This window comes from Lampetra planeri, chromosome 57, assembly GCF_965212315.1.
Source record: "Lampetra planeri chromosome 57, kcLamPlan1.2.h2, whole genome shotgun sequence".
NCBI classification, from domain to species: Eukaryota; Metazoa; Chordata; class Hyperoartia; order Petromyzontiformes; family Petromyzontidae; genus Lampetra; species Lampetra planeri.
In genome coordinates this window covers 6,271,416-6,336,811 of record NC_136163.1, presented here as the reverse complement: position 1 = coordinate 6,336,811, position 65,396 = coordinate 6,271,416, and the positions used below count along the sequence as shown (strand labels likewise).

The window sequence follows — 65,396 nt, the reverse complement described above, 5'->3', positions numbered from 1 at the left end:
TCAAGTCACCGTGTAAGGGTGCCCCTAAGGAAATGAAACCGTATCAAGTGAGTGAGGCATTGCGGTCGGATCCACTTGGTCTTTTGAAGCCTTGCAAAAGCCAGCAGACATATCATGAGTCGTCCTTCTCTCGGTGATTTTATCAATTTTCACGACTCGGGGTCAAAATTCTATTCAATAATTGATTACTTTTTGTTTCGTTTGCATTTCTTCTTTGTTCAACCTTGTTTGTACTTTTGTAATGACAGTAGAGTCAACCTACGGTGTGAATGGACTAGTGGCCAAGGGAGGTAATGACAGGGGAGTCAGCCTGCAGTGCGAATGGATTAGTGGCCACGGGAGGTAATGCAGGAGAGTTAGCCTGCAGTATGAATGGACTAGTGGCCATGGGAGGTAATGACAGGGGAGTCAGCCTGCAGTACGAATTGACTGTTGGCTACGGGAATGATCGAGAATAGGAGCGTGGCTAGGGGATGGAAGAGGACAGTGGAGTCTGCTGTTAGAGCGAGCGGTCTAGAAGCAGCGAGAAGGTGCTGGAAAGGGGGCGTGGCCTCGGACCGTATAAAAGGGAGATGCGTCGGAGACTCGGGGCTGTTGCAATGGGGTCTCTGCCTGTCCGAGTGTGAGCACGTGGCTCCTTAATAAAGAAAACCTTCCCAGGACAAATGGTTGGAAGTCGTCTCTACACTATTTTGCTTTGTTCCATTAGCTTACACTGTTTGTCAAATTAGCCACAGTGGTGAAATGTTTTCTACCTCGCCTGGTATACAGGAGGTCGTAAGTTCTATCCTGACCCTGATGCCTGCTGTATATTTGGAGCTCGCAAATAAATGCAAACGAAAATCACGCGTTACTTAAAAAAACATGAATAGCTAGAATGTACAACATACCTCAACCACATCCTAGGCGTTGCTCGGGAACTTGATGCAACAACGGCAGCCACGTTATATTGGGATCTTATTTCTGGCAGCTGATTGGCTGGTGGTAGCGGGAGTGATGATGCAACTTCTAGCAACCACTGACATGCATGCATCCTTGTGAAGTGGTTCGGACATGTGCGGTGCCAGGTATATAAGAGGAACAAAATGCACATCGAACCAGGGTTATCACGTTTTCATACAGGAGGACCCATAGGGGAAAGTTGGGTCCGTCACCTTGCCACTTCGGGGGCAACGATTGTGTGTAGCATAAGGGGGGGGAGGAATATAATGCAACAAAACCGAAAAATAAAAGCCATGCCTACTTTATTAAATGCGTAATCACCTCGTGCCATGTAAACTCCAGCATGCATTTCTTCCCACTCCTGGTTTAGGCCACTCCCCAGCTAGGCAATGCCTCTACCAGGGCTCGTTGAATTAGAACAAGAGCCACAGCACTTGACGATACATTTCGTATGTGACGTGTCCTACCATAGATGTACGGAACTGTCAGCAGCCAAACCGGATGGTGACCAACTCTCGCCTGGTCATGGAGTAGTTCAGCGTTGCCCCCTTGAGGATGTGCCTGGCTTAGGTGATGACCCGCTCTTGGCTCCCCGTGTCGAGAAATAACTCCCGGTTGAAGTCGGGGTGAGCCAAGATCGGTGCTTTAGTCATTCTACTTGTGAACCCCTCTGAAGGCCGACCGCCATTCTGGTGTCCGTTGAAAACTCAGGTTCTTTGAGGCGAGTAAGCGTCAGTGGCCAAAGGGGCGGCGAACTCGCTAAACTTTTCCTACAAAGCGTCCGTAGTAGGGTAAAGTGTGAAGAAGGACTTTGACCCCACCGCCAGGCAGTTAAAAGGCATCTGCATCTTGGTCGATGTGTGGGACGGGAAAAGTATCGATGACGGTTATGCTGCTCAGCTTTCAGCAGTCCATACAGAATCTCGTGGAGGTGCCCTTTTTCACACCCTTTTATTGAACTTGCCGTGTCGTCCGTTTATATTCTTTGAAATCGTTGGGGCTTAATATCTTCGGATCTACGAAGCCAAATGAGCTGCAATTGTCTACACAGATCCCCTCGCATGACAATTCACGCTTTAATAAAAAAACGGTCCAGCTCCCCGGCCATTGTGGTCCTATTTGTATGTTTAACTAAAATGTAATAACCTTTGGGTCTTTCGGTAAAGTCACATAGATAGGTTAAAAGAAAATGACAAAAAAATTACAAAAAACGATGATGTTTCGATCACAACACAGACATTCGTCATCAGGAATATAAAAGAAGTGGGAAGCTGCGGAGGCAGGCTGTTTTAAAGGTTTAAAATGGGTGTAGCCCAAGGGTCATAAACGAAGTGGGCGGGGCTAGTAATGTTAATGTGAGAAATTATCATGTTAATGTAAGATCGGAGGGTGACGTCCACGACGAGGTGCAGAGGTGGCTATGTTAATGTGAGAGATTAGCATGTTAATGGCAGATCGCAGAGCAGCAACGTCGAGCTCGGCGAGCGAGGCGGCTGTGTTAGTGTGAGAAATTTTACCTGTTAATGTAAAATCAGAGAGCCGAAAATAACAACTAACATCAGAAGGTGGTAGGATGGGAACATCACAGCCAGTTATGACTTAAACTGGTTGATAACGTTCTTCCAGTGATTACTCAGTTCAAACCCATCTTCTCGATTGAAGTTGTGTCTGTGTCTGTATATGTGGATGGCTTCATGAACGAATCTTTGTTGATAGCCAGTGGGTTTGCTAAGTACCTTCGTCTTAGAGAAATCTAATTTGTTTGAGCCTACCACATTAAAACAATGATAAGCCACGGCCGAGGTATTGGTCCTACCATGTTTCAGATCTGCCTTGTGTTCACGAACACGGTCCGAGACATGTCGCTTAGTTTCCCCAATGTAACTACTGTCGCAGACACAGCTTAGTTTGTAGACGCCGGATATTGCATGCCAGGGATCACATCCTTCACAGATGGGATCCGATCACGAATTTTATGTACTGTGTTAAATTGAACCTGGATGTTGTGTTTGCTCATGATTTTGGAGATATTTTGGTGACCGCTGCTCTGTATGGCAAGGTGATGGTTTTCATTGGGTCCTCAGATGGTTCTTTCCCAACGGTTGGGGTGATAGCTTTACGGATTGTGTAGTCTGAATACCCATTCTTCTTCAGCGCTTGGTGTACGTGTTCCAGTTCACTGGCTAGGTGATGATGGTCGGAAATACATCGAGCTCGATGGTGTAGAGTTTTGATGAGAGAATTCTTCTGGGAAGGATGGTGGTGGGAGTCAGATTTTAGATATGCATCCGTATGGATGGCTTTCCTGTAGACAGTGTCCCATTGAGCCATCTGGTCTCCTTTCGCTTAAAACATCCAAGAATAGTGGCTCGCCATGCTTTTCAGCCTCCATAGTGAATTTGATGGCTGGGTGTATGGAATTGATGTTTTTGAGGAATTGGATCAGAGCTAGTCAGCCATGTGGCCAGATGACATACGTGTCATTTACGTACCTCTTCCACAAGGACGGACATAGAGTTGATGCCTGGATGGCATCTGTCTCAAAATCTTCCATGAAAACATTGGCTACAGCTGGAGATAAGGGAGAACCCATTGGGGTACCTTCAACTTGTTTGTAGAAAGTTCCATTCAAGGTGAAGTAAGTGTTGGTGAGGCAGTATCTCACCAGGGCCGGTACATCAGCATTCAGTCCTTGTTGGACCAAGTCTTTAATGATTGCATGCCTACAAATGGCAGCGTACTTCAATAGGGATTACTGTTGGTAGAGCTATTTTAATAAACGCAATAGACAGGAAGGACAAGCTCATAGGGCTCGCATAAAGTTCATGTTTAATGTACGTTGCCTCAGTAACCCCCCCCCCCCACACATTGTGCAAGAGCGCAGAAGTGTGGTAAACACATCTACGCATCTATATAAGGAACGAAGCAGGTAGACTTCTCCACAAATCTGGCTGTCGCCTGATGAAGCTTGTTGTAATGACTGGTGAAATGTCGTAATTAGATTGTAAATGATATTGGTCGCGAAAGCCTCCTCCGTGTTAAACTGGTTGTGCCTGTTTGTCAAGATGTGGTTACCCGCCCCAGTTGGTTCGTGTCCTTGTGCAGAGTGTGTCAATAGTGCATCACGAATCTAGGCCTCGTTAATACATTCCAACTCTTGTTAAGATTTATTGTATTCTGAATCGAGTTCTTGTCCTCTTTTCTGTCGCCGTAAAAGCACGTTTAAACAAAAATCCGCATTGGTATCCGATAAAAATATTAAACGAATTGCATGGGAGAGAAATTTCATCTGAACTCACTTTTCCACGTTAAAATTAAAACGAGCAAACCTCACAGAGATGGGAAGGGCATCACTGCACCGAGGCTGGCAATCTCAGTTTAATTCATTCACAGCTAACATGGGCGACGAGTATGATATGAACCAGTTGTAGGGAATGGGGACATCATTTAGTGCTGGGTGGGAGGTGTGATCCCCCATCATGCACAAACTCCACCACACGCAATTTATAGGTTTTATACTCTTTATGACAGATCGTTTCATGTGCTGTGTTATCAGTTTACTTCGTTCGATTGGTGAACCCGAGCCCACACCCAGACTCTTATCACATTTTCAAACATGCACAGGCATGCTCCAACTCCCTCTCTCAGGAGAATATAACACACACCGCATTAACTCTATGGCGGGGGGGGGGGGTTCTATTTTCAGTCGTGTTTCCCCACTGCTACAGTGCTGCTGTATTTAAGTCTAATAACTAAGAGAATAAACCAACATGAGTGGAATTGGAGGTAATCAATGCAAAGTTCGTACGGGGCGCCATTCCCCCCGAAGGCCAACCATGGTGAACTTACTGATCTGGGATATTGTATTGAGCCCTCACGACTTTTAGTAAACATCACAGCTGGTGCTCGCTGGGGATGTCTACTTAAAATGTACAACTAATACCGTAATGGCAAAGATTTTTGTTTAACCGATTTTTAGTGAGTTTTTAAACAACCTGAACACGTTAAATACATTCAAATTCGTTTCTATTTTTAATGGTATATGCAAAAACGTGTTTTTTGTGGGTTTCTAAGCTTCAAGTTGCGTTTTTAACTCATTGCACTGTAAATATTACTGCAATAATGCGTGCACAATTTTACCATTGGAACAACTTTCATGTTTGGCACAAACAGTGGAATAGACTTAACATTTTTACAGGGTTTTATTTCCGTTATACTTTACAGGCGGGCGTCATTTGTGCTGAGTGAGGCGGTAATATATCTGATAAAATTTTCCACTCGCGTTCAAAAGCTGTAACTTTACACTGTTGGACAAAAACAATCCGATTGTTATGAGTAGTATGGGATATGATAATTGGTTCTTTACCCTTCTATCTGGCAACAAAACTGACACCTCTTTACAAGGAGTCATGTTTGAATAGACCGCAATACCTGCAGTCATAATACAAACAAAAGAACATAACTCTGATAATGTGCACTGTCCTTGAAGTTGATTGGTCCACACCCGAGACAGCTTTCCTTAGAGCCTAGTCTCACATGGGTTGGACCAGATGACGCCAAAAGGCGCACAACTCAACGACAATGCACCATCAGAGTATGAGAGCTCGGGGCAAGCATCTACACTATGGGAACCTCATTTGCCAGTAAAAATATGATGATTAGTTCTTTACCCTTCTATCTGGCAACAAAACTGACACCTCTTTACAAGGAGTCATGTTTGAATAGACCGCAATACCTGCAGTCATAATACAAACAAAAGAACATAACTCTGATAATGTGCACTTCAAGGACAGTTGTAGGGAATGGGAACATCATTTAGTGCTGGGTGGGATGTGTGATCCCACATCATGCACAAACTCCACCACACGCAATTTATAGGTTTTATACTCTTTATGACAGATTGTTTCATGTGCTGTGTTATCAGTTTACTTCGTTCGATTGGTGAACCCGAGCCCACACCCAGACTCTTATCACATTTCCAAACATGCACAGGCATGCTCCAACTCCCTCTCTCAGGAGAACATAACACACACCGCATTAACTCTATGGCGGGGGGGGGGGGTTCTATTTTTATCTCAACACTAGTCGTGTTTCCCCACTGCTACAGTCCTTGTCTTGCCTCACGGCAGATGTGGAGCGTACGTTCACTGGAAGTTCCTGTTTTTTAATGCTAATTTTGGTCACGTGACCAGGAAGTTGCGATTTTAGATTTCCACTGTACCACGCGGGCGTCGGCCATTACACATATAAGTCAAGATGGCGGCACGCATTGCATCTCAGGGAGACCACAGCCGCACTTGTCCATTGTTGGAGCTTAAGAAGCATTGTCTGTAAGTGGATGAGATACTTCGTCATCACTCTCAGGATCGCAACATAGGCACAAGTCTGACTCGACCTACTAAATCACAAGTAACATCCACAATAAGGAAAGTCACAGGCTTCGTTACTAACTAGGCCTTGTATTTACTACAACAACTTAACGGCACCATAAAGGCATTTACATTGCTATAACGGTCATTCCAACATTACAACAGCATTTCCAATATTATAGGAATATAAACAACTTACAGATAATGCTTCTTAAGCTCCCACAATGGACAAGTGCGGCTGTGGTCTCACTGAGATGCGATGCGTGCCGCCATCTTGACTTATCTGTGTAATGGCTGACGCCCGCGTGGTACAGTTGAAATCTAACATCGTCACTTCCTGGTCACGTGACCAACATTAGCATAAAAAAACAGGAACTTCCTGTGAACACACGCTCCACATCTGCCGTGAGGCAAGACACTCCCCGTCTGGTATCTAGGAGATACCACCATTTATTTCCTATCTCATAAACAAGTGTATAACAACTTCAACGGGTTGACTTATTTGTCCATATCTTTGCGAGAGAGAAGTAGTACTATCTCGACTATGGGCCTGATGAAAGTTCTTGCGACACCTTGCTTCGCAATCATAACCTCGACCTTTCGAACTTTTCCATCGGCACTTGGAATCGACTTGAGGATGCGGCCCATTGGCCACTCATTCCGTTTGGCTTGGTTGCCCTTCAGTAGGACGAGGTCGCCTTCTTGGATGTCTGGTCTATTAGACTGCCACTTGTTGCGCACTTGGAGTGTCGTAAGGTACTGGTTTTTCCAGCGACGCCAGAACGTGTTCGCGAAGCTCTGCACTTGTCTCCATTGACGTCTGTAGAGGTCTGCAGTGCTGGCCTCCTCGGTAGGTGCTGTGAGCACATCTGTCTTCTGGGTAAGAAGTGTAGCAGGAGTCAAGATGAATGGTGACTCCGGGTCGGTTGAGACGGGGATCAGGGGTCTTGAGTTAATTATGGCTGAGACCTCGGCCATGAGAGTAGTCAAGACCTCGTGAGAGAGCCGTGTGGACCCGACATCACATAGCATGGAGTCGAGAATGTGTCGAGCAATTCCGATCATGCGTTCCCAGGCTCCACCCATGTGTGAAGAGTGGGGAGGATTGAAGATCCATGTGCAGCCTTGATCACTAAGGTATTTCCTGACAGAATAATCTTCGACATTCTCCGTATTGATCTTAAGCTCTTTACATGCTCCTATGAAATTGGTTCCACAATCAGAACGGAGTTGCTTGGCTGGCCCTCTGATGGCGAAGAACCTCCGGAGTGCATTTATAAAGCTCGAAGAGTCCATGGACTCGATGACTTCGATGTGCACTGCTCGTGTACTCATACAGGTGAACAGCACTGCCCAACGTTTGCTGTTCGCGAGCCCTCCTCTGGTGCGGCGGGAGATGACTGTCCACGGTCCGAACACGTCAATCCCTACAGAGGTGAAGGGAGGTTCCACACTGAGTCGATCGGCTGGGAGGTCTGCCATTTTCTGTTCTTCCTGTTTTCCACGTAGCTTGCGACACCGGATACACTTGTGGATTGTGCTGGCGATGCACCTCTTTGCTCCAACGATCCACAGCCCTGCAGATCGGATTGCTCCTTCTGTGAAGTGCCGACCTTGGTGCTTGACCTTCTCGTGGTAGTGGCGCACGAGTAAGATTGCGATGTGGCTCTGGCTTGGGATTATGAGGGGGTTTCGTTCATTCTCATCTAATTTTGTATTCCCTAGCCGACCACCGATCCTGAGCAAGTCGTCTTTGTCCATCCCGGGGTTTAGCTTCCTGAGGGTGCTGACCCTAGGAAGGTCTTCTCCCTTGTTGATGGTCTTGATCTCACTTGCATAAGCTGCCTGTTGCACACAGCGGAAGATTGATTTCCTTGCTCTGGAAAGCTCGTCTTCAGTGCGTGGCACTGTGCAGTGATGCCATCCATTGCAGCTACCAGTGGTGCCTCTCATTGGGCGATGGAAGCAGTCTGCAATATGCGTTAAATGTGCTATCGCTCGCACGTGCGTCGTCCATTTCGAGAAATGTTCAAAATGGTGTGGACTCAGTGGACTTCTTGGTCGCACATTTGTTACGAAAGTTGTCACTAGAGGACGAATCTCCTTGTCGGACTCGGGCTCTAAGAGTCCAAAGGTCTCCTTGGTAGTACATGGGCCAACGTCACGTCGTAACAGGAACGCTGGACCCGTCAGCCAGATGGTTTGATTCAGCAGAGATGCAGGGACGGACCTAGTTGCGAGATCTGCTGGATTCTGGTCAGTTGGAACGTAATTCCATTGCTCCGGCTGTGTCAATCTCCTGATGCGCTCCACCCGGTTGCTGATGTAGGTGTAGAACCTTCTGGTTTGGTTGTTTATGTAGCCTAGTACGACCTTACTGTCCATGTAGAACTTGACCGCGTCCAGTTTGACGTCAAATTCGTCTAAGATCAGTTCCGCCACCTCTGTAGCAAGAACCGCTCCACACAGCTCAAGCCTTGGGATGGTATGGTCCGATTGTGGGGCCAGTTTGGCTTTGCCCAATATGAACCCAACATGCTGGATCCCTTCTGCGCTTGTGGTTTTTAGGTAAGCTACGGCTGCTACGGCCATCATAGAAGCATCTGCAAACACATGTAACTCCTTCCGTTGGGTTACGGAAAGCGATGTGGGCATGTAGGAACGAGGAATCTGCAGCTGCTCAAGTGCCTGTAAGGAATTTCTCCAAGTTTCCCATTCTTGTCGCCGTTCCTCTGGCAACGGGCTATCCCAGTCTTGTGTATCAGCACAAAGGTCTCTAAGTATCCAACGGCCTTGAATGGTAACCGGCGCTACAAATCCCAATGGATCGTACAGGCTGTTTACCATTGACAAGATGCCTCATCGCGTGTAAGGTTTCTCTCAAATTGATACTCGGAACGTGAACGTATCCGCTTTCAGGTCCCAACTCAGTCCAAGGCTGCGTTGGATTGGTGGTCTGTCGACGTTAAGGTCCAAGTCTTTCAAGTCTTTTGAACGATCGTCGGAAGGAAACGCTTTTATCACCTCTGCGCTGCTGGACGCTATTTTGTGAAGTCTCAGGTTAGCAGTTGCTAACATTCCTTGCGTCCTTTGGAGCAGATCGATGGCTTCTGAGGCCGTGGGCATTGATTTAAGTGCATCGTCAACGTAGAAATCTCGCTCTACAAATCGCTTGGCGTCTTTCCCATATTCCCCTTCTCCTGCCTGCGCGGTCCTCCTCAGTCCATAGGTGGCTACCACTGGGGATGGGCTGTTGCCGAAGACATGCACCTTCATTCTGTATTCAACAATTCGATCATCGACGTTGTTATTGCGGTACCACAGAAACCTGAGGTAATTTCTGTCGTCTTCTCGGACAATGAAACAGTGGAACATTTGTTGAATGTCGGCGGTTACGGCGATTGACTCCTTTCTGAAACGGATGAGTAACCCTAGGAGACTGTTGTTCAAGTCAGGTCCAGTGAGCATTACGTTGTTCAAGGAAATGCCATTAAATTGAGCACTGGAATCGAACACCACTCTGATCTGATCCGGCTTCTTTGGGTGATACACACCAAAGATTGGTAAGTACCAGCATTCCTGTCCTTCTTCTAGAGGAGGGGCTGCTTCAGCGTGACCACTGTCAAATATGTTTTTCATGAAGGACACAAAATGTTTCTTCATCTCTGGTTTCTTGTCCAAGGTGCGGCGTAATGAGTTGAGCCGTGAGAGGGCTTGCTCTCTATTGTTGGGTAGCCGGCATCTGGGATTACGAAATGGCAGAGGGGCAACCCAACTGTTTGACTCATCTTGGAAGAACTCTCTGTCCATTATTTTCAAGAATTCTTTATCCTCTAGCGATGGAGCAGGTTTGTCATCGTCCTTCATTATCACGAACACCGTATGTCCAACATCATCTTTCAGCATAGAGGTTCCTTCGTCGGCCTGCATGGTACAGCCTTGACTTCTCTCGCCGAGTTTCTCTTTCAGCGTGAAGTGGTTGGGGCACGGTTTGAAGAGCGACGTGCGTCCATTCATGAGCACACTCGTTCTGAATGTGCTAATGTGGTCTGGTTTGTGGGTCCCATCGAGACAAACGTCACCCACGATGACCCATCCTAGATCGAGTCTCTGGGCGTAGGGAGCGTCGTGAGGTCCATTGCGTTGGTCGCGAACCTTGTGGACTCTCAGCATGTCCCTGCCGAGCAGAAGTAAAATCTGTGCCGCGTGATCCAATGGCGGGATGAACTCTGCTATGGGTTTCAGGTGTGGGTGGTGACGTGCAACTTCGGGCGTGGGAATCTCACTCCTGTCGTCCGGTATCTCGTTGCACTCTGTCACCATAGGAAGGGCTAGCTTCATGGTGCTATCTATGGTTTCCACCATGAGGCCGCTCGCTCTTCTTCCCGATGTCTCCATCAGTCCTGAGCATGTTCTGAGCGTGTATGGAAAGGAATTCCCACCTACACTTAGCTGATCAAAGAACTCTGACCTTGCTAAAGACCTGTTGCTCTGGTCGTCCATTATGGCGTACATCCTTACTGCCCTTTCAGGATGTCCTTTGGGATAGACTCGGACGAGGCATATCTTTGAGCAAGATCTTCCTTTGAAGCCTTCTCCACAGACTTCTGTGCATTTGGTTGTGATTGACGAAGTGAGTGCGGCGGTCTCGCCTTGCTCCCCGCCGTGCTCTGCTTCGGGATCGGAAGCCTTAGTGCTACTGGGTTTCGAGTAAAATGTGTGCAGAGCAGTTGCGTGTTTGTCGCTGCCACATTCCTCGCACTTGATATCTGCCTTGCAATTCCTTGCAAGGTGGTTAGTAGAAGCACAACATTTGAAGCACACTCCAAATTCTTTCAGCATGTTCTTCCGCTCTTCCAATGGCTTCCTCCTGAACTCACGGCATTTCTGGAGGGAGTGAGGTTTATCATGCAATGGGCATTGCTTCTCTGGATCCTCTATCTTTTTCTTTGTGGTGGTTGCCTGGACGGAGTTTGCGAATGTCGCAGGAGAGACCTCAGTCTTGTGTACGGAAATTGGCACTCTCGCTGTTCCTCGTTTCGCCGTTGTCCTTTCCATTTTTGGGAGATCTGAACTGGAAATCCCCGTGGTGCCAAACATGAAACTCGGATCATTTCTAGTCTTAGCCAGGTTGCGGATAAACTTTGAGAAAAAAGAGAATGGGGGGAATGCAACCTGATGCTCTGACTTGTATCTTGAACCCGCTGTTCTCCATTTTCCCTGCACGTCAAATGGCAATTTCTCTACGATGGGGTTCACGCCATGGTAGGTATTCAAGAAAATGAGACCTGGTAAGTAGGGATCAGCCTGGGCTGATTCAAGCTCCATCAAAAGATTTCCAAGCTCCCGTAACCTTTTATTGTCTCGACCAGAGATTTTTGGAAAGTTCTGCAACTTCTTGAAGAGAGCCTTCTCAATGGTTTCTGGGCTACCATAGCACTCCTCGAGCCTCTCCCGCACCGCATGCAGGCTTGAGGCGGGGTCGTCAATGTTTGCTGACCGGATCCTCTTTGCATACTCTGCAGATTCATTTCCTAACCATTTCACCAACAGGTCGAGTTCTTCACTTGCAGAGATGTCTGCATTTCGGATTGCATTCCTGAAGGTAGATCTCCAGGCTCGATAGTTCTCAGAGTGGTCATCAAACTTAACGAGTCCTGTGTTGATTAGTTTGCGGTGAGCCAGGTACCTAGCAAAGTCTCCTAGTCCTGCTGATCCAGGGTGTGTCCATACTGGCGCTTGTGAGGCGGCATTATTGGCTGTATTGCCTAGCATGCCGTCATTTGCGATGGCGTTGGACTGTGGGCCCAAACGGTTTCGATCACGTTGGTTGGATCCCCTTATGTGACTGTCTGGAATGTGGGTCTGACTTGGTGCATCCACGTCTGACGCCATATGCGCGACGCTGAGTCGGCGACTAACTCTCAGGGCAGGATATGCATTTCCACCATTCCCGTAGTCAGCATTCATGTTCATTCGGTGTGGAGATGGCGAAGCCTGAACGTCCACCATTTGTTCAGTATGGTTTGGTGGAGGAGCATTGATGCATTGTTCAGACCAGTCCAAAATATTTTTTCTGGTGAGTTGATCACGGTCCTTGACAGGTATCTGCGTGCCAAACTCACTCCAATTCTCTTCCTTATCCAGGTTGGCTGCTGCTTCGAGCACCTCTGCCTGGGCCCTTGCAGCAGCTGCTTCCCTTTTGAGTTGTAGGGTGCTTAACTTAGCATCCAGCTCAATTTTCTTCCGTGTGGCAGTAGCCACTAATATACGCTCTTGCTCTTCAAGCTCTGCTTTCTTCCGTGCGGCAGTAGCTGCTAATGTACTCTCTTCTTCTTGTATGCGAGCCTTTTCAATTAGCATGGCTTCCTCTTCAGCCATGTAGGCAATACGGGCGTTTGCTGCTTCTGCTGCTGCGCGTGCCTGAGCTGCTGCCATACTAGTAGATGATGTCTTTGAGTGTGCTGAGGCTTTAGATCTTGTGGTGGACCTGGATGAGACGGAGTGCTGAGATCGTGTCTCTCTTAAGCCCTCCACACAGTCCATTGCATCTTGTATCACTGCCTGCACATTATCATCGAGCAGTTCGAGGAAGTGCTTTTGCGTGCGCACTCCCTCAATGCCCTCATCTGTTTTCATCTTCGTCAGGAGGGATATGTATTTATTTGCCAGGAGCTTGTAGCTTGAGCTGCTCACCTTCACTCGCTGGATGGCCCGCTGAATTGAGACCACTGTGTCTGAGGCGTTTGAAGCTTCAGATAAATCTGCTTCGACCCGGTCCCATGCCCGTTGTATCCTGGCATCCAGGTCCTGTTTCTCAGCCTCATAGCTTTCCAAGGCCCGTTGCGTCAACCTGACCTCCCTCTGGGGCCTTGAACTCCCTTGGTCCTCTTGAGGCAGGATGGGAGATCCTGGATTGCTTGGTTCATCTTCTTCAGCATCTCTCCCTGCTGAACTGTGGCTTTCCATGCTGCGATGTTTGCAGCACGATTTTAATGTAGACTCGTTGCAGAGCTCCTTGCTTGTTGCAGGCTGACTGCAGGGCTGGCTGCAGGGCTGGCTGCAGGGCTGGCTGCAGGGCTGGCTGCAGAGCTGGCTGCAGAGCTGACTGCAGGGCTGGCTGCAGGGCTGGCTGCAGAGCTGGCTGCAGAGTTGACTGCAGAGTTGGCTGCAGGGCTGGCTGCAGGGCTGGCTGCAGAGCTGGCTGCAGAGTTGACTGCGGAGCTGGCTGCAGGGCTGGCTGCAGAGCTGGCTGCAGAGCTGGCTGCAGGACTTCTTGGGAGCTTTAAGAAGTGTATCTTCTTACTATCTCGGCCTTGCCATGCGCTGCGTTGCACCGCTAGTCGAGTAGATAACCATGTGTTCAATAAACCCTCGGAGCCAGGATGACCGTCCAACTCCGATCGTCATTTATTGATTGTAACAGGTAAAACTGGTGAGAAAACACAGATACAGCATCTGTTATAATTCGGAAACACCCACACAATGAACACCACAGCATCAGAACATTGTCTCAGATAACAATAGATCCTGGAAGGACCAGGCCCCCACATTACCCCTGAACAACTAGACAAAGGCACAAGCTGGTGCGTTGCATACAGGCACATAGTGTATTCATCCCACTGCACCCCAAATGTACAGCATTACACTTAACACTAAACTGTGGATGAGATAGGGGTGCAACGCAGCGCACAGCGAGGCCGAGATAGTGCTGCTGTATTTAAGTCTAATAACTAAGAGAATAAACCAACACGAGTGGAATTGGAGGTAACCAATGCAAAGTTCGTACGGGGCGCCATTCCCCCCGAAGGCCAACCATGGTGAACTTACTTATCTGGGATATTGTATTGAGCCCTCACGACTTTGCGTAAACATCACAGCTGGTGCTCGCTGGGGATGTCTACTTAAAATGTACAACGAATACCGTAATGGCAAAGATTTTTTTAAAACTGATTTTTAGTGAGTTTTTAAACAACTGAACACGTTAAATACATTCAAATTCGTTTCTATTTTTAATGGTATATGTCAAAATGTGTTTTTTTAGGGTTTCTAAGCTTCAAGTTGCGTTTTTAACTCATTGCACTGTAAATATTACTGCAATCATGCGTGCACAATTTTACCATTGGAACAACTTTCATGTTTGGCACAAACAGTGGAATAGACTTAACATTTTAACAGGGTTTTATTTCAGTTATACTTTACAGGCGGGCGTCATTTGTGCTGAGTGAGGCGGTAATATAATTGATAAAATTTTCCATTCGCGTTCAAAAGCTGTAACTTTACACTGTTGGACAAAAACAATCCGATTGTTATGAGTAGTATGGGATATTCAACTTGGCTGACCCTGAACATATTTCCATATCCCCTATTTCCTGCCACAATACACTTTCCTGATTGGTTGCTATGAGCAGGCATTCAACTATAAGTGTCTGCCCAACGCTCACAGAGCTGACAACTTCTGCTGTAGTCTGCAAGGATGGTGTCTTAAACTAATAACGATTCTGTTCTCACTCTAGTGCTCACAGTATATCTTCGCAAAGTTGTATTGGGGGTTTTGTTACCTGCAGCGGTTTGTATGTTTTGTATTTACAGGCTTCTGATCGCTGTAGAGTTATAGAGAGTTGCGTGGTTTCTCTGCTTATCCATGGGGCTGTTCAAATTGTTGCCATTTCTGAGCATTTCTACGGCACTTTTCTGTGAGTTTCTTTTTTATTAAAGTTGACGAAATTGATGCAATCGATACAGTGCGCAAGTACATGTTTTGCATGTTTGTATATTTAGTTTTATCCTCTTATGCAGTAACATGTATATGTATGTTGAACTTCTTTCGCACCATACATAGGCAACCGTGCTAATGAGAGGTGTGGGGGAAGGACAACAAAGTTGAATGAAGTTCAGTTTGTTCAACCGTTAAGAATAATCCGATATAAACAGTAATTGTTACATGCGGTTACTGTGTGCCACCAATAAAATGTGATATGTCTACCACCGACTTGGGATCACCAATAGAATCATGCTGTGCTTTGCTTGTGGGGTTTGAATCTGGGTGATGCTGATGCCTTGTGCTTCCAGGTGTCGGTGTTGTGAGTGCAGCAGTGTGCTTCTCAGCAGAGAATTGCAGTGGGATTTCACAAAAGAAATGGTCCGAGGAGCTGCCACACTCATGCCTTGAAATCAAAGAGAAGACAAAAACAGAGAGAGGTGAGGCTAGATGCTTCACGCAATGCTTCAATGGAGATCTACCCCCTAACTAAGCTGACACACCGATATCGGAAATCCGACTCCGACCTTTTAGCCCAAGGCTCGGCAACCTGCGGCTCTTTGTCTTCCCCCTTGAGACTCTTTGGCTGCCCGTATCTCGCTGAGGATCGATTCTCAGTTTACAATTGCGAGTTTGCGATTTAAGTCAATGTTTTCAAATATTTCATAGAAGCAGTTAGTCAGTACAAGTGTTCGTAAGTCGAGGACTGCTTGTAGAGCTCAGTGGGCCTTACATGGTAAAATAAAAAAAAAAGTTTTAGTATTCATAGCTTATTTATAGTAATAATTTGTCATTTGCTGTATACCTGCTGTGGTTGTGTAAAAGTCGCTCTGCGTGTGATGCGGCTCTCGAACTATATTGGTCAAATTATAAAACAAAATAATTGCTCTTATACCTTGAATGGTTTTCCGACTCCTGGTCAAGCCTCAACACTGACGCCCATTGTCCAACCACCAACTGGCACGTCCCCCCACTTCCTGCCGCTCGCCCCCTACCTCCTCAGCCCTCCCTTGGATCCCCGACCCCTCATCTGGGATGTTGGTGGATTCCAGGGCACGCTAGGGGATGTAGGTGGGGTCTGTTCATGGCTGTGATGCCACAAAACCATGCCCACGATTCCTGCCACGTGATGCACCCCCTTTCACACACAAGCCAAGTGACCCAGCCATATCTCTGAGCAACTAATTGACCAATACCACCTGCAGTTGGCCCCTCTCTCAACCTCACAGCACTGCACGCTGTACCAAAATACATATTTACCTACATAATTGATTTGGGTATCACAAGTGCTTTGTCAATGGAAAGATAGTACACTGATAAACCCACGTTTGTTCTACATCCACACATAACCCATTTGTTGCTGTTCCTTTTGCTCACGAAAGATGGGCTATACTTGCTGCAGACGAAGAGCGGGCAGTCTTACCAAGCGTTCTGCGACATGAACACCAACGGAGGAGGCTGGACCCTGGTCGCCAGCGTTCACGAGAACAACATCGCGGCCAAGTGCACCACGGGAGACCGCTGGACCAGTCAGCAGGGCAGCAATCCTGCAGTTCCATTCGTAGACGGGGATAAAAACTGGGCAAACCTCAACACATTTGGTGTGCCCGAGTCGGCGACTGATGACGACTACAAGGTTTGTCTTTACCAAAAATGGCACTTCCACAATTTGGACCCATACAAATGCAGGGGCTTGAGCATGCGGGCTACATGACCCAGCCATTGGAGCCTTGCCCACCGGAGGAGCTCAGATGGGGACTGGGTCCAGATCTTTCAATGATTTGTGAGCTCCTCACACAATCCAGCCTGGTTAAACCCAGGATGGATCATAGGCAGGCCAGTTTGAAATGTTTCTAACCAACGCAGATGTTCCATTAGGGGGGTTCACATTTGGCAAGCATCCAGAAGGGACGGCATGACTGGCCAAGAAGACCTGAAACTTTGTGTTGAGCGACAAACTAGGTAGCTTCCATAAATCGTTATGCAACCCCACCTTGTCCCATCATGTTATGAGATGAAGGGGTTTCCCTCCCCCAAAACCTGACAGAAATGCTCATCAAACCTGTGAACCTGTTCTTTTCCTTAAGGATGGTGATAGGTGTGGCGCTGCAAGTTACTTTGTAGACATCAAGATTTCAAACTGACCTCTTTTTGGAAGGAACCAGAGACAAATGTAGTGGCAGCTAGTTGAAACGTATGTCGTGACTCAGTCGGAGACAGGGTTCTAAAGGCACCTTTTATTCTACACATTGTGCTTACACACTAGTCACACATCCGTCTCTTGATGGTGCTACCTAGCACCGTCAAGAGACGGATGTGTGCTTACACACAGTTGGCAGGCTGTCTTGCTAGTGGCTTCTGAGGTGGTCGAGATGGCAGTGACGAAGGTGACGAACGGTGATACAGCGAGGGGATCCACTTCCAGCAACAGCCCCGAACTCCGTCCCGGGCCCCCTCTTATCCCCCTGGCGTGGCCTCGCTCCGCCCTTGCCACGCCCCCTTTCTCGAACCTGCTAGCAGGTTCTGAGGCTTCCAGATTGACCCCTTCCTGGGATTCCCCTTAGATCTCCCTCTGCTGACGAGTGTACTGACTTGCTGCCAGGATCACTTCTCCGTCAGCAGCCCGCGTTATTACACGACACGTACATAAAATTCGTGTCCATCACGCTGTGGATCTCCCAAATGATATGTAGGAGGAAAACATATTAAACATACAATTGCTTGAAAGGTCTGCTAATATAGACAAATATATTGCTTGATTATTTAAGTGAACGTGCTGAAACAGGCAAAGAAAATGTTCATTTGTAAATACTTATATCCGCTCCCTTAAGTGGTTCATTGCAATTGTGCTGCGTGTGTGTTTCATTTATTCAGAATCCGGGATATTACGACCTGGAGGCAAATGACATAGGAGTGTGGCATGTTCCCAATGGGACTCCTCTCCCTTTGTGGAAGGCGTCGTCGCTCTTCCGCTACCACACGGAGTCGAAGTTTCTGGGTGCCTTTGGAGGGAACCTTTACTCCTTTTTCAAGGTAAATTATTTTGCTTGACTTGTTGTTGGGATCATGGGCAGCTCTAGACTAGCTGCCAGCAAATGGCGCCCTTAGGGTGAACCATGCTATTGGGACGCCCCACCCCCAAACCCCGAGGGGAGATCCAGGCTGGGGTTTTTTGCTAACCTGGTTACATTTTGCCCCGATTTCCAGTTTTTTATTTTCTTAAGCGTATTTTTTTTAAACAGTGGCATAATTATTCAGTTTGTCTGTCCATCCGTCGAGCCAATACATTCCCTCGGTTTGCACATGGGATATGGAACAATTACATCTTTGTTATTTTATAAGCATTTTTTCCTTTCGAATTTGGCGCCCCCCATTTAACTTGGTGGTCGCCTAGTTCGCCTGTATGGACAGGCCGCCAATGGTTGTGCTCCGTGAGGTTGAAAGTGTGATCGAAAAATTGTAGTGAGGATGGAATGTTAAAAGCATATGACAAAAAAACCCACAAGGCATCCGATCTTGTTAGATATCGATTAGCACAGTTGGCTACGTACGGTGTGAAGGAAGTTCAACAAACATACACATTGTATGCTAATGAATCAACATGCGAATCAACAGTATTTGGCTACGATAAGCCACTTCATTGAGCTATAATTTGTGGCCAGGTCGCTTCTGAAAAAGAGCAGTATAGCTCAGTGGGCCTTACCTGGTAAAATAAAACATAATTTTTTTTGTTCTATTTGTTTTATTATGTTTTATTTTTATTATTTTATTACTTCCCTTCTACGTGACTTTACCGAAAGAACCAAGAAGAAAAATAAAACATAGTTTAATAATCAGGGTTGAGCCTGCATAGTGCTTGAATGGGTGATGAGAAATGCTTAATTTCATAGAAACATGTTCTGGAGCTCGGCCCCAGACAGCTCTGGATGAAATGTATCCCCGGTGACCAGTATGAACAGGTTGTCATAGCGCCTCAGGACTATACATTGGACAGCAAAGGACAGTGGAGCAATCTGTTGTTACATACTTCTACGCTTCCACGTGTATGCTCCCTACTTCCTCCACCAATCTGCACTGTCCAAAGTGTTGATATATGGCCTATAAACTACCGTGACCCACAATCTGTGCGGAGGCCTTAATTTAGCGGTGATTTGACAAAAGCAATAAGCATACACGGTATGTATGTTGAACTTATTTCGCACTGTATGTAGCCAAATGTACTAATATCGGAGGTGATAATACACAAACACATTAATTGGTGCAGCGTTGTGTTATGGTGTTTTTAAGTAACTACTGTGTTGCTTTTAAACTTTGATGGCATTCTCCTTTGTTTTGTCAGAATTTCTTCCCATTAACCTACAATTCCGGAAGCTGTCCCACCAATAACGGGCCTGCCTATCCCATTGTTTATGACTATGGAAGTGATGGAGTCATCAATTCTCTCATCTGCCCTAACTGTATAAGTAAGTACCGCTTATCATTGGTATTTTATCTGCTACGAGGTGGGAGTCCACTGAAACACCTCTTATCTGGCAGCCATGCCCCCACATGGTGTTGGCCCGCCCACTATTTGGTTGCGCCAAACATTTTTGCAACTAAATGCCGACAAGAGCGAAGCCGTATTCATCGGCTCCCCTTTGCATCTTTCTAAAGTTGGTTCGCCTCGTTTGTTGATTGATGGTCACGATGGCAGTCCCTCACGGGAGGTCAGAAACCTTGGTGTTCAGTTTGACCAGTCGTTATCCATTGAGGCACATCTATCTAAAAGGTGGTTAAAATGTCCTTTTTATACCTAAGAAATATTGTCAGAATGCATCCATCCTGTCACCTGCCGACTTGGAGAGACTGGTCCATGCTTTTGTGTCATCCCGACTAGACTACTGCAACGCCGCACTGCCTGGGATATCGAGCAAAGTACTGGGCAGACTCCAGCTTGTTCAGAATGCAGCTGCTAGAGTGCTTACACGTACACCATTCCATGAGCACATTACAGCAGTCCTCTTATCCCTTCATTGACAACCAGTCAAATTCCCAGTAGATTTTAAGATACTGCTATTAGATTACACGTCTTTAAAAGCGCTCACCCCGCATTACTTGCAGGAACTAATACATTCATATATTCCATCAAGGTCCTTGGGATCTTCTGATCTTCAACTACTCAGCACTCCCAGGTCTAGGTTGCGCTCTTTTAGCGATCGGTGCTTTTGTTAGCGTGACACCCAAGCTATGGAACGGCTTGCCACTCGAAATCAGGAAATCAGAGTCGTTAGATATATTTAAGCCTACTTTGAAACCCCATCTCTTTAAAGTGGCCTTCCCCCTTTCGTTTGGTCGGTTGCCCTGGTTCTGGTTTTGCTTTTTGCTTTTCATGCATTGCGCATGGGGATCCTAGGATGGAATGCACATGGGGTGTCCCCGCCCACCAGTGACGATTATCTGAACCGCTCCTGGGCCTCCCCTGGGTCGACTCAGGCTCAAATGAGTACCTGGTGCGGTGTGTAAACATCGCCACTGGAGAAACAAAGGCGGCCGGGTGTGGTGTCAGCCACCTACCCCCTCGTGTGCTGTGCTGGCCTTCATAGGTGCTCACTAACAGCACTTGCCCCAACAGTGTGCTAAGGCTACACGGGTGATCTTTGTTTTTGTGAGTATTTAAAAAAAGTGATCAGAGCTGATGGAGGTCATGCCAGATGACCAATGTTTTTTCTTATCACAGTACACTTTATAACATTACAGCAAATAGTTTTACATTAATTTCGTTGAGACGTATGTTTCCACAGGTGGAACAACTCCAGGGTTTGTGCAACTGAGAGTGTTCAACAACGAGAAAGCCCCATTTGCCATCTGCTCAGGGATTAAGATCGTGAGCAACTGCAATCCTGAGACCGTAAGTAGCGTTCTGCAGTGCCATACATCTGCCACGGAGCTATACTGGGCAGCATAGGGCAGTGCAGTGCAATACAGCATCCCCTCGCGAGGGCTACATTCTAGAGATGCTCAAGAATAGGATATTTCGCAGATAATGATAGAGCCCTACGAAAACCTATCTTTTAAATGAATACATGAATAAACTTTCTCTCGCATTTATTTATTGCATAACTTTCTCGCATCACATTCTCTCATCGCTATATCTCTTCTTTTGAATGTTTTTTTTCGATTATTGGCACGGCTGGCATTGTACGGTGCGAAAGACAAGAACATTGTAAAAATGTGATTTGATAAATACAAAACACGAGCATGAAGCAGACGAAGCATCCATGTCTAGACCTTTGAAAAATACTCATTTTAAGACATATTCGATATAATTACCATCGTAAAAAAATATCCATTGAAACGGAAGCTCATTGAAGATCATTCAGTCTTTTGAGATAAATAACATATTGCAAGGAAATTGGAAAGTTTGATGAAGCGGCACTCGATTTCCAAGCTCACTACCTCACATTTAAACACGTCGGAGGCTTTTGCGACCAATATTATCCATAACAGGTTTTTTTTCGGGTTAGTTCACATAAATATAAATGTGTCGTTTAACCCCCCACCACCCGATACAGCTAATTAGTGAGGTTTTGTCACGTAAATTCCTGCCTCGTGTGTTGGCCACGAAAACCTACTTCTCGAAATATTTGTGTGTGCAGTTCTGTATAGGCGGCGCGGGCTACGTGCCTGAGGGAAACCCGAGGCAGTGCGGTGACTTTGGTGCCTTCGACTGGAACGGCTACGGGACAGGTGTGGAATGGAGCGCATCAAAGAAGCTGCTGGAATCCGCCGTCCTCATCTACTACCGTTAATACGCCACCTGCAAAGCTCTCCATGAGCACCTAAAGTGAAGCAAAAAATCAAAACGAATAAAACTTGATAAACGGGATTGGGCTAGGTCTCAGAGGTTAGGTTAGCAAGAGGGTCAGGTATAGGATTAGGCCCAGGCGATATTAATAGGCGGCTTCATAAGCGAACAACTAATTAGCGATGTTTCATTTTTAGACGATTCATCTCCTTTTGATTGCGTGGGGTTTGTGGCTTTAGCTATTTGCTGATCATTTCTACTCTTATGCAAAATACAACCGTGCTAATAAAACGCATGCCAATTTCTCTACGTGTACTGACATTATTGCCGTCGGAACGACATTTTCAAAACTTTCTAATCTCTGGTTGAAAGCATTAATTGCATATGTTCATTGAAATCTATGTTGAAAACTCATTTAGAACGTGTTTTTGCGTTCAGTTTTGTTGGCCTTCCACCGCACCCCTCCGATTACCACGGTTGGCTAGTTCAACAAACATAGATTTAAGGGTTGTGATGTTAATAACATGGAATGCACAGCCAGCTACCGCTAATGTCTTCTTAAAGTACCATATCATGGAGAGATTACAATGCTAATCACCGCTTTTTTAAGTTGTCGTCGATATATTTTCACTACAGGAAGTGCCCATTCGTATATGTTGCGGTTTAAAGAATGGCTCGTGGAAGCATATATCACAGAGCCACCTCTGAGATCCCTGAAAGTGACCTCTGTTTCGCTCAGTAGGGGGCAGCTACCATCCCTCCTGCGCTGTCACTGAAGAGTACCGTGTAATGCTCGCTACGTGACAATAACGCTGACATTTAATCTGCGAGCTGGAGTTAGGCTAAATTAATGGAAGAATTAAAGTTGTTGCACACTCGAAGGACGTGGGCAGGTGCTCCAAATCGAGGGCAAGCACATTTATTCTGGTTAATAGCAATCTTGTGAAGAACAGCACCGTCACTCTGTAAAATGCAACAGCACGTGTGTCACACACAGCAATTCTTCCGAGTCGCCATTAACCATGTGGCTGGTGTATCCGCACGGTCATTCATTAACAGTTTTCTCTTAAACCCAATTCTACTACTGATAAACCATCTTTGTCTTTGACAATCACATTTGCACATCACTATTAGAATACTCCTTTAATCCTAAGCTGTATGTCTATCTATACCATCCACTTATATCGGTATCTTACACCCATTATATCTACTGTATGTGTACAGTATACGTACTGTATATCACCATTGTACAGCTTACTACTTTACATGTGTTCTATTCTCAATAGCATTGCAAGTAGTCATATTCTGGGTACATGGGCATGGTTATAGACTAAACAGTATTAGAGTTAGAGAATTACAATGACAGTAGGTAATTACAGTGCGTCATCCCTTTACAATGCAGTGCTAAACCGCCTCTAATTGCATATATCACAAACGAACAATTCAAAGCCAAGCTTAAAGTCTAGAACAAGTCTAGAACATTTATATAACGATCAAAAACAACCTTTGGGTCCTTTACCTGTAAAATGCAACAGCACGTGTTACAACCGCATTTCTTCTGAGTCGCAATTAACCATGTGGCTGGTTTACACGTGCGGTTAATCATTAACCCTGCCAGCCACCCACAGGCCCAACTCAGTCATCACATGCTGCTGTACACACATGCATTGATGCACTGCACAGCACATCAGGACTTTCACAGAACCACACTTTACTCACTTGGTGCACAAGGACATAATTAAAAGAGTGATCCATTCGTAATGTGCCACACAACACACCGGTTGTGTGTTGGGAGAGTAAACCCACCACAACATTTACATTTCAAGTACCGTGACGTCTCGCCGCTAATTACAACAACAACAACAACCAGCATCATCAGGCGATGGCCACAGAGTCGTGGACAAATCCTCTTCCTGTTTCGGTCTTCAATGGAGCAAAAAAAGGTGATGTCGTCACCTGTGAGCCAATCAGGTGCGAGGACCAGAGGCATGGGGGGGGGGAGTGTTAACGTGTACATATACCTTCCAATGAACATATGTTATTGGGTTTGGTTATTTACACGGTTATTAGATGAAGGCGCAGCACTGCCAATTTTTGTCACGCCACTGCTGAGCAGACGAACCCTCCACCAGAGGGAGCTCTCTATAGAGCTGCTATAGAGGGCACTTGGCCTACTCTTCCACGCGGGCCAGACGTATTAAACGTAGGTGAGAGTACCCACACTTTACCCCCACCACATGGAACCCGGTCGATTGACTAACTGCGGTGTGCCCATGTTTTACCCCTTGGGTGGATGGAGGCCCCAGAGGATTCAAGAAACTCGCTTCAACTGAGATCGAATTGGCGACCTCTGGATCAGTCGCAAATCCGGTGCGGTAACCGAATCGACCGCGGCAGCGTTCCACGCAGTTGGTGTCGGTGCGTTTACGTAACCAGCCATCAAACGTGCGTGAATTAAAAGGCTTTTGTTATCCTCAAGCGTCTGCTCCTTTGTAAGCGGAGCCACTCTACGTTATTTGTCTTCGACATAGTTGCAACAGTGATTTGTAATAAGAAGTGTCGAGCGCGTGGCTTTGGATGTCAGTGCGTTGTTGGCGCCATCTGAGATCTGGAGTTCACATACAGGCTGGTGGCATGTACTTGAGGTTAAACCAGGTTCTCAAGGGCAGGGAGTTTATCGTCTCAGTCTATCTGCATACAAAAAAGAACGAATCGCATTAACTTTACTTCTTCCATTAATTAATTTTGCTAAACTCCAGCTCGCAGATTAAATGTCAGTGTTACTGTCACGTAGCGAGCATCACACGTTCCTCGTGAGTGCTGCCCCCTACAGAGTGAAACAGAGGTCACTTTCAGGGATCTCAGAGGTGGCTCAGTGATATACGCTTCCACGAGCCATTCTTTAAACCGCAACATATACGATTGGGCACTTCCTGTCGTGAAAATATACCGACGACAACTTTAAAAAGCGGTGATTAGCATTGTATTCTCTCCATGATATGGTACTTTAAGAAGACATTAGCGGTAGCTGGCTGTGCATTCCATGTTACTAACACCACAACCCTCAAATCTAGGTTTGTTGAACTTCTTTTGCACCGTACGTAGCCAACCGCGGTAATTGGAGGGGTGCGGTGGAAGGCCAACAAACCTGAACACAAAAACACGTTCTAAATAAATGAGTTTTCAATATAGATTTCAATGAATATATGTAATTAATGCTTTCAACTGGAGATTAGAAAGTGTTTAAAATGTCGCTCCGACGGCAATAAATGTCAGTACACGTACAGAAATTGGCATGCGTTTTATTAGCACGGTTGTATTTTGCATAAGAGTAGAAATGATCAGCAAATAGCTAAAGCCACAAACCCAACGCAATCAAAAGGAGATGAATCGTCAAAAAATGGAGCATCGTTAATTAGTTGTTCGTTCATGAAGCTGCCTATTAATATCGCCTGGCACAAATAAAAGCGCGTTGTTTATATATCCCCCGAATTGAGAGATTCAGACATTCAACGTTGGGGTCCAACGTCGATTGATGTTGGCCCAACGTGGAATGTCCACAGGTATACTCCTGGGTAGATTGTTGACTTGCATTAGGCAAAGGGTGAACATTTATAAAAGAAAATGCTTTCACATATTTTCTCATCTAGCTCGGCGAGAGACATTTAACAGGGAGCATGCAAGACACCGTGGGGTTTTCCCATTACCGTACCTGTCAACCCACACGGTTTACCCCGTGTTCTTGTACAGGGAAATTGAGTTTTCAGGTTCATACGGCGTACAGCCGTTTCAAAAAAATCGTATTTATTACTTTTTTTCCTCCCTTGTGATGGGACTTTGTAGGATGAACGTTGAGATGTATAAGGGCACGGGGTGACCAATAAGGTAGGTGCTGATAAAGGGTTAACAGGTATGCATTACGCAGTTCGGCAGAATATGGTACAGGTGTAGCTAAAGGGGTTTTAAATTTACCACGTGGATTGTTGGGCTGATTAAAAGCAAGTGCGGATGAGGATTGAACATTTAAGGGGACGCATTTCCCTCTTCTGACAGAAAGCGGTAACTGTTTTTTAAATCTATCTTTGAACTACATTTAAAAAAATCAAGTTTCGTCTGTCTTCAAAGCAAAAATAAACGTGGATTTTCGATGCCCTTGGAAGTGAGAAAGCACGTGGCCATTGACAGAAACGGTGCCGGATTTCGATTGGCTAACTAACCACGAGGTCAATTTCCAAGGCTTGTAAGGCCTATTTACCTGGAGAGGATTAGTTAGACTCTTTGGAGGCAGAGTAGCACCTCCTCAATCTAACCACAGGAGGACGTCTGCTGCCTCTCTCTCTAGGCAAGTGGCTCTTCACTGCAAGGCCCACACGGAGCCAACCAGTGGCCCCTGGTGACCTTTAGTCTGTGGCTCCTGAAGACACCCCCCCCCCATCATCATGATCGTGCTGCTGTCAAACCCCCCAATGGTTTCAAATGTGTGGCGGCACGCTCACACTGACGATGTCTTAACAGCGAGAGTGACACACCCCCACCCTTGCTGAAAATTCGTGACGAGCACTGACCTTAAGGGATTCACAGATACTGGGCTAAGGCCAGGAATAAGTTGACCAATGCTGTACGGGGCATACTATTTAGGCATTCAAATATGTAGACATGGAAAATTAATTGAAGAAATAGTGCAGCATGTATAATGTAACGAATATATCAGTTGGACTGTAACGTGAGATAAAGTGTTACTTGAGATATTAGGGTATTGTAGGAATATGCAAGGATATCTGCTCTTTAGTCCAACATGTGAATATAGAGTACTACATGTGAATATATAGTATAACAAGTGAATGTAGAGTAACTGTATGATTAATTAGTTTTTGTTTATAATAGCGCCCTCCTTTCACGTCACATCTCATCTCAACACATTCGACAGGGCTGCACCAGTAGCAGCTGGCCCTGTTTGCACTAAGTGACCCGGAACCTGGCCTGCAAACGGGCATTAGTCTGCCAGTTTGGGGCCGATTGATTACGTTTAATCCCGATGGAGTAAGTTGAAGATTAGTTTCATGATTAGAAAATGTGGATCTTAAAACTGGCACCCAATGGCCTAGTCTTGTGAATGACGATGTAAGGGGATCTGGAACGTCCACTTCGAAGCTGATGGCGCATATGATGATTCTAATTATTATCTCACCCTCAGTATTAATCAGGTTCTATCAGTAATGGATAAATATCGTTGGGTCATGCGATTGTGGGCCGTATGAAATTGAGTCGTAAGCAGCATTCGGCCCGCCAGTCAGGGAGGTTCCCTGCTCCTACCCTAGGACTAAGCTTATGTCTGTAATTTTTTTGTAAATAAATTCACTTTAGCTGCTCACGGGGCGCTTTTCACGTGGCAGATTAACGGTAGTAGATGAGGACGGCGGATTCCAGCAGCTTCTTTGATGCGCTCCATTGCACACTTGTCCCGTAGCCGTTCCAGTCGAAGGCACCAAAGTCACCGCACTGCCTCGGAGCTTCCTCAGGCACGTAGCCGCCACCGCCTACACAGAACTGCACACACAGATATTGCCATTTACTTGAGTGGGCATGTGCTCGGGCATCACATGGGCTAGAGCGGAGAAAGGCTGATGTGGATCAAGATGTGGAGCTGACTGGACTTGCCGATGACTGGCACCGGCGGAATCAAGACCAGCCTCTGTGTGTGGATGAGGCCCATGAGGGATGCTACTGGGCAGTTGGAAACAAGTCGCTCTTCAACAACAATGAAGGCGTGATGCGAAAGAGAAACGAGCAAATCATCGGTGGGGAGCACAGGTGGTAAATATTATCAGTCGTCTATCTCGGTCGATTTGCCCATAATATCTGTGTCCGTTGGTTTTCTCGCACTTTCTGTTTATAGGTGGCGTTGTGTGGCCACTTTGGAAGGGTTTAGCCAGAGATCAATCGATTACATGTTTGGTCCGCGTTTTGGGCAACTGAGAAAATGGGAGACGTCTTCTGGCGTTGCTTGGCACAAAGGACAGCAGTTTGGGGCGTTTGGGTCGATTCGGTTTTGGTAATTTGCTAGCATGGAGCAGTAACCTGAACGGAGTTGAGCCAGTTTTGTGCGAGATTTTTAGTCGTCCGATATGGGTGGGGGCAAACCCCCTAGCACGACATTGGGGGCTTGTAGGCGTTCAGGCAGTGCATGGTGGCAGCGGTGTACAAGTGGTTCAAAATTGATTTGGTGGTGCTATTTGGTGGAAGAGCATTAAAAGTAGATTGCACGTTGGCAGAGCTGAAGGAAAGCAAGGTGGATTTCATTTTCCTAGCAGGTGCAGGGGCTTTGAGTAGCTTTGTGCAAGGATGCGTCGTCGAGTGGCACGAAGCCAGATATTGATCGGTGAGAAGCTTGCAGTGTTCTTGAATCGGAAGAACTTTGGTTTCTTGTTAGAGATGGTCAATGGGCGCCATGAGGTGGCATCCTGTGGTTAGGCGAAGTGCTTGGTTTTGGGCGGGTTGGAGTATTGATAACCTCTTCTTGGTTCTTTCGGTAAAGCCACGTAGAATGGAAATAATAAAACAATACAAATAAAACATAATAAAATAATTCTCACGACGTTTCGGCCACAACACAAGTAGCCGTCCTCAGGTGAAGACAGGTCTGTCGAGGCGACAGCGTCTAAAAGAAAACACCACCACGCTTGGAGTGTCTATTTAAGCTGGGTTGGAAGGGGGATAACCTGTAGAGGAGAAGTTTGGGCACCAAATGGGACTGGCATAATTGATGTTGGGACGTCCAATGGATTTGTAGGTTAGGAGTAAGTCTCCTTTTGTTGACCCCAAGATGTGCCGGCTAAAGCTAGTAAGATGTTATTTTCTCTGTTAACTTTTGCATGGACGTCTCTGCCGTGTTGAGTGAAGCTGAACATGGTGTCAAAAGTTACACATAGAATTTTGGGGGTTTTTGCTAGTGGGAGGGCATTGGTTGTTTATTATGACGTTGGCATGTAAGTTGGCTTGATGCGGATCAGGTGTGAAAGGGTGACTGTTGATTTGGATGTTGAGAGTTGAAGCGATCTCTTGGCTAGGAAAGTGCTGAGCCGTTTTAGATAGGAGTTGATGGAGTTTTCCATTTTGGGTATATTTTGATTAGAAGTGTAAACTGTGATGTCGTCGGCATAGCTGACTACTTGTTCTCCTTTTGGAGGAGTTGGTAGATCGTGGAGGTAGGTGTTGAACAGCACTGGGGATATTATGGAACCTTGTGGTACTCCTGCATGAATGTTACGTGAGGAGGATTGAATATCACGAAAGAGAGTGCATGATTGGTGGCCCATTAGATAATTTGTAAGCCAGCAAACAAGGCCTGATGGTAGCGTAGAACCCTGGATAATGTTGATGAGCGTGAGGTGGTTAACGGTGTCGAAAGCTATTGTAAGGTCAAGGGAGGCGACGATAGTGTGGGATGGAGGCTTTTTCTCGTTGAAACCGTTGGTAATTTGGGTGGTTAGGTTGAGAAGAGATGTTGTTGTTGAGTGTGCAGGGCGAAAGCCATGTTGGTGAGATGATGGAGGTCGGTTGGTGGTGATGATTAGAAGGATGAGGGCCTCTTAAATTATAATTGATGGGCAAAGTAGGGAAATCGGCCTCTAGGACGTTGCTTGATTTAGGTCTTTGCCGGGTTTTGAAAGTGGGATGATTGTCCATGATTTCCAGATGGCCAGAATGAGGTTGCACTGGAGTGAGGCGTTAATGGTGGAGGCGAGAAACGTTATGTCAAGGGGGCCGAGGTGTTTGTCATAGCTATGCCATCGGGGCCAATTGCGGAATAATTTGTGGGTTTTTTGATAACTAGTTTCACCTCTTCAAGGCTAAATTGGGGGGCGTCGTTTAGGGGCAGTTCCTTGATTTGAGCGTTTTTTTGACGGGTGGATTCATTGGAAGAGTGTGGGACGACTAATGAAAAAAGTTTGTTGAAGTGGTTGGTGATGTCATTGTTGTTTATGTCGGGTTTGTTGTTGAAATTGATTGCGCAATTGGGTGGCGGTTTGGAGTGTCCGTCTCAGGCTTTGATGGTCTTCCAAAGTTTTGATGAATTTTGGCAGTAGTCACAAGATTCAACAAACTCGTGCCAGCGTTCTGTTTTGGCTTGATTGATTAGCTTTGTGATTTCAATATTGAAGGCTGGGAATTGTAGTGAAGTAGGATTTTTTGTCCTAATAGTGTTTCGTTGGTTTTTTAGCATTGAGGCTTCTTTAGGGAGGCAGGGAAGGTGTTGCTTGTAGCAACCCGCCGGGATGGTGTGCTTGGTGGTAGTTGCGATGATGTGTTTGAAAATCTTTTCAGAGTTATGTGCGGATGTGTGGATATGGTTGATGTTGTCGGCGAATAATGCTTCTGATTCTGAAGTAAAAAGTCGCCAGTTGGCTTTTTTTCACCTTGTAATACAAGCGGTTTTTAGGAGTTTGTGAAGGCCTGGCGGCATTGAGGATCAACACAATAGGTAGGTGGTCGGATCCAAGGGCCGTAAAGACTTGCCAGTCGATTGATGAAAGGAAGTGTCCTGACGCTATTGAGATAACTGGTGAGGATGAAGGGCCAGGTGACGGAACTCTGGTTTGCATCTTTTCATTGAGTATCCCATAGGGGGAGCCGTTGAAGATACCTGCAATGAGGTCGCCACGTGCATCTGAAAGGGAAGAGTACCAAAGTTTGTTGTGGGCGTTGAAATCCCCAATAACAATTGAGTCGTTGTTTGGTAAAAGTCGATTTATATTGAACTGATAGTTGCGAGGGCAAGAACTGGTCGGTGGGATGCAGACGTTGATTATAGTGAGTGGGCCTAGATGGGATTTGATACGGATGCTTAAGACTTCTGTGGTAATATCAGAAGGAGGCATTGAGATTTTATTTTCTTCAAATTGAATGCTGTTATGGATGAGGAAAGCTCGACCGCCACCAGCTGTTGGTCAGTCTCGACGGAGGAAAGTGAAATTTTGAAAGTTGGGTGGGCGAGAAGTGGATTTAGATTTTGTTTCTTGGATGGCGGCTATATTAATGGAGTTTTGTTGCAGGAAGGTGCTGAGTTCAAGAGATTTGTTGTTGATACCGTTGATGTTTAGTTGAAGGATTTTTTAGTCGTTTTTGTTGTGGACGTTTTGTTGTGGTTGAAACGGTGGTTGCATTGGATGAGGTGGTGGTGCTAGTGTGGTTGTGCAAGGTGGAGTTGTTGGAGTGGATGATGAGCAACATTTGCAGAACCAGCCGGAATTTGAACTGGCGATGTGGGCTAAATTAGTGCAGCGTTTGTGGTACCAAGCTTGACAACCGTTGCGTTGGATAGAATTTGCATTGACGTTCTTGCCGCAGCCGCCACAAGGGAAAAACGGGCCTGGAATTCAATTCGACGTCCCCAGCAATAATGAGAAGCCAGCTCCAGTAAGCCGGGAGGCCTGGGCTGGCTGGCGAAAACACAGGAAAGTGCGAGGGGTGATGATGTTGCCATTTCCAAGTGCTTTCGTAGTACTTGGTCTCTCCACTCCGAACAAGCAGCAACACTGGAGAGACCTGTGTCTGTCTCGTGACTCCTCGCCAGAAAACCTTCAATGCTTAAAAGTGCATTCTTTTCTGGCACAAGCGCGACGATGACGTCACATCACATCCCAAAACGGTCAATAGATGGCGACGACTTGGGAAGAACTTCATCCCGCCTTGGAATTAATACGATCTAACGGTGAATGTTTGCGGTGCGTATCATACATTGGAAAACAATTCAAATCACAGTTCATTCGCTATGGGTCTCATGCCTTGTGATTGATATAAATGTCCATGTGCAACCCTTGTTTCATGCCACTGCTGGATACAAGCCTCCTCATACCACGTGGGCCGTCGGGATGATTTCACAATATTTTTAAGCTGGTCAGTGTGGGTTGGTAAAGGTGGGGAACATAGATGTAGGAGCAATATATGAAAAATAAGAATAGGTTTTACCCTTTCTGCCAAGAAAACACGTGTTTAAGATGTTAACACAGCAAATAAATATATATTGCAACTAATCAAGTCTGCATCAACCACGTGTACTTGTGGTCTTAGAAACTGATTGGTATCGGCCAATCTGTTTAAAAGACAATGCATATATTATCAGAGCATGTTTGTTTGCATGCTCACCACATGTACGTGTGGTTAATACAGACTCGATTCCTTGCAAAAGGTATCTTTCTTATTTTTCATGCTTTGATTTTGGCAAAAAGGTCCCATGATCTAGTGTTTACTGTATTTGTATGCACTGGTCTGTGCTGCCATCGGTGTAGCAGCGTGCTCGATAGCAAGTATTGAAGTACTCACGTGTTCAGTGTTACAGTTGGAGACGACCTTCAACCCAGAGCAGATGGCAAATGGGGCTCTCTCGATGTTAAACACTCTGAATTGCACAAACCCTGTTGCCGTTCCACCTGTGGAAAATGGTCTCATTGTCAACTTCAGTTGTCATTAACATTGAAGCAACTGGTATTTATGGAAGGCTCAAATGGGCCACACGGTGAGCTGGGTACGACTTTATTGTCAGCGCCGCTCACTTTTACACAGCTTTAGGATATTGATTTTTTTTTAAACCTCGCTTTGTTCAAGAGTGGGGTGACTGCAGCCATCGTAAAGAAAACTGTTGGGCACCGTGCCAGTCTCATGAGACTTGGTGAAGAGGCCAACAACGAAGGGCCCTCAATGCAGAAAAGGTTATCCTACAATCGTCCACAATGGGTGGGGGGATCCAATTGGGCAACAGGTAGATCGGGGAACCACAGCGATCAGAGAGGTTAGTTGCAAAGTTGCGATTCGTGGGGAACTTCACCAACAAAGTGCCCTCGCTTTATCCGTCGCATTAGGAATTGCGGGTGCCGTAAAATAACCTTTATTTTAAATTTTATTTGCAAACTACAACCTATTTCCTAATTCGGCACCTAACTAGCGTAGTCAAATATGATTACACTCAGGATACGTTTTGTTTACAATTAAACTCTTTCATGATAAATAAATAAAACCGCGAACAGCCACTGAGCACAGCCGTAGCTCCACCCTCATTTTGACCCAAAATCAAACCTGTCAACCCCTTATCAGTGCCCCTACCTCATTACAGACCAATTCAGACCTTATTGGTCACCCCGTGCCCTTATTAATCTCAACGTTCATCCTACAAAGTCCCATAGCAAGGGAGAAACAGAAACAAATAGACAAAAAAATGTGCCCGTATTGAAACGGATGTACACCGTATGGGCCTAAGAAATAAATTCCCTGTACGAGAATACCGGGTAAACCCGTATGGGTTGACGGCTATGTTGAACGTCGGTAATATGAATGCCTCCACCCCTTTTAACCCACATGTAGCTTGCCTAACACGTAGGCTTTCGCGACCAATATTATTCCTAATTACCCATAATTCTCTCTCTATCCATAATAGAGAGGATAGCTACATGGGTAGTGCTGCTTAGAGGCGAATCGTCAAGTCATACACTGTTTAACTGCATGCCTATACAGGTTACCATACGTCGATAGTGATTATCTGTGAACAGACAAGTACTGCAATTTCCGTGTACACAAAGAAACGGCAAGATGTACATGCATAATGTGCATGTATAATGTGTGTTGATTACCATATATATTCATTGAAATGTATATGCATTCATTAACCACCCCCCTGCGCACCCCTCTGTCATTTGGACCTGATTGGCTTACAACTGACGACATCACATCGACCGCTCTATTTCAGAAGGAAACCGGAGGATTTCTCCACAAATCTGGCTGTCACCTGATGATGCCAGTTATAATTACTGGCAAAACATCGTACTCGAATTGTAAATGTTGTGGCTTTATTCTCCAACACACTGGTGTGCTGTACTAGTAACGAATTGGCATGTTTTGTATAACTCTGACAATCTGTTAATCATACCGCATCGCAGATTAAGTACCAGTATAAGCAATACTTACTCAAACAGTTAGGGCAGCTGAAATAATTGATGACTGCGTCACTTCCATAGTCATAAACAATGGGGTAGGCAGGCCCGTTATTGGTAGGACAGCTTCCGGAATTGTACGTTAACGGGAAGAACGTCTGCCAACAAAAGGAGAACCATCAATCAATATTTACTTGAAAACAACCGAACAGTGTTGCGCCACTTAAAATGTGTTTTTTCATGTGTATTAATGTGTACGCTCCCATTAAGATCACCCATATCATGTATGGGGTTTCCTTTTCGTCAAATCACTGCTAGATTAAGGTCTACCTACACCTTTGTGGGTCATCGGGGTTACTTGGCCATACATCAGCACTTTGGACAAGTGCAGATTGGTGGAGGTAGGGAGCATATCTATGGAGGCATAGACATACATAGGAACATACATTGCTCCACTGTCCATTGCTATCCACTGTAAAGTCCTGAAGGCGCGATAACAACCTGTTCCTACTGGTCAATGGGTATTAATTTCTACCAGAGCTATCTGGGGCTGAGCTCCAGAAAATATATCCATTAAATTAAATATTGCTGGTCACTCATTCAATCACTATGCAAGCACAACCCTAATTAGCTACTGAGATCTGATAATTTCGGTGCCTTCAAGGTGGTTTGGTCAAAGACATATAACATCACACTACAATTTTGATATGAAGTTTTCAACCTCATGAATCACAATGACAAGTCAGACAAAGGACTCTACCTTGAAAAAGGAGTAAAAGCTTCCTCCAAAGGCACTCAGAAACTTCGACTCCGTGTGGTAGCGGAAGAGCGATGATGTCTTCCACGCAGGCAGAGGAGTCCCATTGGGAACATGCCACACTGCTATGTCATTTGCTTCCAGATCGTAATATCCCGGGTTCTGAATAAATTAAACACACAGGCAGCAGAGCTATGATGAACCACTTAACTGAGTGCAACGAGGGGGCAGACACGAGAATTTACTCATTGACATGTGTTGCTTGTTTCAGTTCCTTCACATAGAATAAAATAAAAACATTGACACATATTTCTTATCTATATTAGCAGACTTTACACAATTGTTTGTATGTTTTTCTCCCAAGTATCATTTGGGTTTGGGAGATCCAGAGCACGACACGTTGGACATTTGCGAACTGTATATATATACATACTGTATATGTATGTTGAATCTCTTTCTCACCGTACATAGCTAACTGCGCTAATCGGAGGTCTTCTTCTTCAGAGGTGGGAGAGAAGCGATAGGTTGGATGGTGACATGATGGTCAGAGTGAAGAGACAGTGATTAGGAGAGCAGAGATCAGTGGTGATGAGGGAAGCAGTGCAATAGAAGAACTCCAAAGTGTTGTCAGATATATGTGTAGAGTAATAGTGCCGACTGCTGACTGAAAGTGGTAACTGCAGTGTACAACAGTACACATGTCAACAGGCGACAGCATACACGGGGAGAAGACAACTAAGGCAGAGTTCATGGAGGGGCCCATCTGGAAGCCCTGGGAACCTGCCAGTAGGTTCCAGAAGGGGGGTATGGCCAGGGCGGAGCAAGGCCACTCCGGGAGGATAAAAGAGGGGGCCCTCAGCGAGAGCTCGGGGCTGTTGCTGGAAGCAGATTCCCTCACCACCGTCGTCGCCACCGTCTTCACCAACACTGGACACTGCTAGCTAGACAGCCTGCCAACTGTTCTAGCTAGAGAGTGCTGCCCACGATAGACAGTTCTATGAGATATATATATATATATGTAGTGTACACCCACGTAGGGTGTGTGTCGTCCCCATTGTGGGTGGAATAAAGAAGGTGCCTCCAATAACTACTGTCTCCAAACTGTGTCACTACATATGGATGGGGTGGGGGTGGAAGAAGGCATAGATTAAAGGAGCCTCTTAGAGGGAGGAAAACTGTGTAGATTTAGGGCAAATTGAGGTGGAGCTGGAAGTTATCTGGGAGAATGAGGGGATGGGAGGAAGAGGGTAAATAGAGGCAAAAAGGCAGTCGATATGGTCGAAGAAGGATGCAGGGAGACCTGGTCGGCAATACATTTTAAAGAATGAGATGGAATGAGGACAGGAAAAAAAGAGGGTTGCAACTCGAAAGAGCAAATGAAAGAGAGGAGGGGAATGAGACCAGAGAGAAGAGATGAAAAGACCAACACCACCACCTTTCTTCCCAGCAGTCTGGGGAGAGTGAATAAATAAAGAGCATAAAGAGGAGAGAACAGCAGGGGTTGCAGTGTTGATGGTAGCAAGTTTTAGTGAAACCAGGGCGTCAAGGTGTGGGGAGAAGAAGGCATCCAGAGTGGCAGCAGTTGTATTACAAACAGAGCGTGAATTCTAGAGACCACGTTTGAAGTGGGGGAGGCGCGGGGAGGGGAGCAGGGAGGGGGAGAGAAGAGGTTGGTGGGGGGTATGGGGAAAACATTGATGAGATTGTAGGGAATGGATTGATGGCGATGGGAGGCAGAGGAATAAAAGGGATGACACGATGGATGGGAGTGAGTGAAGATAAGAATGGGAGTGGGGGTGGGAGTGAGAGAGGTAGGGTCAGGGGACTACTATGTGTAGTTTGCAGTGAAGGTACCCAGGTAGGGGGAAGGAGCATGGCGTGTGGCCTCTGCCGCCACGGCAGCCCTGACAACGGTGCCTCTGACGTTGGCCATTTAAGAGACCAAGTTTGCGACGCACTGAGCCAATAACTCATTGTGGGCCCCAGATGAGTGGGTGAGAATGCATTGTAGATTAGAGAATTCACAATCTCTTATACCTATTTTCTTGAAAACAAGGAAATCAAGAGGCGTTACTAAAATCGCAGAACATAATTTGCCCCACCACGTGAGTGTATTTGTGTCTGCGTGAAAGTCTCTGTATTTATATGCAAGTCTCTGAGTGCGTCTCCCTGTGTCTGTGTCTCCGTGTCTGTGTGTGAGTACCTGGTGCAGTGTGTGAACATAGCCACTTGGGACACAAATGCGGCCGGGAGTGGTGCTGGTCACCCAACCCTCTCGTGTGCCGTGCCGGCATTCATAGGTCCTCACTAACAACTGTTTCCCCAAAAGTATGTTAAGGCTGGATGGGGGTCTTTGTGTGAATGTATTCTCCTACGTCAGCAGTCCTCCTGCTGTGTTTGTTTCACACCTGATGACGGTTGCTTGTGTTGCGATCGAAACGTCGTGATCTATTATTTTTTGCTATCTACGTGACTTTAACGAAATAACCAAAGAGTATGGATTCCTGCAGTCACGAAAGCTTTAAATCAAGATTTAAATATATCGTTACTGTGTGTGTCTGTAAGGGTTTCTGTGTTTGTGTCTCCGTGTCTGTGTGTCTCAGTAGCTGTCTCCATGTCTGTGTTGTCTCTGTGTCTGTGTGCAAGCTGCACTTTAATACTATCACAAAGTGAGCTGCAATCTTAACACCTTCATACAAAGGTAGGCACCACTGATGCACACCGTTGTTGTTGTTGTTTACATGACTGCTTTAATGTGTTGAATCATCCTTTTTTGGTACAAATTTGTACTTATGCCTGCTCTGACTTAGAAATCACCAGCCATCAGATTTTTCACGCACTATTCCACTAGGTATGGGTCACAGAAACCGATCTGGCTGCCTCAGGAAGGTTGTGAGTTGGTGAAATTGTATAACCCCTGCTCTAATGTGTGGGTCCAAGTGGAGGAGGTGCAATTGCATTGCAGGCAAACCTTGTAGTCGTCATCAGTGGCCGACTCGGGCACACCAAACGTGTTGAGGTTGGCCCAGTTTTTATCCCCGTCTACGAATAGAGCTGACGAGTTGCTGCCCTGCTGGCTGGTCCAGCGGTCTCCCGTGGCGCACTTGGCCGCGATGTTGTTCTCGTGAACGCTGGCGACCAGGGTCCAGCCCCCTCCGTTGGTGTTCATGTCGCAGAACGCCTGGTAGGACTGCCCGCTCTTCGTCTGCAGCAAGTATAGCCCATCTTTCGTGAGCAAAGGGAACAGATTCAACAAATGGGTTATGTGTGCATTTGGACCAAATGTGGGTTTCTCAGTGCACTTTCTTTCCATTAACAGAGCACTCGTGATACCCAATCCAATTATCAAACCAATTATGTAGGTAAATGTGTATTTTGGTATAGTGTGCAGTGCTATGAGGTTGAGAGGGGGGCCTACTGCAGGTGGCATGGCCCAATCAGTTGCTCTGAATTGGTGGCTGGGTCACTGGGTGAAAGGGGGTGCATCACGTGGTAGAAATCGAGAGCATGGTTTCGTGGCATCACAGCCATGAACAGACCCCACCTACATCCCCTAGCGTGCCCTGCAATCCACCAACACCCCAGATGAGGGGTCCGGGATCCAAGGGAGGGCTGAGGCGGTAGGGGACGAGCGGCAGGAAGTGGGGGAACGTGCCAGTTGGTAGTTGGACAATGGGCGTCAGTGTTGAGGCTTGACCAGGAGTCGGCAACCGTTCAAAGTATGAGGATAGATTATTTTTTTTGTCTTTGACCAAAATAGTTCGAGAGCCGCATCGCACCCAGAGCGACTTTTACACAACCACAGCAGGTATACAGCAAATGACAAAATATGACTATAAATAAGCTATGAATACTACAACTTTTTTTATTTTACCAAGTAAGGCCCACTGAGCTCTACAAGCAGTCCTCGACTAACGAATGCCCGACTTACGAACACCCGTACTTGCTAACCAGCTTCCATGAAGTGAAAAAAAACATTTCCTTGACATGCAAACTCGCAATTGCAAGCTATTTTGTTCGGAGAAGCGAGATGCGGGGAGATGGGGGCAGCCAAAGATGCCGTAGGTTGCCGACCCCTGGGCTAAAAGGTTGGAGTCGGATCCCCGATATCGGTGTGTCAGCTTAGTTAGGAGGTAGATCTCCATTGAAGCATTGTGTGAAGCATCTAGCCTCACCTCGCTCTGTTTTTGTCTTCTGTTTGATTTCAAGGCATGAGTGTGGCAGCTCCTCGGACCATTTCTTTTGTGAAATCTCACTGCAATCCTCTGCTGAGAAGCACACTGCTGTCCTCACAACACCGGCACCTGGAAGCACAAGGCATCAGCATCACCCAGATTCAAACCCCACAAGCAAAGCACATCATGATTCTGTTGGCGATCCCCAGTCGGTGGTAGGCCTATCACATTTTATTGGTGGTAGACAGTCACCGCATATAACGATTACTGTTTATATCTGATTATTCTTAACGGTCGAACAAATTGAACTTCATTCAACTTTGTTGTCCTTCCCCCACACCTCTCATTAGCACGGTTGCCTATGTATGGTGCGAAAGAAGTTGAACATACATATACATGTTACTGCATAAGAGGGTAAAACTAAATATACAAATATGCAAAATATGTACTTGCGCACTGTATCGATTATATACATTTCGTGAACTTTAATAAAAAGGAACTCACATAAAAGTGCCGTTGAAATGCTCAGAAATGGCGACAATTTGAACAGCCCCATGGATAAGCAGAGAAACCACGCAACTCTCTATAACTCTACAGCGATCAATACAATTGTATTGTAAATACAATACATACAAACCGCTGCAGGTAACAAAACCCCCAATGCAACTTTGCGAAGATTTACTTTGAGCACTAGAGTGCGAACAGAATCGGTTATTAGTATAAGACACCAGCCTTGCAGACTACAGCAGGAGTTGTCAGCTCTGTGAGCGTTGGGCAGACACTTATAGTTGAATGCCTGCTTGCAGCAACCAATCAGGAAAGTGTATTGTGGCAGGAAATAGGGGTTATGCAAATATGTTCAGGGACAGGGAAGTTTAATATCCCATTGTACTCATAACAATGTCTTCATCTACAAAAAATGGATTAAGAAACAAAAAACACAAAGCTGGCATTTATATTATGCAAATCCACCATTCACAATTGCGTGCCCGTCCCCCCTAGCTATAGGAACATAAATGTGGTGAACTTAGGACCTCGCACAAATGCTCAGAAACGGAGACAATTTTAACAGTCTGACGGTTAAGCAGCGAAACGACGCAACTCTCTATAACTTAACAGCGACAAGAGGAGCCAGTGAATACAAACCACTGTTCGGAACAAATCTCCTAACACAACTTGCAAATAGTTGCTGTGTGTGAGCACTAGAGTGAGAACAGAATTGGTGATTAGTTTAAGACACCAGCCTTGCAGACTACACCAGGAGTTGTCAGTTCTGTGAGCGTTTGGCAGAGATTAATACAGTTTATAACCTACCTATAGCAACGAATCAGGAAAGTGTATTCTGTGACAGGAAATAGGAGATATGGAAATATGTTCAGGGACAGGGAAGTTAAATACCCCAAACTACTCTTAACAATGTCCTTATCTACAAAGAATAACTAGATGAATGTAAAAACACACAAATCTGGCATCTATATTATGCAAATCCACAATTCACAATAGCTAATGCATACTATGTGTATCCCCCTCCTAGCTACAGGGTTTTAAATGTAGTGAACTTTCATAAAAAAAGGACCCCACAAAAATGCTCAGAAAAGGCGACAATTGAAGATCCGCCATGGATAAGCGGTAAAACCACTCAACTCTCTATAACTGTAAACTGCCCAGAGAATCTCATAAATACAAACCACTGCTGGGAAAAAAACTCCCAACACAACTTGCGAACCCCCTGAAGGACCATAACCTTATTGTGGTGGTGGTTGGGTTTGCGTATTCCAATAACCCTCGGCTATGTCTGCCTGGAGTTTTGTACTCCTGGTAGGGTCTCTCTTCGCGAACAGGTCAGGGTGAAGGTTCCAGACAAATAACGGTCCAAACAAAAGCCCCTTATGAATCTGTAGTGTAATAGCGCCGGCTGGTGGACAACAGCAGCAAATGTGGTGGACAGATAATACACACGCCGGTGAGGTGTGTTGGCAGAGGGGAGGAACTAGGGCAAGGGTCACGGAGGACTCCATCTGGAGTCCTCCGTTCGAGAAGGGAGGCGCGGTCAGGGCGGAGCCAGGCCGTGTTGGTAATATAAAAGGAGCCGAGAGCCGGAGCTTGAGGTTGCCGGTTCTGGGAGTGGACTCGCCTCTTCGTTGCTGTCGTCTCGTTGTCGTCGTCCCTAGACGTCTCCGCTAGATATTGCGCTATGAAGGAGAATAATTCCTTCCCTTGGAATGGTACATTCTATAAACAAGAGGAATGTACCCCAATGGGTTATCCCTTATTGCCAGTGGTAGCGAATGTTTTCATGGAGAAATTTGAGACAGATGCCATCCAGACATCCACCCTACGTCCTTCCTTGTGGAAGAGATACGTAGATGACACGTTCATCATCTGGCCACATGGCCAGCCAGCACTAAACCAATTCTTCAACCACATCAATTCCATACACCCGGCCATCAAATTCATCATGGAAGTGGAAAAGGGTGGCAAGTTACCATTCCTGGATGTTTTGATCATGAAGAGGCCTGATGGCTCGTGACCCTGTCTACAGGAAAGCCACCCACACAGATGCCTATCCAAAGGCTGAATCCCACCACCATCCAGCCCAGAAGAATTCCCTCCTCAAAACACTACACCATAGGGCCCGTTGCATCTCCGGCCAGCACCACCTAGCCAGCAAGCTGGAGCACGTAAACCAAGCCCTCAGGATGAATGGATATTCCGACTGCACAATCGGAAAACTGTCTCCTCAGCCAAGGGGACACCATCTGAGGACCCAATAAAAACCATCACCTTGCTGTACAATAGCAGGGGTTACCAAAAATATTTCCAAAATCTTAAACAAACAAAAGATCCAAGTTCGTTTAAACACAGTACACAAAATCCGTGATTTGATCCCATCTGTAAAGGATGTGATTCCTGACATGTAATACCCTGGTGTCTACAAGCTAAGCTGTGGCTGCGGCAGCAGTTACATTGGGGAAATGAAACGACATATCTCGGACCATGTTCGTGAAAGCAAGGCAGATTTCAAACACGGTAGGACCAATACCTCTGCAGTTGCTGATCATTGTTTTATATGCTGTGGGCTGACAAGAAATAGATTTTTCCAAGACGAAGGTACTCTGCAAACCCACCGACTATCATCAGAGATTTGTTCATGAAGCCATTCAGATATATAAACACAGACAAAACTTCAACCGAGAGGATGGGTACAAAATGAGCAATCATTGAAAGGACGTTATTAACCAGGTTAAGTCTTAACTGACTGTGATGTTTCCATCCTAACTGCCGATGTCAGCTGTTATTTCTGACTCTGAGTACATCACCATTTTAAATGTCTTTACATTTGTAATAAAGCTCGTTGAGGCGACTTCTGGAATTCGTCTTTTATTCAACTTATCTTACAGTTACTTCACGCTGCTGATAGGCAGCATGAGAGGGACAGATATCGAGAGAGAGACGCACTGCCACGTGACAGCTCGGAGCCCCGCTCCCGCGTGGCCTCCCCTCCCTGTTCGTTCCCGTTCTGACCCCGTGTCGTACGTCTCCACCCCTATTTAATACCCGGGTCACGTGGTACGGTTCCGCCAATTCTCGTTAGCCTGAATGGAAACTTCCAGGCTCCCTCGTCAGCTCCCGGGACCACGCCCCTGACTCATCTCCCCATTGGCTGTGGCTAAAGCCAGCAGAACCAATCCTTATAGCTGTCACCTTTCCATCACGTCAGGGCCATGCCCCCAGGCTTCCCCCCATTGGCTGTAAACCAGGACCGGCAGAGCCAATCACCATGACGAGTTGTGATACGTCAGTGAGCCGGATATATCCTCATATTACACATTCACGGGCTAAGTGTCTCACTAACACTGCTACTGTTGCCCCTTTCCCTCGATGTGGCAGGAGCTCTCGTGTTTTAACAGACTATAACTGGCTGTGATGCTTCTGTGTATGTGTCTCTCTCTGTGTTTGTGTCTCTATGTGTATCTCTCTCTTTGTGTCTGTGTGTGTGTCTGTCTATCTCTCTCTGTGTTTCTCTATATGTGTTTGTCTCTCTCTGTGTGGGGGTTGTCTCTCTGTGTCTGTCTCTCTCTGTGTGTCTCTCTGTGGGTGTGTCTTTCTCTATGTGCTTGTCTCTCTATCTGTGTCTCTCTCTCTGTGGTTGTCTCTTTGTGTGTGTCTCTCTCTGTATGTGTCTCTGTGTGTTTCTCTCTATCTGTCTCTGTGTGTGTCTCCGTACGTGTCTCTCTCTGTGTGGGTCTCTCTCTAAGTGTGTGTGTCTCTCTCTCTGTGTCTCTCTAGGTTGTGTGTCTCTCTCTCTGTGTCTCTCTGTGTGTGTCTCTTTATGTGTGTCTCTCTCTCCGTGGTTGTCTCTCTGTGTGTGTCTCTGTGTATGTCTTTATGCGTGTCTCTCTCTATGTGGATGTCTCTCTCTGTTTGTGGGTTGTCCCTCTGTGTCTCTCTCTGTGTGTGTCTCTTTGTGTGTGTCTCTCTGTGTGTGTCTCTCTCTCCATGGGTATCTCTCTCTTTGACATGCTGGTCTCTCCTCGTAGTTGCCCTTGCGGATTTTTTCTTCTTGTTGCCCGGTTCTCTGACATTGACATGCTAATCTTGTCATTAGCACAGCCCCTGGTTAGCTGGAGCCGTCTCACATTGACATGCTAATCTTTTAAATTTACGTACAAATTCCATCTCTAGCTCCGCCCACTTACCCTTGTGTTGAGCCCACCTAAAGCCTATATAACCTCTTGTTGCAGCAGCTCTTTCTCCTGCATCAGCAGTTCTCCTACTGTGTTTGTCTCACCTGATGACGGTTGCTTGTGTTGCGATCGAAACGTCGTGATCTATTAATTTTCTATCTTCGTGACTTTACAGAAAGAACCAAAGAGTAGGCTAGTAGTTGGCTATTTCAGTCAGCACCGTCAGTGTTAGACAGCTAGCGTTGTGTACAGGCTAGGCTAAGCTCCTGTGGAGAGTGTGCGGATGAGACCGTGATAGTTGTTAATAAAGAGAGTGCTTCCTAGAAACTCTGAATCGTTGACACTACAAATGCGTAAAGACAGTGCATGTGTAAAGACAGTCCATGGACTAGCAGCCATCAGCAGTAATAACGGGCGTAATGACAAAATAGAAGGCTAGTGGTCACAAGCGGTAAGAACAGGCTAGGTGACAGAGAAGGGAAGGATCTGGAATCTCCAGGAGAGTTCGAGAAGGGCGTGGCCAGGGGCGGAGCAATGGCCACCCCAGGGATAACAAGTTAACCCGTAAAAACAAAGTTTTTCACTATAAATCCTTTATATGCGTGGCGGCTAGAGTCCTTACGTCCTCTGGCTTGAGATGACTGCCACCTATGGGTCAGATGATTGTCTGCCAGTATTAACCAATTGGTAATTAAATATTTAATTTGTTTTCCCTAAACAGTGTAAAATTTTGGGAATTTTTTTCATGAACATTAATTGTCTCGCACAACGAGTCTGTGTGGAAAATGTCAGCTCGATTGGATCACGGGAAGTGGGTTAAAAAACGACCGAAAGATTTGCACGGTCATAGCAAGCAAGCAAGCACGCAAGCAAGCAAGCACGCAAGCAAGCAAGCACGCAAGCAAGCAAGCACGCAAGCAAGCAAGCAAGCGAACTTTAAAAAGGGCTGAGGAGCGAGGTTTCGGGGCTGCTGTGGAATCGGGGTCGTTGCAGTCCGAGAGTGCTGTCTTCGCATCGTCGCTGTCTTCACATCGTCATTGTCTTTGCATCGCCGCTGTCTTCGCGCCGTCGTTATCTTAAGTCATCGCTGTGAAGCGACCAAATTTTAATAAAAGAAACCCTTTACAGTTCGTGTCATCCGAGAGTCATTACAAATGGTTCTGAATTATAAAAATCAGATAACTTCTCCTGGACAAGGTATACTGGGACATCCCATGAAGCCAGGCCTGGCGGTGGTGTTCTCCGGGAAGTGCCTGGTGGCCGGGTGACCCACGTAACCCAGATGGCCCCATCCTGAAATTACTACGTGGTGCCGTCCTGTAAGCCCACCATCCGCAGAACAAAGGGTGAGGGGCGGGAGCGATACCAGTATGGCATGGAGAGGGATAGTCTCGGATGGACTGGACCTTGGCAATGGACCCTAGCTATTGGAACATGGAATGTCACATCATTGGGGGGAAAGGAACTGAAACTGGTGGAGGAGGTGAAAAGGTATCAACTAGATATAGTCGTTCTCACCTCCACACAGCATTGGCACAGGAACCAAACTTCTCGATCGGGGTTGGTCTCTCTCCTATTCCAGAGTAACCCCTTGTGAGAGGCCCTGGGCTGGTGTGGGGATACTCACAAGCCCCTGGCTGGGTGCTGTTCAGTTGGAGTTTGTCCCAGTAGATGAGAGCGTCGCCTCAATGAGACTTCGGGTTTCAGAAAGGAATACTCTGACTGTTGTCTCTGCTTATGCACCAAACAACAGTTCAGAGATGTTGGCCTTCTTGGAAATGGTGGGTGCAGTGCTCGATAAAGTACCACCTACCGACTCCATAATCTTACTGGGCGACTTCAATGGTTACGTGGGAAAGAATGGAAATACCTGGAGAGGCGTGATTCGAATGCCCCCCTGATCTGAACCCGAACAATGAGATGTTGTTGGAATTCTGTGCTAGTCACGGAATGTCAATAACAAACACCATGTTCACACACAAGAATGCTCATAAGTGTGCTTGGTACCAAATCACCTTGTGCCAAAGGTTGTATCATCAGACGTAAGGCCGTATGTTCTGGACACTCGGGAGAAGAGAGGGGCAGAGCTGTCAACTGATCACAACCTGGTGGTAAGTTGGATCTGACGCTTGGAGCACCGACCACATAGACGTAGAAGGCCCAAACAAATAGTGTAGGTTTTCTGGGAACATCTGGCGGAAAACCCAATGTAGAAATATTTAAACTTCCACATCTGGGAAAACGTATGCGACACTCTAGGTGGAATCATGGACATTGAGTCCGAGTGGACGATGTTCAGGACCTTGATTGTCGATGCAGATGTGAAAAGCTGTGGCCTGTTAAATCAAAGTCATTCAATGTAGGTGTTGGTCTCCGCCAAGGGTGCGTCTTGTCTCCACTCCTGTTTGTGATTTTCATGGACAGGATATCAAGATATGGATACTATACGGTACGGGGGCATGGAGTTGGCGTCGCTGCTTTTTGCAGATGTCATTGTCCTCTTTGCCAAGTCAATCTGTGATCACCAGCATGCACTTGAACAGTTTGATGCCGAGTGTGAAGCGGCTAGGATGAGGATCAGCACCTCCGAATCTGAGGTCATGTTTCACTCCCGAGAGATGGTGGAGTGTGCTCTCCAGGTGAGGATCGAATAGCAGCCCTTAGTGAAGAAGTTTAAGTACCTCGGGGTCACTTTCACGAGTGATGGTAAGTGGGAGCGGGAGATAGGGCGGCGGATCGGTGCGGAATCCTCAGTGATGCGGGCGCTGTACCATTCCATGGTAGTGAAGCAGTATCTACGTTCCCACCCTCATTATGGTCATGAGCTTTGGGTAATGACCGAAGCATGAGATCGCGGGTACAAAGAGCCAAAATGAGGTTTATCCACTCTCCGTGATCAAGTGAGGAGCTCGGTAATCTGGGAGAGCCTCAGAGTCATATTTCCCCAGTTGCTGAGGTGGGGGGGAACAAGGTACACAGTAGCTATTGTGATGGTGAATTTGCATAACGGGTATGAAGCCAGGTAACTTTTTATTTTCATATCCTCATTATCTGTAGATAAGGACATTGTTATGAGTAGTTTGAGTAATTTAACTTGCCGGTCCCCGAACATATATTTGCATAACCCCTCTGTCCTGGTTCGTTGCGATCTTCATCATGATCCATGGGCAGATAGGTGTCCACTGCACATTTTGTCATTTGTTTCCGCTTTTCTTTGTCTCATGCCAAGTAGTACACATCTTTCTGGCACCAATCTCTCGTCATCAAACCATTCTGTGTTAGGTCTTACTCGCTCTCCGATCTTTCTCGTTCCTTCCATTTTTCTGAACTACACTTTTAATTAATGTGTAAAGACCGAAACACAACAGATGACTTACCGGACATGTATAACTTTTTATTTTGATACTGGCAAGAAAGGTCGCATGATGCAGCTGCTCACCCCGATATATAAATGCCCTGATAGTGCATTGTCTGTGTGCTGTTCGCCGTTTTGGCGTTATCTGGTCTAACACTGTTTGAGATTCGGCCATAAAGAGGCTGTCTCTGTTAAATTTCGAATTAAAGCTTTCGTGACTGCAGGGATTCATCTTCTTGGTTCTTTCGGTAAAGTCACGTAGAAGGGAAATAATAAAATAATACAAATAAAACATTATTAAATTCAATTCTTACGACGTTTCGGCCACAACGCAAGCAGCCGTCCTCAGGTGAAGAACAGGTCTGTCGGAAAGACAGCGTCTGAATGAACACCACCAAGCTTGGCAGCGTATATTTAACCCAGCTTAAATATATTACACTTAAATACAGCAGCACTGCATCAGTGGAGAGACATGACTGGTGTTGACGAGAATCCCCTCCCCCCACCATAGAATTAATGTGTTATGTTCTGTGAGAGAGGAAGTTGTAGCATGCCTGTCCATGTTTGGAAATGTGATAAGAGTCTGGGTGTGGGTTCTGGTTCACCAATCGAACTAAGTAAACTGGTAATACAGCACATGAAACTGGTAATACAGCACATCTGTCAAAAAGAGTGTAGTGCTCGAACCGACACGACAGCTTCTTATCTTCCCTCTTTACTTTATTTCGCGTATTTCGATCAACACTCCTCCATCCAACATCGCTCAACGTTCCTCCTGCTAACACCAATCCACAGTTCTCCTCCGCGCTTTCCGCTCGCTCGCCGCGTTCCGCAGGCCTCGCTCGCTCCCCTTCACTCCTCCGTCGACTCTCCTCTCCACTCTCTCCGCCACAGTTCGGCTGCTCTTTATCAGCTCCGCCGTCTCACTCTGTTGTAACTCTATCAGCTTGTCTTCCCACACTCCTACTGGCTTCGTCGTTTCACTGCTACTCTACGCCTCTCCACTGCTACCCTACACTTCTCCACTATATTACGGTTAAAATCAATTATCCGGAAGTGAAGTCAAGTTGAACTTATATGTATTTATCAGTGCTAATTCATGGAGGTTACGAGTTAATTTTGCAGATAAACTGATTATGCGATCCACCAAAAGTGCCCCAACATCAGCGCTGATGCATTACACATTCAAGAAGCCAGACTCATTTTTAAATACACATGTTTAATCGCATGTGTATGTAATTAACATCAGAGACATCTCATTCTAATTAATAACAAACGTAATATGTACAATGTACGGTGATATTATTCGAGTAACTGACCATTACCGTGCAGCAGAGAGGGAAGGTCGGAGAGATTGTATGATGGGCTCGAATATTTTTGTAGTTTTTTTAATACACTCCATCAACATAAGCTAAACCGGTTTTAAAAAAGCAGGAGATAGAAAGATGGGGAACGAACCAGCTGCTCCATTCATCACCGGCTTGTTAAAGAGTAGATTGGCGCCTATTCCAACAACATCTCACGAGCTAAATCATCCCATATTGCTGGTCGCATTGCGATAAACAAGGATAATGAATCGGACTTTATTCTCTACCATCAGCCATCTTCTGAATAAGTAGAACATACATCTTCCTCTTACACTTCGCAACTGACCTCTCTGATCGCTGTGATTCCCAGATCGACCTGTCGCCCAATTGGATCCCCCCCCCCACCCCTTGTGGACGATTGCAGGATAACCTTTTCTGCATTGAGGGCTCTTCGTTAATGGCCTCTTCAACAATTCTCTTGAGACTGGCATGATGCCCAATATTTTTTAACGATGGCTGCAGTCACCCCACTCTTGAAAAAAGCGAGTTTCTTGTTAAAATCATTATCCTAAAGCTGTGGAAAAGTGAGCGGTGCCGTGTGGACCATTTGAGCATTCCAGAAATGCCGAAGCTTCATTGTTAATGAGAACTGAAGTTGACCGTTATAAATGCATTCAATAAATGAGACAATTTTCCACAGGCGGAACGACAACAGGGTTTGTGCAATTCAGAGTGTTTAAAAACGAGAGAGCCCCATTTGCCATCTGCTCTGGGTTGAAGGTCGTCTCCAACTGTGACACTGAACACGTGAGTACTTCAATACTTGCTATCGAGCACGCTGCTACACCGATGGTAGCACAGACCAGTGCATACAAATACAGTAAACACTAGATCATGGGACCTTTTTGCTCGTAACAAAATATCAAAAATAAGAATAGGTTTTACCCTTTCTGGCAAATAAAACACGTTTTAAGATGTTGAAACAGCAAATAGATACTTTTTGCAAGGAATCGAGTCTGCATGGGACATGATGTGACGTCATCGTCGCGCTTGTGCCAGAATATAATGCACTTTTAAGCATTGAAGGTTTTCTAGCGAGGAGTCACGAGACAGACACAGGTATTAGGGGATAATTGACAGAGATAGACGACTGATAATACTGGTAGGAACGAAGTGGACCAGACCACCAATAGATGAATGTGTCCGTCCGTCCGTCCGTCTGTCCGACAAGATGGCCGCCCGCTCCCCCTGCGATCTGTGAACTAAACAAGATGGCCGTCGCTTTCGGCGCCTCACGGCGAAACTTTAAACTTGGCTTCAAATTTACTTTACTGAAACGCAGCACGTTTTTTTAACACAGAGACAAGATACATTTATTAACACAGAGACGAGATACATTTAATCGCCTTATTTGTGCACGAAAAGCACGGCGCGAGGCCTAGTGCGGCAGGCTTCGCGAGGCCTAGTGCGGCAGGCTTTGCGAGGCCTACTGCAGAAAAGGCATCGCGAGGCCTACTGCAGGGAAGGTTTCGCGAGGCCTACTGCAGAGGCTTCGCGAGGCCTAGTGCAGAAGGCTTCGTTAAGTCTACTGCAGAGAAGGCTTCGCGAGATCTAGTGCAGCAGGCTTCGCGAGTCCTAGTGCGGCAGGCTTCGCGTGGCCTAGTGCGGGAGGCTTCGCGAGGCCTAGTGCAGAAGGTGGTGGTCAATTAATCTCAGATGTCATCGTTTGGAAATGAAAGACTACGAGTCTTTAAATCTCACAGCGTTTATTGTCAATACAAACACTTTTAATTAACGTTACACTAGAATACAGTAATTTTTTCTTTAACTCCTCTATACCCGGTCGATATCCCTGTACCGGTACTAAGTATTATTCCTACCAGCTCACCCCGCAGGGTCCTGTTATTTACCACCTGTGCTCGCCACCGATGCTTTGCTCGTTTCTCTTTCGCATCACGCCTTCATTGTTGTTGGAGAGCGACTTGTTTCCAACTGCCCAGTAGCATCCCTCATGGGCCTCCTCCACACACAGAGGCTGGTCTTGATTCAGCCGGTGCCAATCATCGGCAAGTCCAGTCAGCTCCACATCCTGATCTACATCAGCCTTTCTCCTCTCTAGCCCATGTGATGCCCGAGCACATGCCCACTCAAGTAAATGGCAATATCTGTGTGTGCAGTTCTGTGTAGGCGGTGGCGGCTACGTGTCACAGGAATCTCCGAAGGAATGCGGTGACTTTGGTGCCCTCGACTGGAGTGGCTACGGCACAGGTGTGGAATGGAGCGCATCAAAGAAGCTGCTGGAATCCGCCGTCCTCATCTACTACCGTTAATCTGCCACGTGAAAAGCGCTCTGCGAGCAGCTAAAGTGAATTTATTTACAAAAAATTTACAGACATAAGCTTAGTCCTAGGGTAGGAGCAGGGAACCTCCCTGACTGGCGGGGCCGAATGCTGCTTACGACTCAATTTCATACGGCCCACAATCGCATGACCCAACGATATTTATCCATTACTGACAGCATCTTTGCTGCACTAATCGGCGTATGAAAATGAAATATTTTCTTTTCCCAGATATGTTTAGTATATTTAGAGTGCTCAGTTACTTCCGTCAATGTAAGGGCCTAATTTTACTCTATCAACACGCACATTCATTTTTCAGTCATTATTGGATAATGCTAAGGTTTGTGTTAATGTGTGGTCTGCCAGAGATGATTTGAAGTCCTATTAGATCATCCATAAAGAACGTATACCCCATCCCTTATACTCCAGATTGGTCATCCAGTTATGGTCAGGATGAGTAGATAAGTGCTCTCGTCTGACAATTTGTATCCACCCCAACCCAGACCCCACAGTCCTTATTGCCGAGTCTGGCCTTCTCACTTCTTGTTCACTTTTCACTTTTTGTGTTTTACAGAATTGTCTTCGTTCACAAGTCTGTTTATAAGTTCCCAACAACTGACCTGGCACTCATTATTTGATCCTTATGGCGGTACCCCGGGGTGCCACATAATACAAAATGGCCGAGGCAATTAAACAGGGGCGGTTTCTTCATTAGGGCGATTGGGCGACGCACCACCAATCTCAGCCGTTACTGTGCCTCTGGATATAGTCCAATCAGCATCATGTCACGTTCTGTGGAGTACCGCCTCTTTTTGGGCGATTTCACTCTGGCTGAGAATCGCCCCGTGTGGTCCCATAGACTTACATTCAAAGATGTTTTTTTTCAAAAGGCGGGCGCTGCAATGCATTCTCTATGGCTTCCGGGAGGGCTCGCACTAACGTGCTTACGTCATCATACGTAAGCACGTTTCAGTCAACAATATTATTTGTGGCCACCTAGTGGAATCTTTAATAAAAGAAGCGAAGTGGATTGTAATAATAGTGAGATAGAAACAAACAAGATGTATTGTAAGAGTCACTTTATTTTTCATTAATATTAAAGAAGTGAAGTTGCCTTTACATGCTTAAGCTGTTAATTTATCCATTGCATGGGTGGACCTTATCCTTATCAATCATCCAGACATTTGCCCCCCCTGAGAGATTTTGCAGGAGCCGCCACTGCAATTAAATATTTTGTTTCTGGGACAATATTTTTTTCCAGGGGTGTACTTCACTCCACGACTGGGGCACCAATCAATCCGAAATCAGTGCTACTCCGCGATGTCGAAACGCCAAACATCAGCATACAAAATCCGTTATTGCAAAATTAAACGTTCAATTTGTGCATCGTGTACAGCTCCTCGAGATGAGTCGATTGCCACATCGCCGACCATCGACAGACTAAAAGTGACTGCATCACGGACATTGTGCGAGAGCCGGGGTACTATGGTACCCCGGGGTTCCGCCATAAGGTTCACTTGAAGAGCACTACTTTCAGCGGCTTCAAATCTCCCACACAAATAAAAACAAATCCCACATTTGTCCACAAGGGGGTGGTGGGGTCAGTGGTGTAGCCATCGATTCTGCAGGCAGTGCGACTGCACCCGGGCCCACATAGGAGAGGGTCGCTCAGGCGGCAGGTCACGAAGAGGGGGGGTAACTGGACAGGGAGCCCCATTTCACTACCTGGGCCCAGTGCCCAGGTAGTGAAATGTTGCCCATACGACCCAGCTGCGATGACAAGGTTACGTCAATGCTCTCTCTCCACTTGTCATTCGGGGGCGGTGATATGGCCCAGCGGTAGCACGCTCTCCACCTCATGCAGATGTCCACGGTTCGAATGCAGCGGCCACCCCTGATTAATACTGAGCATGAGATAATAATTAGAATCATCATATGCGCCATCAGCTTCGGAGTGGACGTTACAGATCCCCTTACATCGTCATTCACAAGACTAGGCCATTGGGGGCCAGTTTTAAGATCAATATTTTCTAATCATGAAACTAATCTGCAACTTACTCCATTGGGATTAAACATAAGCAATCGGCCCCAAACTGGCAGACTAATGCCCGTTTGCAGGCCAGGTTCCGGGTCACCTTGTGCCAACAGGGCCAGCTGCTACTGGTGCTGCCCTGTCGAATGTGTTGCGAGGAGATGTGACGAGAAAGGAGGGCGCTATTATAAACAAAAACTAATTAATCCTACAGTTACTCTACATTCACTTGTTATACTATATATTCACATGTAGTACTCTATATTCACATGTTGGACTAAAGAGCAGATATCCTTGCATATTCCTACAATACCCTAATATCTCAAGTAACACTTTATCTCACGTTACAGTCCAACTGATATATTCGTTACATTATACATGCTGCAATATTTCTTCAATTAATTTTCCATGTCTACATATTTGAATGCCTAAATAGTATGCCCCGTACAGCATTGATCAACTTATTCCTGGCCTTAGCCCAGTACCTGTGAATCCGAATTTTCAGGAGGGGGGGGGGGGTATCACTCTGGCTGATAAGACATCGTCAGTGTGAGGGTGCCGCCACACATTTGAAACCATTGGTGGGTTTGACAGCAGCACGATCATGATGATGGGGGGGGGGGGGGTGTTTTCACATTATTGTACTGTGGTGGGGGCCGCAAGGCAGTAGCTGCAGACTAAAGGTCACCAGGGGCCACCGGTTGGCTCCGTGTGGGCCTTGCAGTGAAGAGCCACTTGCCTAGAGAGAGGCAGCAGACGTCCTCCTGTGGTTAGATTGAGGAGGTGCTACTCTGCCTCCAAAGAGTCTAAGAGTCTAACTAATCCTCTCCAGGCCTTACAAGCCTTGGAAATTGACCTCGTGGTTAGTTAGCCAATCGAAATCCGGCACCGTTTCTGTCAATGGCCACGTGCTTCCTCACTTCCAAGGGCATTGAAAATCCACGTTTATTTTTGCTTTGAAGACAGACAGAATTTAATTTAAAAAGAATGTAGTTCAAAGATAGATAAAAAAAAAACAGTTACTGCTTTCTGTCAGAAGAGGGAGATGCGTCCCCTTAAATGTTGAATCCTTATCCGCACTTGCTTTTAATCAGCCCAACAACCCACGTGGTAGATTTAAAACCCCTTTAGCTACACCTGTACCATATTCTGCCGAACTGCGTAATGCCATACCTGTCAACCCTTCATCAGCGCCTACCTTACTGGTCACCCCGTGCCCTTATAAATATCAACGTTGATCCTACAAAGTCCCATCACAAGGGAGAAAAACAAATAGACAAAGTTTTAGTTTCCCGTATTGAAACGGCTGTACGCCGTATGGACCTGAAAACTCAATTTCCCTGTACAAGAACACGGGGTAACCCGTGTGGGTTGACAGGTACGTTCATGGGAAAACCCCACGGTGTCTTGCATGCTCCCTGTTAAATGTCTCTCACCGAGCTAGATGAGAAATATGTGAAACCAAACTTAATTTGAAGCTTTCGTGACTGCAGGAATTACTCTTTGGTTCTTTCGGTAAAGTCACGTAGAAAGAAAATAAATTAAATAATAGAATACGACGTTTCGATTGCAACACAAGCAATCGTCATCAGGTAGAAAATAAACCTCGTGAACTTAGAAAGAGACAAAACACAGACACGGAGACACACAGACAGACACACAAGCAGAGAGAGACAACACAGAGACACAGAGAGAGAGACACACAACATAGACACACAGAGTCCCAACGCAAGTATTGAGGCCTTAAATAAAGAGAGAGGGGGGGGGAGAGGTGGGTCCGCTGGCGTAGAGAAATTAGCATGTCAATGAGAGAGCTGTGTGGAAATGGGAAATTATTTTTTTTATGTTCACCCTTTGCCTAATGCAAGTCCACAATCTACCCAGGAGTATACCTGTGGACATTCCACGTTGGGCCAACATCAACCGACGTTGGACCCCTGAATCTCTCAATTCGAGGGATATATAAACAACGCGCTTTTATTTGTGCCAGGCGATATTAATAGGCAGCTTCATAAACGAACAACTAATTAACGATGCTCCATTTTTTGACGATTCATCTCCTTTTGATTGCGTTGGGTTTGTGGCTTTAGCTATTTGCTGATCATTTCTACTCTTATGCAAAATATAATCCGTGCTAATAAAACGCATACCAATTTCTGTACGTGTACTGACATTTTTTGCCGTCGGAACGACATTTTCAACACTTTCTAACCTCCGATTGAAAGCATTAATTGCATATGTTCATTGACATCTATATTGAAAACTCATTTATCTAGAACGTCTTTTTGTGTTCAGTTTTGTTGGCCTTCCACCGCACCCCTCCAATTACCACGGTTGGCTACGTACGGTTGAAAAGACGTTCAACAAACATATATTTGAGGGTTGTGGTATTAGTAACATGGAATGCACAGCCAGCTACCGCTAATGTCTTCTTAAAGTACCATATCATGGAGAGATTACAATGCTAATCACCGCTTTTTAAAGTTGTCGTCGGTATATTTTCACGACAAGAAGTGCCCATTCATATATGTTGCGTGGTAAAGAATGGCTCGTGGAAGCATATATCACAGAGCCACTTCTGAGATCCCTGAAAGTGACCTCTGTTTCACTCTGTAGGGGGCAGCTCTATTCCTCTTGCGCTGTCACTCAAGAGGACCGTGTGATGCTCGCTACGTGACAGTAACGCTGACATTTAATCTGCGAGCTGGAGTTTAGCCATATTAATGGAAGAATTCAAGTTAATGCGATTCTTTTTTTTGTGTGCAGATAGACCGAGACGATAAACTCCCTGCCCTTGAGAACCTGGTTTAACCTCAAGTACATGCCACCAGCCTGTATGTGAACTCCAGATCTCAGATGGCGCCAACTACGCACTGACATCCAAAGCCACGCGCTCGACACTTCTTATTACACATCACTGTTGCAACTATGTCGAAGCCAAAACACGTCGAGTGGCTCCGCTTACAAAGGAGCAGACGCTTGAGGATAACAAAAGCCTTTTAATTCACGCACGTTTGATACCTGGTTACGTAAACGCACCGACACCAACTGCGTGGAAAGCTGCCGCGGTCGATTCGGTTACCGCACCGGACTTGCGACTGACCCAGAGGTCGCCAATTCGATCTCAGTTGAAGCGAGTTTCTTGAATCCTCTGGGGCCTCCATCCACCCAAGGGGTGAAACATGGGCACACCGCAGTTAGTCAATCGACCGGGTTCCATGTGGTGGGGGTAAAGTGTGGGTACTCTCAACCACGTTTAATACGTCTGGCCCGCGTGGAAGAGTAGGCCAAATGCCCTCTATAGCAGCTCTATAGAGAGCTCCCTCTGGTGGAGGCCCGTCCGCTCAGCAGTGGCGTGACAAAGAAATGGCAGTGCTGCGCTTCATCTAATAACCGTGTAAATAACCAAACCCAATAACAGATGCGCATTGTAAGGTATTTGAACACATTAACACTCCCCCTCCCCCCCATGCTTCTTGTCCTCGCACCTGATTGGCTCACAGGTGATGACATCACATTTTACCGCTCCATTGAAGACCAAAACAGGAGGAGGATTATTTTTTCGATTTAAAGCTTTTGTGACTGCAGGGATTCATCTTCTTGGTTCTTTCGGTAAAGTCACGTAGAATGGAAATAATAAAATAATAAAATAAAACATGATAAAATAATTCTCACGGCGTTTCGGCCACAACGTGAGAATTATTTTATTATTTTTTATTTTATTATCTCCATTCTACGTGACTTTACCGAAAGAACCAAGAAGATGAAGAGGAGGAGGATTTGTCCGTAACTCTGTGGCCATCGCCTGATGATGCTGGTTGTTGTTGTTGTTTTAATTACTGTCGACACGTCACGGTGCTCGAAATGTAAGTGTTGTGGTGGGGTTACTCTCCCAACACACAACCGGTGACTGCTCAACTAGCAACTAATTGGACACGTTTTGTTAACTTGAAAAACCTTTCTGGGTGGCTGTGTCGGGTGGTGACGGCGGGTTTAACGACCACATTTATATTTACGCGATATAAACCCAAAAAACCCCTCTGTCATGGATAATATTGGTCGCGACAGCCTACCCCTGCTACTACGTGTTAAACTAATTACCGTGTATTGGCAGTTCATTCCCCAGGTGTTCATCTTCTTGGTTCTTTCGGTAAAGTCACGTAGAATGGAAATAATAAAATAATACAAATATCGATTTAAAGCTTTCGTGACTGCAGGGATTCATCTTCTTGGTTCTTTCGGTAAAGTCACGTAGAAGGGAAGTAATAAAATAATAAAAATAAAACATAATAAAACAATTCTCACGACGTTTCGGCCACAACGCAAGCAGCCATCCTCAGGCGAAGAATGAAACACCCCAAGCTTGGAGCGTATATTTAAGCTGGGTTAGAGGGGGGGGAGGTGGGAAGAAGAGCGCCTAAACAAAATAATTTGCATATCAAGAGGAATTCAGCATATGGAAAATGCGTAGGAGGTGGGCGGGGGGGGGTTCCAAATCAATACTATGCCCGTGCATTATGCAGGATTAGCAGCATCAAAGGGGGGGGGGGAAGGGGGGGAGCATTAACAAAGGAAAGGAATGTTAATAGTATGTAGCTGTAGTTACTAAACAACCACGTAAAAAACTACAGTATAAACTGCATGACAAACTAAAGTATAAACTACATAGCATCATCAGTAAACTTACTATACTCTACAATAAGCTGAGTTACTAACAGTAAGTAATACATGAAAAATTCTACGTTGTAAAAAATTATATAATATGCTTCCATCTAAACTTTATTCTCTTACATCACACGCGTCTATACCGTACTATATACTTCCATAGGCAAAACCAACATTAAATTACATACTGTATTGCTATAAACCACCCTATACCTTATACATTTTTAATATAACACTATGTATTATTCTACCCACCCTAATGTGTATCAAAATGGTTTATTACGTCCTTCCAGTGATTGCTAAGCCAGAATCCATCTTCTCGGTTAAAATTGTCTCTGTGTTTGTAAATGTGGATCGCCTCATGTACGAATCTCTCATGATAGCCAGATGGCTTGCAGAGAACCTCTGTCTTGGAGAAGTCAATGTCATGTGAGCCCACTGAGTTGTAACAGTGATCTGCCACGGCTGAGGAGTTTGTCCTACAGTGTTTCAGGTCAGCTTTATGTTCACGGATGCGGTCCGAGACATGTCGTTTGGTTTCCCCAATGTAACTGCTACCACAGAGGCAACTTAGTTTGTAGACACCAGGGTACTGTATGTCTGGAACCACATCTTTTACAGACGGTACCAGATCACGGATTTTATGTACTGTGTTGAATCGGACCTGGATCTTGTGTTTAATCAGGATTTTGGAGATCTTTTTTGTGACCCCAGCAATGTAGGGTAAGGTGATGGTCTTGAAAGGCTCCTCAACAGGATCTTTCTTGGTGGTTGGAGTGATGGCTTTGCGGATTGTGTAGTCGGAGTAACCATTAGCCTTAAGAGCTTGGCGTACGTGTTTGAGTTCACTGGAAATGTGTTCATGGTCGGAGATGCATTGGGCTCTATGATATAGAGTCTTGATGAGAGAATTCTTCTGGGATGGATGGTGGTGGGAATCCGGTTTTAGATAAGCATCCGTGTGGGTGGCTTTCCTGTAGACAGAGTGGCTCATTGAACCATCAGGTCTCCTTTTGATTAGGACATCCAAAAAGGGTAGCTTGCCATCATTTTCGACTTCCATGGTGAATCTGATGGCTGGGTGTATGGAATTGATATGGTCGAGAAATTGGTCTAGAGCAGGCCGGCCATGTGGCCAGATGACAAAAGTGTCGTCTACGTACCTCTTCCATAAGGTCGGGCGTAGAGTCGCAGTCTGGATGGCGTCCGTCTCAAATTTCTCCATGAAGATGTTGGCTACAACCGGAGATAAGGGGGAGCCCATTGGGGTGCCCTCAATTTGCTTGTAGAAGGTTCCATTCCAGGTGAAGTATGTATTGGTTAAGCAGTGTCTCACCAGGGGGGGTACCCCAGCATTCAGTCCTTGATGAACCAAGTCTTCAATGATTGCGATGGTGTCAGGCACAGGCACCTTGGTGAACAAGGAAACCACATCAAAACTGACAAGCAGGTCGTCTGGGGACAGGGCAATCCCCTTGATTGTTGATACCAGGTCAGTAGAGTTTAGTACTGCAGAGGTGGGTTTTCCAGTGAAAGGCCGTAGGATTTCGGACAAAAAACGAGCCAGTTTGTAAGTCGGGGAGTTGATAGTAGAGACAATGGGACGAATGTTGGTTTTGCCTATGGAAGTATATAGTACGGTATAGACGCGTGTGATGTAAGAGAATAAAGTTTAGATGGAAGCATATTATATAATTTTTTACAACGTAGAATTTTTCATGTATTACTTACTGTTAGTAACTCAGCTTATTGTAGAGTATAGTAAGTTTACTGATGATGCTATGTAGTTTATACTTTAGTTTGTCATGCAGTTTATACTGTAGTTTTTTACGTGGTTGTTTAGTAACTACAGCTACATACTATTAACATTCCTTTCCTTTGTTAATGCTCCCCCCCTTCCCCCCCCCCCTTTGATGCTGCTAATCCTGCATAATGCACGGGCATAGTATTGATTTGGAACCCCCCCCCGCCCACCTCCTACGCATTTTCCATATGCTGAATTCCTCTTGATATGCAAATTATTTTGTTTAGGCGCTCTTCTTCCCACCTCCCCCCCCTCTAACCCAGCTTAAATATACGCTCCAAGCTTGGGGTGTTTCATTCTTCGCCTGAGGATGGCTGCTTGCGTTGTGGCCGAAACGTCGTGAGAATTGTTTTATTATGTTTTATTTTTATTATTTTATTACTTCCCTTCTACGTGACTTTACCGAAAGAACCAAGAAGATGAATCCCTGCAGTCACGAAAGCTTTAAATCGAAATTTAACCGCCTCTACGGGGAGGGTTTCCACATAACTTTGAGATCCTTCAACAAGCTCCGGGACAAGAAGGCTCAGCTAATCGAGTCTCTCACCTTTCTGAAGAGATGCCGCGACTCTAAGGTAATACCGAACGCATTTACACTAACATCTGCTGCTGTAACTTCTTCTAATGCGAAACGAATTCTGTCTAGAACTAGCTTAGCTCTTATCTCAGAGAAAATCAGACTTACGCGCACCGAACTAGACCAGTTAGACAAGACACTCTACAAATCACACTTATCCTTGAGTGCAACAATGTCCACATCGGATTGGGAACATGTGGAAAAAATGACTGCCTCTTCAGCTGCCGCTATGTCGACTAAATGTAAGGACAACTTGATTTCCAAATTCAACCGCCTCTCAAACAAGAAACCGGACCCACACATTGAAAAGCTAGATGTTAACAAAGTCGTAATTAATCGCAGTAACAGTCCTATTTCTGAAGGTTTGAAATCCGTTTTAGCTAAAGGACTAAACTTTGCAGTCACACCTAGACACATACCAGTTAATGATATAATTGCTCGAGTAGATGTAGCTCTCAAGGGCTTGAGTCACATCGCTGCAGACGTAGCAAGATCGGAAATCTCTGTAACCCTCAAAAACGCTAAGATGCCAGCTAGCAACATCAGCAAAGATGAGCGTTTTGAATTAGCTCAATTAAAAAAGAGGGATGACATTGTCATCCTCTCAGCCGACAAAGGCAATGCCACTGTCATCATGGACAAAATAGAATACAACAACAAAATTCAAGAACTACTCACCGATGGCAGCTATACAAAAATAAAAAGAGACCCCACCAACAGCCTCGTCTCCAAAACCAACAACATCATTTCTGCTTCAACCGCATTAATTGATCAGACCAAACAGTTCTCGTTGAAACCTTCTGCAGCCAGGCCACCAAGATTGTACGGCTTGCCAAAGATACATAAAGAAGATACACCTCTTCGTCCCATTGTCTCTACTATCAACTCCCCGACTTACAAACTGGCTCGTTTTTTGTCCGAAATCCTACGGCCTTTCACTGGAAAAACCACCTCTGCAGTACTAAACTCTACTGACCTGGTATCAACAATCAAGGGGATTGCCCTGTCCCCAGACGACCTGCTTGTCAGTTTTGATGTGGTTTCCTTGTTCACCAAGGTGCCTGTGCCTGACACCATCGCAATCATTGAAGACTTGGTTCATCAAGGACTGAATGCTGGGGTACCCCCCCTGGTGAGACACTGCTTAACCAATACATACTTCACCTGGAATGGAACCTTCTACAAGCAAATTGAGGGCACCCCAATGGGCTCCCCCTTATCTCCGGTTGTAGCCAACATCTTCATGGAGAAATTTGAGACGGACGCCATCCAGACTGCGACTCTACGCCCGACCTTATGGAAGAGGTACGTAGACGACACTTTTGTCATCTGGCCACATGGCCGGCCTGCTCTAGACCAATTTCTCGACCATATCAATTCCATACACCCAGCCATCAGATTCACCATGGAAGTCGAAAATGATGGCAAGCTACCCTTTTTGGATGTCCTAATCAAAAGGAGACCTGATGGTTCAATGAGCCACTCTGTCTACAGGAAAGCCACCCACACGGATGCTTATCTAAAACCGGATTCCCACCACCATCCATCCCAGAAGAATTCTCTCATCAAGACTCTATATCATAGAGCCCAATGCATCTCCGACCATGAACACATTTCCAGTGAACTCAAACACGTACGCCAAGCTCTTAAGGCTAATGGTTACTCCGACTACACAATCCGCAAAGCCATCACTCCAACCACCAAGAAAGATCCTGTTGAGGAGCCTTTCAAGACCATCACCTTACCCTACATTGCTGGGGTCACAAAAAAGATCTCCAAAATCCTGATTAAACACAAGATCCAGGTCCGATTCAACACAGTACATAAAATCCGTGATCTGGTACCGTCTGTAAAAGATGTGGTTCCAGACATACAGTACCCTGGTGTCTACAAACTAAGTTGCCTCTGTGGTAGCAGTTACATTGGGGAAACCAAACGACATGTCTCGGACCGCATCCGTGAACATAAAGCTGACCTGAAACACTGTAGGACAAACTCCTCAGCCGTGGCAGATCACTGTTACAACTCAGTGGGCTCACATGACATTGACTTCTCCAAGACAGAGGTTCTCTGCAAGCCATCTGGCTATCATGAGAGATTCGTACATGAGGCGATCCACATTTACAAACACAGAGACAATTTTAACCGAGAAGATGGATTCTGGCTTAGCAATCACTGGAAGGACGTAATAAACCATTTTGATACACATTAGGGTGGGTAGAATAATACATAGTGTTATATTAAAAATGTATAAGGTATAGGGTGGTTTATAGCAATACAGTATGTAATTTAATGTTGGTTTTGCCTATGGAAGTATATAGTACGGTATAGACGCGTGTGATGTAAGAGAATAAAGTTTAGATGGAAGCATATTATATAATTTTTTACAACGTAGAATTTTTCATGTATTACTTACTGTTAGTAACTCAGCTTATTGTAGAGTATAGTAAGTTTACTGATGATGCTATGTAGTTTATACTTTAGTTTGTCATGCAGTTTATACTGTAGTTTTTTACGTGGTTGTTTAGTAACTACAGCTACATACTATTAACATTCCTTTCCTTTGTTAATGCTCCCCCCCTTCCCCCCCCCCTTTGATGCTGCTAATCCTGCATAATGCACGGGCATAGTATTGATTTGGAACCCCCCCCGCCCACCTCCTACGCATTTTCCATATGCTGAATTCCTCTTGATATGCAAATTATTTTGTTTAGGCGCTCTTCTTCCCACCTCCCCCCCCTCTAACCCAGCTTAAATATACGCTCCAAGCTTGGGGTGTTTCATTCTTCGCCTGAGGATGGCTGCTTGCGTTGTGGCCGAAACGTCGTGAGAATTGTTTTATTATGTTTTATTTTTATTATTTTATTACTTCCCTTCTACGTGACTTTACCGAAAGAACCAAGAAGATAATACAAATAAAACATAATAAAATAATTTTCACGACGTTTCGGCCACAACGCAAGCAGCCGTCCTCAGGTGAAGAACAGGTCTGTCGAGAAGACAGAGTCTGAATGACACACCCCAGGCTTGGAGCGTCTATTTAAGCTGAGGACGGCTGCTTGCGTTGTGGCCGAAACGTCGTGAGAATTGTATTTTATTATGTTTTATTTTTATTATTTTATTATTTCCATTCTACGTGACTTTACCGAAAGAACCATGAAGATGAATCCCTGCAGTCATGAAAGCTTTAAATCGAAATTTACCCAGGTGTTATTTAAAAGGTGGTTACGTTCCACTTATCCCCCCCCCCTCTCACGTAATCCAGATCTTAACTATTGAAAACACGCGTGACCGAAAATCTGACACCCACACACACACGCGCGCGCCAGCCACGGACATTCCAAGAGCTGGCTCTCAGGTGTGGTGTGACAACAGGGGTTGATTTGTTAACAGCGAATGTTGCGCCCAAGGCCACACCTCTACTAGACGAGCCTGTAACAGACTGTTGGGGCAAGTGCTGTTAGCGAGTAGCACCTATGAAGGCCGGCACGGCACACGAGGGGTTGGGTGGCCAACCCACGCCCGGCCGCCTTTGCCTCCCCAGTGGTGATATTTTCCACACCGCACCAGGTACTCATTTGAGGCCGAGTCGACCTAGGGGAAGAACCCAAGGACCGCTTCAAATAATCGCCACCGATGTTGGCCATGAGCGGGAATCGAACTCGGATCGCCAGGTTCGTAGCGCAGCGCGTTAATTGCTACACACACCCACACACACTCACACACCCAAACACACCCACATACACACCCACACACACACAACAACAACCGCCATTCGCCACTAAGTGGCGATGACGTCACCACGACGCTTGTGCCAGGCCATGTGCACCTTGAGGCCACGTGAAGTGTCGAACGTCCGCTGGCAGGAGGTCACGGGGCAGACCCAAGTGCCACGGGTCGACTGACTGAGATGACCGAGATGGCCGAGATGATTGGCTGATGCACCACTTGCACCCCTACTGTGCCAACTTGCTGTGCTTTAGCCACCCGGCGCTCCGCTCGTTGTTGTGAGCGTCGCTCCTCCGCCCTCTGTTGTTGTTGGAGGGCGACTGCCTCCAACTGCCCATTAGCGTCCTTCACGAGCCTCCTCCACTGAGGCCGATCTTGACACCGCTGGTACCAGTCATCGGCAAGTCCACTCAGCTCCACGTTCTCCTGTACCACATCACTCCATCTCTTCTCTAGCCCGTGCCGCGCTCGTTTAGCCCCTTTTATCCGGCCGAACAAAAGCTGTTAAGGCACACACACACCCACACACATACTCTTTGGTTTTTTCGGTAAAGTCACGTAGGTAAAAAATAAAAATAAATTAAATCACGACGTTTCGGGCGCAATACAAGCGTCCTTCTTCAGGTGGGGACAACTTAGCGAAAGCACACCCACACACACACACCCACACACACACACACCCACACACACACACACCCACCCACCCACACACCCACACTCCCACACACACATCCACTCACTTTGCTTTACAGATTATGCGCAACCTGTGGAGATGTGCGAGCGAATTCTGCAAGCTTTCGAAAGTCGGCAGCTTTACAACAAAAAAAGTACTCGCTTCTTAAAATAATCACCGAAAGCTCGCCAACATTGATGACGCCAAGAAACCCGTCTGCCGTGCCCCGAATACCTCGTGCGTCCCCTTCAAGTGGCGATGTCTCGATCAAGATGGATCGTGTCAGGAGCTGGCATTTGAATCAGAATGTGTATTTATATTGGAAAAATCCGATGAGCTACGAAGTTTTCCACCCCGCCCCCCCCCACGCAGATGTCCGGCAAGGGACACGGGGTCAGAACGTTACAAACAGACAATACAAAAAAAACACGATAGGAGTGCAAAATAAAGGTTGAACAAAGTGTAAGTTAAACAAAATCACTTAAAACAAACATACAAATAAAACTAAACTTTTTTTCATCTGACCAGGTAAAGTCCACTGTGCTATTAACTTGTTTTCCAGAAACGACCTGGCCCACAAACGATAGCTCAACACAAGTTGGCTTATCAAGCGGAAGTTTTATTGCAGCAACATAACAGCGCAGAGAGACATGAAGGTGTGCTGCCCGCAAAATAATGAGGAATGCACTTATCCCGTCACGTCACGTGAACACCCCACGGCATGCACGATGCACTCAGCCTTGGCGAACAGATCACTTTGTAACCCATCAAACGCTGAACATTGCCCATCTGACAGCCATCCGAAGAGGCGTGGTCCATAAGAATAGGTTTTACACTTTCTGGGCAATAAAACAGGTGTTAAGAGGTTCACATATCAAATGGATGCCCTTTGCAAGAAATCAGGTTTGTCCTTAATATAGTTTTTTGGGGGATTTGATCGCGTAAATATATAAATGTGTCGTTAAACCCGCCACCACCCGACACAGCCAATTAGTAAGGTTTGTCACGTAAACAGAACATGCCAATTCGTCACTAGTACAGCACACCGGTGTGTTGGAGAGCAAAGCCACAACATTTACAATCTGAGTACGACGTTTATGGATGATATTGGTCGCGAAAGCCGACGTGTTAAAGTGATGCCAAGTTGGTCTCGGCGTGGCGAGTCCTCGACACCGCTCACCCAGCTCTTGAAGTGGTCTCTCCCTCCCCGCACTCCAACAGTTGATGGAGCCCTCCTCGGGGGGTGTGGCGTGTGGCCCCCGCACCACCTTCAGCAGTAGAGACTGCACCCACACATCTCAGCACGGCACGCTCAGCCCTTGGTGCAGTACTCGCAGCTTCTGGGGCTGCACTGCTTGAGGCTATCGCAGCCCTGGTTGTGGTAGCTCCACACTCGAGCAGTGGACCAGGCTCTCTAGCTCCACTCGGTGTGGTTGCTCCACACTGCAGCAGTGGACCAGGCCCTCTTGCTGGTGGTTGATGGATGATGGCTGGTGGATACTGCTGGGTGCTGGT

The 65,396-nt window shown here is 46.0% G+C and overlaps 2 protein-coding genes across 2 annotated transcripts; one reads left to right on the top strand and one right to left on the bottom strand.

Annotated features, from left to right (window-relative positions):
• Positions 1-14,755: 14,755 nt before the first annotated feature.
• Positions 14,756-22,161, top strand: LOC144735909 (intelectin-1-like). The gene is made up of 7 exons (XM_078618492.1): positions 14,756-15,007; positions 15,384-15,512; positions 16,455-16,708; positions 17,947-18,105; positions 19,412-19,535; positions 20,853-20,959; positions 21,708-22,161. Exons 1-7 carry the CDS (start codon positions 14,956-14,958, stop codon positions 21,858-21,860), a joined length of 978 nt encoding a protein of 325 aa, XP_078474618.1. The 5' UTR covers positions 14,756-14,955; the 3' UTR covers positions 21,861-22,161.
• Positions 22,162-25,142: 2,981 nt separating this feature from the next.
• On the bottom strand, positions 25,143-39,473 carry LOC144735908 (intelectin-1b-like). The gene is made up of 7 exons (XM_078618491.1): positions 39,217-39,473; positions 38,713-38,841; positions 37,509-37,762; positions 34,541-34,699; positions 33,815-33,938; positions 32,180-32,286; positions 25,143-27,403 (listed from the first exon to the last, which is right to left on the bottom strand). The coding sequence occupies exons 1-7, from the start codon at positions 39,266-39,268 to the stop codon at positions 27,251-27,253; spliced, it is 978 nt and encodes a 325-aa protein (XP_078474617.1). The 5' UTR covers positions 39,269-39,473; the 3' UTR covers positions 25,143-27,250.
• Between the last annotated feature and the right edge of the window lie 25,923 nt (positions 39,474-65,396).

Excerpts from the sequence above, each read along its gene's own strand:
- LOC144735909 (XM_078618492.1), top strand. The coding sequence starts at position 14,956 with ATGGGGCTGTTCAAATTGTTGCCATTTCTGAGCATTTCTACGGCACTT. Across the intron at positions 19,536-20,852 it reads CATCTGCCCTAACTGTATAA|GTGGAACAACTCCAGGGTTT; the intron begins GTAAGTACCGCT and ends ATGTTTCCACAG. Across the intron at positions 20,960-21,707 it reads GCAACTGCAATCCTGAGACC|TTCTGTATAGGCGGCGCGGG; the intron begins GTAAGTAGCGTT and ends TTGTGTGTGCAG.
- LOC144735908 (XM_078618491.1), bottom strand. The coding sequence starts at position 39,268 with ATGGGGCTGTTCAAATTGTCGCCATTTCTGAGCATTTCAACGGCACTT. Across the intron at positions 38,842-39,216 it reads CATTTCAACGGCACTTTTAT|GTGCCGGTGTTGTGAGGACA; the intron begins GTGAGTTCCTTT and ends TTGTGCTTCCAG. Across the intron at positions 32,287-33,814 it reads CAGCTGCCCTAACTGTTTGA|GTGGAACGGCAACAGGGTTT; the intron begins GTAAGTATTGCT and ends CATTTTCCACAG.